Source organism: Colossoma macropomum, unplaced genomic scaffold, assembly GCF_904425465.1.
Source record: "Colossoma macropomum unplaced genomic scaffold, Colossoma_macropomum, whole genome shotgun sequence".
In the NCBI taxonomy this organism is placed as follows: domain Eukaryota; kingdom Metazoa; phylum Chordata; class Actinopteri; order Characiformes; family Serrasalmidae; genus Colossoma; species Colossoma macropomum.
The window spans coordinates 21240712-21312800 of record NW_023494792.1 but is presented as its reverse complement, the minus strand read 5'-3'; the positions used below and the strand labels follow the sequence as shown (position 1 = coordinate 21312800).

The following is a 72089-nucleotide window of genomic DNA, read 5'->3' as shown; positions in this document are numbered from 1 at the left end:
ATTATTTAAATAACTATATATATATATATATAAATATGTAGCATCTTCAACTGGCAACCCAATATTATTTAGCCACTTTAGCCAAAGATAACTACAGTTTCTCTTTAGCTTACAACAGGATTTTTACCAGCATTGTGTCCAGCTTGTCTAAATTTGCAACAGTTCCTATGAAAGAATACATTTGTGGGCAGAGCTTGAACGGCTTCATTTGTAATCAAACATTTTATTAAACTCTAGTTCCAAAAACCTAATTTATTAAACTATTGAGATGTTTTCGGTTCTTCGCACGTTAAGCGTTATTGACCAGTGATGGGCCATATCATTCATGTACGCTGGTGGCATAAATTAACATATGCCGATAACTACTGCATAAAGCTCTTTATGACAGAATCACAGCAGACAAGCCAAGCGTCAGAGCACCTGTAGTAGTGCACATACTGTAGTTCACTGGGGATCTACTCACATAACCAATCCCCTGTCTGCCTCAGAGTTTGAAGAGGACAGGTCTTCTTTAGGCAGATTAGAGCAGAAACAGACGAGCCGTGTTCAGCTGTGATTGCAAACAGGGACAGGTTGTAATCCTGTTATCTGCATACTCACCTGGTTTTACTGTCTCCAACCCCAGCAGTGTCAGGAACCATCGCTCCTCTGCGCCTGGCAACGCTTTCCTCCAGTAGTCAGTGGGGTGAGCAGAGCACCTAACAGCTCCTCTCGCACTGACCTACATACAGTTTGTTAAGCTTTTTTTTTTCCCAGCAAGCAACACGAAGTGTTATAAAATTGCACTGTCACTCAAAAAGGTGAGCATTCAGAACTTGGTACCCGCTAGACGCACATGTTCAACAGTTCTGTACTGTTCCTTACTAAGATGCTCTCTTTCTCTTGATGAGAGGTTTTGGAGCTGTTCAAAGGTGAAAATCATTGCTCCTGATTAGTGGCAAATCTGTTTGCTTTCAAATGTGTTTAAAGACTGTCATTTCGGCGAAAAACAAACTTATTATTCAGGATACATCTTGTATACAGTGCTCAGTGCAGACTGCAAATAATTGGACAGTGACATTTTTTGTTATATTAACTCTATATTCCAGATTTGCAATGAAATGTGTAATGATTATGAAATTAAAGTGCAGAATGTCAGCTTTAATTTCTGGACATTTACATTTCTATTGGATGAATTACCTCAGAATCACAGCACATATAGGAACCATAATCCCCTCTAACTCAGGAGACCATGACTAATTGGACAAATAGCATAATCTTAAATAAAACACTCTGTGCATGCTTATTGTACAGTTACTTATGGACCGCGCTGTATATGCCATGTTTTGTCAGAATTTTGTTGTTCAGTGGTGAGTCATTTCATGAACAGAGTGCCATTTGAGTGCACAAAATTTACCAGGCCATACCTACCATTTTCTCAGAAAACAATCCATCCTCTTTAACTAGTACAAAATAGAGCAGCGTGGATCCTAAAAGAAACAAAAAAGACATCTTACAAGTCCCATTTTGAAAGTACTGCACTGCCTGGCTATATCTTTTAATCTGTATCTTCTTTTCTGCAGATACTGGCCTTCTGCTAATGTCTTCTGTAAAATACATAAAACATGAAGAGACCGCTTTCTATTATTATACTTCTGCACTAAAACTCACTTCCGCCTTTTATTAGACAGTCAAGCTCAGTTCACACGTTTAAGAAACATTTGTCAGTGTGTCTCCTTAACTGAGCGTTTGATTAAAATTCTACATCTCTTTGGTATTTATCTTTTTAATTTGATCCGTGTCATTGTATTACATGATCTTAAATTAATACTCATAGTTCCTTCTGTTACAGTTAAACTTTATCACCTGTCTGTATGGCACTTTGAGCTGCCCTGGTATGAAGAGCATTTTATAAATAAAGATACTCTTATACATAAAGGAGAAAAATCTGCTAATACGTGTTTTTCAAGCTTAAATCTATTTAATCAAAGTTTATCATTAACATTTGTTGAATTTAATGTATTAGAAAATACAACCCCATTTCCAGAAAAGTTGGGACACTGTGTAAATAAAAATAGAATGCAATGATATGCAAATCATGTAAACCATATTTTTAAAGGAAAATACTACAAAGACAACATATCTAATGTTGAAACTGAGAAATTAGATTTTTTGGGGGGGAAAAATATTTGCCCATTTTGAATTTGATGCCAACATGTTCCAAAAAAGTTGGGACAGGGGCCTGTTTACCACTGTGTTTCATCACCTCTTCTTTTAACAACACTCTATAAGTGTTTGGGAACTGAGAAGACACTGCTGTAGTTTTGAAAGTGAAATGTTTTCCCATTCTTTTTGATATAGGATTTCAGCTGCTCAACAGTTCAGGGTCTCCTTTGTCATATTTTTCATTTCATAACCCTCCAAATGTTTTCAGTGGGTGACAGGTCTGGACTGCAGACAGGTCAGTTTAGCAACTGGACTTTTTTCAAACGGAGCAATGCTGCTGTAATACATGCAGAATGTGGTTTGGCATTGTCTTGCTGAAATAATCAAGGTCTTCCCTGAAAAAGACACAATCTAGATGGCAGCACCTATGTTGCCAAAACTTGTTTATATTGTTCAGCATTAATGGTGCCGTCACAGATGTGCCAGTCACCCATGCCATGTGCACTAATGCACCCCTATACCATCATGAATACTGGCTTTTGAACTGTGCCCTGATAACAAGCTGAGTGGTCTTTAGCCCAGAGGACGCAGTGTCCATGATTTCCAAATAGAAATTCAAATGTTGACCACAGGACACTTTTCCACTTTGCCCCAGTCCATTTTAAATGAGCTCAGGCCCAGAGAAGGTGGTGGCATTTCTGAGTCCTGTTTATGTACAATTTCATCTTTGCATTTTAGAGTTTTAACTTGCATTTGTAGACGCAGCGATGAGCTGTTTTCACAGACAGTGGTTTTCAGACGTGCTTCTGAGCCCATGCAGTGATTTCTACTACAGAATCATGTCTGTTTTTAATGCAGTGCTGCCAATCATGTTACTGACCTGATGCCAATCACCAGGTGTTATTTTTTAAGCATCACACAACTTTACCAGTCTTTTGTTGCCCCTGTCCCAACATTTTTGGAATGTGTTGTTGGCATCAAATTCAAAATGGGCAGATCATTGCATTTTTTTTTTATTTACATTTTGCACAGCTTCCCAACTTTTTTGGAAATGGGGTTGTAAATAAAATGTGGCTCGTGCAAAAACTATAGCACATTTTTTATATTGTAGTGTGTTCAGCAAATGTTGTGCATGTTTATTCTGAGTTATTGTTCTCCAGCATTTATTCTGTTTATTCTACAAGGACTCTTATTGTGAAGGCAGGGCTAGCCCAATAGCTGTGTGTTAATGTGTAGAACAGGAAGAGTCAGTTGGAGCTGAGAGCTGTGAAAAAAAAAATGAAAAAGAAAAAAGCACATTCTTTCACTGCTAGTTTTTGTTTTAAAAATAGTCGTAGTCAACTATAATAATCCTGGCGCTTGGGGCTTCATGCCGTCTCTTGCTGCTCGTGCTGGCACTTGGCACATGCTCTCATTAGCATATTTTAGTATACTGGACCATGAACTCTGCACTATAGTAACACATTTGATACAAACATAAGCTTCTACAATCAAAATAAACCAATAATCCATGAAGAGTTAATCATTTAAAAGTTGGTTAAGATATCCAGATACATAGATAAATCGGTATATAGATATATAGATAGATAGATATCTGCATTTTTGTCATTTTTCATTTTTTGACATAATTTGAAGTTTTCTGAGAAAGGATCCGTTTAAATGCTCCAAAGTACTCACTTATTCAAATTATTTTAAATACATCATTTCTCCATTGACTTCCATTTACACTTAAGAATGTTTTTTCTTTCTATATCTATATATTTAGTTGAAGAGCTGGTAAGTTTTGCTTTTAGTCAAAGTGATCATTTGTTTTCTTCATCAATAACATCAACCTTAACACATCCTCTATCACACAAAATAGATAGACAATAGAGCTAATTATTCCTTCCCATCACTACCCACTCCGTCAGTGTGATGGGATTGAACTTCTCAGTGTTATTTGACAAAAACACTGAAATATAGTTACCGAAGCGGAAAATCTAATTTTTGATACGAGCAACATGTAACTGAGGAGGACAAAAACTGTCACTTCTTGACATTCTAATTACAATGTCTGTATGGCATCGATCTCATGGAGTGACTCTGATACCATTTACTAATTAGAAAAACTTGTGGCTTGGAACCTGACTGGAAGGAAAGTAAAAGATTTTGAGAAAGGATGGGAGGAAAACAGTGACATACAAAATTACAATTAAGTGTACAGAGTATGAAGTATAATTCATTGATTAATACACTCATTATCACATTCTTCGGAATTTGACGTATGCATGCAATCTAAATTAAAGGTCTACTTTTCAGTACTTTTCTTATTGGTCATACTACAGTCGTATGCTACAGTTCTGTTGATTTTCTGTGTGAAAATACTTACTTAAACATTTTTACTTCCGCATTGTTTTAAGTGGGTTATATGATTGAGCTAGAACCCTTTTAAACAATGGTGACCAGCTGAAAGCCATGTCAAAGATGTGGCCTCATTTCTAGAAAAATGGAACGGCTGCTCATTCTGCTGATCTGAAGGATTCTAATATGTCAGTCACAGTCCTGACATCATAATTAGGATTGCTCAAAGCCCCAGTGTGCACTGTCACTGTGACGGACGACTGTAGCTCAGTGGGGAAAATGAAACTGACAACTCGACAGCTAAACAGACACAGGCATGCACTGCAGTAGAGGCCCTGAGATTCCAATATTCCTACAGAAAAACAGTGGCAATGTATACACATTGTTTACATACACATATGTGTAAATTTATACACACGTCTACAAATTTCTCTACTCTTTTGGGAAGGCTTTACACTAGATGTTGGAAAATTGCCGTGAGGGTTTGATTGCATTCAGCCACAAGAGCACTAGTGAGATCAGGTACTGATGTTGGGTGATTAGTCACTCAAACTCATCCCAACAGTATTGAATGGAGCTCCATCAATCCAGAGAACGCAGTTCCACTGATCCACAGTCTAATGCTTGGGGGAGCTTTCACAGCCAACTTTGGCACTGTGCATGGTGACCTAAGCCTCAAGTGTGGCTGCATATAAAAATACACTACAGTTAATCTGAAAAAAATAAAACATATTTTTTTTCAGCAACAATGTATTATTTCATAGCTTTGATGTCTTCACTATTAATCTAAAATGTTGACAGTAAAATAATGAAATCTATTCTATGAGTAGGTGTACCCAAACATTTGAATGGTAGTAAAATAGATACAGAAACCAGCAGGTGTATAAAAAAAAAAAGAAAAAAGAAAAAATCTATCTAGTGCTATCTAGTGACTGGAATGAACCACGCATTCTCCAGGGCATTTTTCTGAATATCTGTCTGACAGCTGCTAAGTTTTATTATTCAGTAACTACAATGAATTATTCAGTGATAGCTATGAAACTAATTTATAAGTTATGATATTATGAGATTGTGAAGTCAGTGGAGAGATGTACAAGAGTGAAAATGCAGTAAAGTAGATTATCCAGGAGCACTTTTACTTTTAGTGGACTAATGAGGTTACAGTCTATGCAGGGGTGCTCAAGCCTGTTCCTGCATATCTGACCTGCTGCAGAGCTTCAAAACCTGTTCTATTTTAGTTGCAAACCTAATAACCTAATCTACCAGACCTGACTCCAATATTCAGATACTGCTGAAGAACTTGCCGAAGTGGATCAGGTGTGTTAGATTAGGGTTGGAGCTTCACTCTGCATGGCAGGCCTCCAGGAGCAGGGTTGCACACCTCACCTGCTCTCATCATTTCTCATCATATCTGTGGTAGTCATTCTTTCTCCACAGTTTATTTCTTTCACTTCAACTTTGTGCACAGTGCACGAAATGTTATGAGCTTGCTAACTGGGTGAATCAAACTTTGCAGCCTGCTCCTGATATCTGCACATTAAAAACAAAGTATGAACTACATATTCTAGACCAGGCATGTCACACTGGGGACCTTCTATGCCATAGTGCAGCGGAGGTTAGCGTTTACCCTCAGCTAACACTCTAAATTCAGTTCATGAAGGCCTTGCTAATTAGCTGAAGAGCTGTGTTTAATGAGGCAGTGTGCTGTCTGCAGTGTTTTGGCCTGCAAGGACTGGAGCCTGGCACATGTTCTTAAGTGCATTATAGAAGCCACTCAGTGTTACCTTGTAAGACCTATATCCTACACTTCTGTCATATTTTATTGCATTGTATCCTTTTATAGCATCTGTGTGATTTTAGGTACCAAAATCAGCCATAATTTATTCATCATGACCATTTTTCAGCTTCTCTTTATCCCTTTGAATTAACCTTTTTTATTATTAAACCTTTACGAATGTTGTATGTAAATGAGCGCTGTTCTGATTGGCTGCCTTGTATTGTACTTCATTTAAAAAGCAGTCCAGGCTGAAATACTCCTTATCAGCATTAATGGACAAGGCTAAATCGCTCTTGCATGAATAGGTGGATATATGTAAATGTGTTCTCATTTAAATGTCTGTTTTTAACTGTGTTTATATGCTCAGCATGGTTTTGCAAAGGGTAAGACATTTGAAAATCTACTAAATTAGGGCTACATTCATGGCAAGTTCAAGCACAGCTATTCTAAAGATGTAAATGATCTGATGTTGCGGCTTGTTATTCATTATCACTTTGTACAGGTATGTGGCAGACTTTGTTGTCTTTAAGATGATTAGACAAGTCTTGACAGTCACCGACAGCCTATGACAGCCATGGTTAATCGAGGTGATGATTGTGCCACCTGGTCTCTCATTAGTTGAAATTATAATGTGCAAGGAATTTAACCTTAATCTATTTTAATCCTACATATTTTAATCATCCTTACATTTTCATATAAGAGTTTCTTCTCATATCTTCTTATCTTCTTATCTTCCTGTTCATAAGAGCAGCACAAGCAAGTGAAAATGTGTGATCATTTCCACTTTTTCTCCACCTGTTTAACTGCCCTTTTATCCTGAAGTAGTTTGCTTGAGACCAGATGGGAAAACTGTTTATTGACTATGGAGAGAAAGGTCTGTAATGGACTTAAGGGGCTAAAAGTTAGCAAATGTACTGTTAACTCTCCAGTCCATATAGTCCATGTACGCAAACTAAGCTGCAAAAACAGCCTGTTTGGAATTCATTGTTTTTGTGATGCCGTGAAAACCAAAACATTTCAACATATCCAGCTATTGAGCCTAGAACAGCTTTGCCCTGATTCACAATGAAGTTATAAAGAGTGTTTCAGCCCAGACTTATTTTTGAATAAGGCACAATACAGGGCAGCCAATCAGAACAGTAGTCATTTACATAGAAACCCAATTCCAAAAAAAGGTACAGTATGTGAAATGTTAAACATGTGCAAAAAACTGAAAGCAGTGATTAGTAAATTCTGATTGACATGTATTAAACTGAAAATGGTACAAACACATGATTTTTTTCAAACACATGTCTTATGAACTTAATTGTTTTTTGTGAATACACTCTCATTCCAAATTTGATGCCTGCAACACATTTCAAAAAAGTTGGAACAGGGACATATTTTCCTCCGGTATACAAGTCTTCCTCTGTGCAACCATATGAGTCCTTTAATGTTGTGCTTTGCACATGTTTTCAATAGGAAACAGGTCTGGATTGCAGGAAGGCCAGTCTAGCACCCGCACTCTCTGATTTTGCAGACATGCTGTTGTAATACATGCAGAATGTGTCTTGGTGTCATGTTGAAATAAACAGGGACGTCCCTGAAAAAACGGTGCCTAAACAGCAGCACAGTTTGCTCCAAAATGTGTTAAGTGATAATGGTGCTTTGACAGATGTGCAAGTTACCCACTAATACCCCCGCCATACCACGAAAGACCCTGACTTTTGAACTTTATGTTGGTAACAATCTGAATGGTCTTTTTCCCCTGTCGATTATTTCTATCTCTGAAAGTCTGACTCATCAGGCCACAGTATGTGTTTCCACTGTGCATCAGTCTATTTCAGATCAGCTTGAGCCCAGCAGCTTGAGAAGTCAGCAGCATTTCTGGACGTTGTTGACATATGGCTTCTGCTGTGTATAGTACAGTCTTAACTTGCATTTGTGGAGGCAGCGGCAGAAGGTGTTTATTGACAATGGTTTGTCAAAGTATTCCATGTGATGATCTCCATCACAGAAGCAAGCCAATGTTTAATGCAGTAGCTTCTGAGGGGTCAAAGATCAGGAGCATTCACTTGTGTTTTTTGGAAATTTGTCTAGATGCCCTAAATCTCTCCATGACATTATGCACCGCAGAGGGTGAAATACCTAAAATCGTTGGAATTGCTTGCTCCTTTAACTGTTGGATTTTTTTGTTTTTTTGCTGATACATTTTGGCAAAGTGGCGAGCCTCGACCCATCCTTGCTCATAAAGGACTACAGTTTTCCTGGAAGGTCCTATTATATCCAAGCATGATTGCGCCACGTGCTTAGGATGTTTACTGAACTGTCCCTTGCATTAAACCGCCCCGACCCAGCTTTTTTAGGAACATGTTGCAGGAATCAATTTCAGAATGAGCAGATGTTTACAGAAATAAACAGTGATGTTGATAAAATAAAACATTAAATGTCTTTAAACTGTTTTCACTTAAGTACAGGTGAAAGCAGATTCATAAATTGCTGCTTTCTGTTTTTATCTGCATTTCCCATAGTGTCACAACTGTTTTGGAATTAGGTTTGTATATCAGTCTTAAAATCACAGTAAGAAAAAAGCCTGCTCAATTCTAAAGGATAAAGAGAGGTTGTATGTAAAAATAAATTATAACTGTTTTTACTCTAAACCACACAGGTGTCATAAGTGAACCTCAGGGGAAACAATCAAATACAAGAAAAATGTAGGATATGGGCCTTTCAAAAGCTAAAAACACCTAAACTGCTCTTTGAGTTTGGTGGTTGATTCTATTCTATTCTATATATCTTATCTGACTGTGTACGCTCACACATCACAGCATGTTAAATATCCTTGCAACTTATTCTATCCCACTTCACTCCTTGCCCCTACCACTTAGCCATTACCCCTCCGTTTTGCGTGCCCACGCCTAAGGGTAGGATGTCATGATTTTTGTTGAAATAGTGGGAAGTTTTAGGGCTACACGGCCCTCCAAACTGAGGTTGTACAGAGGCACATTCCAAACAGAGTGTTCTGAGGAAAAAGAAAAACCGGCAAGATGAATGCCAAAGAAACCCACAAATGTAAGTATTTTCTTGATTAAAACATTACAATACCCATTGTATTATCTTATTTTAATGTTGTTTCAATTAATTATGGTCCTTTTCTTCATAACAAGCATTAAAAAATCGCTACCAGTATGCTGATGTTTCGGTAGCTCGCTGGCTAAAAGTCCCGTTCCGCCTTAAATGGTGGAACAGGAAAATTCGAACGAGAATCTGGCGAATAGCTGACTTCAGCTTCATATCACTGCAGAATTAGGGGTGGGACGATAATAAACAATTGTTTATCCCCACCCCACCCCTCCCCCCGAAGGCACATGACTCCCTAAATTCAACTCAAGACCAGCAGTGAGGTTGCTGAACTTCACCCTCCTCTGCTGTCACTGCAGACTGGCAGGGTCGCCTACAGAGCACCGCTAGTAGCCTGTTAATTGAGTAAGGTCCTTTTTTATTCGTTGTCCCATTTTATAGGGTGAGATTTCAGCCACTACCCCTTGTAACTCAGTTCCAAGGGGCAAGATGACATTCGAAAACAAAGGGTAGGGTTAAAAATAAGAAATGGGATTGGGCCTAAGTGTAAACCACTTCCTTTATTCCTCATAATCTAGTCTCATATCATCGTTAGACCTTTTATACTAATGAAATGTACACAAATGTTTTTTGTAGGTATTCCCTTCCACAGTTTTGGTAAAGAAATCCAAAAAGTTCTTGAATGGGACAGGATTACAACTTATTATGGAGCTGCAGCACTGTGTTATCTTTTTAACGGTTTTATAATTTACAAAAAACCTACAACGGGTTTTACATGTATTCGTCAAAAAAGCGAGAGAGTCGGGCTCTAACAGTTCTGGAAGTCGATATAAACCGATATAAACCGCAGCTGAGTGCGGGTGAGGAGACATGAGGAAGGAGACCTGATCTGTGTACTTTTACAGCCATCTAGCGGTGAAGCGCTGCCTGTGCTCTTCACACCGGAAGAAGAAAACTCAACTCAAGTCAAGTCAAGAGGCTTTTATTGTCATTCCGTCTATGTACAAGTACACAGTGGAGTGAAATTACGTTCCTCCAGGAACAACAAGGTGCAGCAAGGAACAAAAAGTACAAAGGGCGAACGTGCAGACATAAGAGTGCAAACAAAAAATTAAGCTAGAAACAATACAATAAATACGATAAATTAAACAGACATTAGACACAGTAAACAGACAGGACAGTGCAGCGCCGACACAGCACTCATTTCTGAGCATGAGGTAGTGGAATAAGGTGCAGAGGTATTTAAGATGCTGTGATCTGTGAGTTCACGCAGTCAGATAACATACGTGAGCACAGCGGTTACTGAGGTAGTACACAGTGTAAACACAGTAAACTCACTGGATCTGAGCCGCTCGCTGCAGTTTCAGCACTTTTCTGTAACGTGTTTTAGCGCAGATCAACATCTACGTGAAGCTGAATTCTGTACAAAACTTTAGATTTGTAGTAAAACCGTGAAACGACAGACTGTCAGACCGCATCGCGTGCTCTGTGCTCGTGATGATGTCAGTCTCCATGGAGACAGAGAGGAAACGGCAGCCTTAGTTTAGTTTACAGCTGGACTACAAATCACTGAGTTCAAGAGAAAGAAAACAGATTCCGGATTAAAAGAGATTTTGAGGTTAAATCCATCAGTGGCGAGTTGTACCGATCATATTTACAGAATATCTCCACAGCCTCTTCCTCATTGGCCTCTCTCTGCATGTCCCGCCCTGCGTGTCTCCCACAATGCAACAGTGAAGCTTTTCTGAAAGTGTTTTAAAAGATTTAAAGGGGAATGGCGGTGAGCGAAATGTTAGGATTAGTAAAATGTTTCTTCAGTACAGACTCAGTAAAACATGACGTGTACATTAGTTCTGCTGCTCTTTAAGTACTTCGTGAGCTTCACCGTCACTGGGATGTTTGAACGTTTTGGTCTGTAGCTCAGCGTCTCGGTTGTATCTCCAGCTTTGCGCAGTGGCAGTATCGTAGCCTATGAGGTTTATCCGAGGCGCGATTATTGCTAGTTGAAAACTTTACCCAATACCCCGCCTTGACGACTTGAAATATAGTCGGCTATGGCAATTTTTGACGGTCTCTACGGAGACTGATATACGCGGTGAAAAAAAAGAGCGTGAAAGACTTGCACTATTTAAACTATGTCATACTTTGAAACTCACAAGTCAATAAGGGTTTGATTGATAGTTTCATTTCGGACACGGTTCTTTGTGGTAGTTGAAAAACAAAGTTTAGGCTTAAAACATATTTTAGAAGACCTTTGTTATTGTACTGGTGGTGGAAAAACACATGGAGAGTGTTATAATACAAAATAGTCCCAAAATAAAGCTTATGTTTTCAAGTTTTCGAGTCATCAAAATCATATATATAACTCTGTAAACACATGTAGGTTCACTGGTGGTTCTGGATAAATAAAATGGTACATAAAATGGCTATTTGTTCATCATGGTTATTGGGACCCCTAGCTCCACCTTTGTAAAAATCTGAGTCAGCAAGTTTCCCTAAAAAAGGACTAATTTCACATCAAACCACTCTGAATGACTTTGTGTATATATCGATTACTGAATTAAACAGATTTTTAATCGTTGGAGTTCCCCTTTAAAAGTTCCACAGTAACGTTATGCAGTATTATTTTTAAGTATTTAATTCGTGGTGATACCGACCATGGCGCAAGACAAGTTTTAATAAAGGGTGTACCAAAAAACACCACAGCTACAATTGTTCCGATTTTGAATGAACTGTATGAATTAAGGCACATAAATGTTTTATGTTAAGATTGTCTGGTTGTTGTTTGTGTTTATTTTATATACAAGTAAAAGAAAAAAGAGAAAAACAACCCACAAATTGTAGAAAGTGCACAAAATCTGACTTTTAGGGTTTTATGGTAACACGTGGTCTCTCAAGGGCGGGAGTGAGATTGGCACTCAGCATGCCTTGGTGGTGGAAATTATCTGCCGAGTTTGATGTCTTGTTAATTTTGTTAACTGTTGCAGTATTTTAATGTTACCTTTTGTGTCCTGTTCTGCTGTAGTGTGTTTTATTTATAGATTTTTTCCCCCGTTTTCTCTCCCCTTCATCCTGCTGAGAAATGTTAAGAAGCCTAGTAAAAAAACAATGACGCTTATGGTGTGCATGTGTCATAGCAAGCACAAGATCACTGGTTGAGCTGTTTGGGATAGAACACCAACACATAATTAATGCAGGCTTGCTGGTTGATGTGCACAAATACAAGACTAATAAAACTGTTTTTAGTTCATTTCACTTATCGAAGTGTGACAATGAATACCTCTATATAAATCAGTATTCTTGTCAAGTTGATACAGTAGCATTTACCTGTTTTGTGATTGGCTGCATTACCAGCCATAGTTGACTGCTACAGTAAGAGGATATGACAATCAAGTGATCACTGTAGTGGAAGAAGACTGGAAAAACAAGAATGTGTGTTCGGGAACAATTAAAGGTGATTTATGTGCTCATGTGACTTTAGATTCACTTCAGATTGACAGTGCTTGTGTAACTGAGTGTGAGAGAATAGGGAAGTGAAGGTTTTTATTGGCTTTTATTCAACAGTTGCAATGTTTTGGGGCTGAGTCAGTTTCTCCTGCCTTCGCGAACACCCTCTCACAAGGGATGGGACAGATATTTTTGTGTTTTTATCAAGAGGATCTTCTGTTCTTGGCAAGTACATTTCTGCTAGATATCAGTCAAACTCAGCTGTAGCATCTGCTTTGCTTAACAGCACTGTCCAGAAGGAGCCCCCAAGTTTGCACATTAAAAAAAAAACAAAAACATGACACTAACTACATTTCACAGTAAAGGAAATCTCAGCCTGAAAACATGGGGTGTACACCAAAAGCATACACAATTTGAACTTGACTTGGCAGCTAGAGTACGAGGAAAATGAAAATCATTCTTGCTCAGCCACAGAATCTTGCCTGAGTAGCCAGGAGACAAACCTGGTCAAGTGATTCACTCTGAAAACCCAGTACCTATCCAACCTGCTGCACAGTTTGCATAACCGGAAAGTATTAACGAGCATACTGAACATGCAACCAAAAATCTTTTCTTACTGTTCTTTAAAACTAAATACGGAAAGGCTAAGCATGCACAAAGCATCATGGGTCACACGGTGGGCTGCGACACCACATTGCCCCCTTGTCCAAGAGCAGCAACCCCGCTGCTTACTAGTCTCATCAGACAAAGTCTTTGAAATATCTAGCAGTCTGCCACTCCCACTTCGAGGGCTTTCAGTTCAAGGGACTACCTGGCATCCTCACAGGCTTTGCCTCGAGGCTATTAGCATCTCCATGAGAAAGTTTAGTTCTGCCCTCTCTGCCTCTTCTTCCTTACACTCGCTGTCACTACAGTCCACCCACACCACTGTACTAACCTGGCTGCAGCCTGTCTACTCTCCCAAAATTGCCTCCAACTCTTGGGCCCACCGTAGAAGCAAGTCAGAAGCACCGTGCAAGCCATAACCGCTGGAGACTTAATGGTTTTACCACCCATAAAAATGCATCCAAAGCCATGGTATCACAGGCCACTGCTACAAACTCATGTGAGCCCCACCATATTCTCTATGTTGGCAGCAAGCAGACCCAGCTTCTCCCTGATGGTGTTCTCTCCAACTGAGTTTCTCTTTAATGTGCATGGGCCACACTTGCTCACCAAACTGCAATGGCTGTCATGGGCCAAGTTACCATATCGTCTCCAGGGAGCTCTAACAGTACCTGCAGGGATGGCCCTTCTAGTGCCAAGGCTAACTGTGCCACCTTTGCTTGGTTCTCCCATCCCTCCACAACCATCTTAAATTGCCGCAGCTGACCAACTCCCTGTACCACTATTACGCCTTATCTTAGGTTGATGCATTGGGCGTTGTAGAGGCGGCTCCAGCTGCTGTCTTTGGCAAGTCACATCGGGAGCTGGTAGTGGCACTGGGCAAGGACGTCGTGGAAGGCATAAGTTAAAGACCTGACAACCCTATCGACTGCTGCAGGTCAGCTATTTCCTCAGCTAGCCTGCATGTGGGAGAGGGGTGCTGCATCCTTCAGCCCAGGATGGCACGAGTCTTCCAGAGAGTGTACTCCTCCCCCAGGCCACCCAGCCCGGCTCTTCATAGGATCTTCTCATCCTCTGCCTGCCTTTCCTCCCTCTGCTGCTCCAGGCCTCTCCTGGCGCTTCCTACCTGGTGCCCTGCCAAATTCATGCGCCACCAGCGATCCCCTGAAGGCAAACTAGCTCCACCTTCACCTTGAGTCTTTGCCAGAATAAACCCATAGAACAACTGCAGGAGAACAATACCCAGAATAAACATGCAGAACATTTCTTTAATATGCTACAATATGAAAATGGTTGTTTGTTATTGATGAATGCATGAAAATAGAAGCAAATAATGGCATTGCTGACATTCGCTGCCCCAAAAAACATGCAGCTCAGACACCAATCTATAAATAATAATTAACTTCTTAAAATAAATAATTAACTTCATATTAACTTCATATTTATCAAAAAATAGCAAATCTGTACAAATCACCTTTAGGTCAGTTAATGTAAAAGATATTATTTCGATATTTACACAAATGCATACCCACTTGACTGTCAGACAACTAAAATGAAACACTAAGAGGAACTGCAATAGACTACACTGTGGATAAAACTTGAATCTAGCCCATTTAACAAATCTACAATTTGGATTATTTAAATAAAAAAAAAATGAAATGGACATAGCGATATGTCTAGCCTGACATGTATTTAATATACACAAGATCAAAAAAAAAAAATTCAAAACATAATTCTGTTCTACATCCAGGAGGAACCCAGCATCACAGAAAACCACTGTACTCAACAACCACCACAGCCCAAAAAGGTGCTACTCTAAAAGTGGTGTGGCAAAACTTTTTTCCAGAAAAAAAATGCTAATAACACGTCTCTATTAACCTATCCACAATAGTGGATATTGTATCTTTTCCATTTGGTTCAACTGATTTCCCTCCACAAGAGCTAAAATGGACCCAATTTACACACAAGCGTGTTTGTTGTTGGTCAGACATTACACTTCTCTACTTTGGACTTGTGGCCAACCCATTTGGAAGGTTTTCCAGCATGCAGTAATACCTTACTCCAGGGTGCACAACTCCAGTCCTGGTGGGTCGGTGTCCAGCACAGTTTGGTAGTTTACCTACTCAAACACACCCACTAAACCTGGCAATTAACAGATTGATAACAGAGTTGAATCAGGTGTGTTTTAGCAGGTAAATCACCAAATTGTGCTGGATGCCAGCCCTCCAGGACTTACTCCTTTGGTTAGTGTCAGCTCTGTGATAAGAGGATCTCAGTGCACAGCATAAAAGCCTCAAAATTAATGCATAATCAGTTTTAAAGATGATAGCAGAGTTCAAACTTTGTCCAAGTAGAAGGATCGAGGGCTCCAGCCCGTTTCATCATCGCAGAGATCGGTCAGAATCATCAAGGAGACACTGAGATTGCCTAGAAAATGATTCACATGGCTAAGGTATTGTAGAGGAATAAGGTTTATCAGGTTTGTAATGTTAGGAGCCTTTTTGTCTTGAAGGCTTACAAAAACGTTTGAAAAGTAATCAGGATGATTATGAGGAAAGTCATATTTAATCTTAGATCAGTACATTCACACAAATAAAGCAACTCAAAATACAAGTACCTGAAGACATTTTAAAAAGTGTTAATTATATATTCAGCAGTGAACTGTAACTGCAGTTATTAACTGCCATCACACAATAACTTTCTTTTGTAGATGTAGTTGTAGAAATAGATGTGTATAAACAAACAAACAAATAAATAAAAAGTATAAATAAATAGCACTGTACAAGAACAAACAGATAACAACTTGTAAGATGGCTTATATTCCAATCAGGGGTGGAGCCACACCTTCAGAAGACGTTGTCCGAAACTCGTTTTATCACGGCTTGCTGAGTGACAAAACGCAACTACGCAGACGTTACACCCTTCCCATTTGAAGGGTTTCCAGCATGCACTAATACCCTACTCCTTCATTTAAGCGGTGGCTCAGTAGTGAGAGGGTCTCAGCACACAGGATCAAAGTCTCAAAATTAATTCATCATCAATTTTGAAGATGACTGTCGAGTTTGAACTCTGTCCAGGAAGAAGAATCGGGGGCTCCAACCCCTGTTTCATCATCGCAGAGATCGGTCAGAATCATCAAGGAGACATTGAGATTGCCAAGAAAATGATTCGCATGGCTAAGGTATTGTAGAAGAATCTTATCAAGTTTTGCAATTTTACAAGCCTTTTTGTTTTGAAGGCTTACAAAAACTTTTGAAAAGTAATCAGGATGATTATAAGGAAAGTCATATTTAATCTTAGATCAGCACAATTACAGAAATAATGCAGCTCACAATACCAGTACCTGAAGACATTTTAAAAAGTGTTAATTATATAATCAGTAGTGAACTGTAACTGTAGTTTTGAACTGACACACATTAATGTCCTTTTGTATTAGAGTTGTAGGAATGGATGTGTAGAAATGAATGAATGAATGAATGAATGAATGAATGAATGAATGAATGAATACATAGCACTGTACAAGAAAAACTAATAAATCACTTCTAAGACATCTTATTTCAAATCTGGGGGGGGGGTTGTTAAACTTGTTAATCACGGTTGGCTGAGTGACAAAACGCAAGTACGCCACTGAGTAACTAAAACTACTTTTCATGTCATGCTAGTAACATGTTTCTATAAAACGATCAATGAGTTTTTGTAATGTTGTATCTTTCATTTGGTCCAGTTGGTTTCATACCACAATGGCTAGTGTGGACCTATTTAGACAGTGGGTTTATTTTATTGGTCAGACATTTTGCAAGGATGCAACAGCTCTGCTATTTTTACCACCATGAAAATATGAACATGTAAATAGAACATATAAAATAATCGCAAAACAATAATAATGTGGCATCAGAGCGCGCTGTAGTTCCCGTAATGCTTTGTGCTTGCTTAACTGGACTGTATTTAACGTAATTAAAGTTTTTTCGCTTGTACGTTCAGTATGCAAGTTAATGTTTACAGGTAATATCGTTCATATCAGTCTTTGTATAAGATAATAAGTGACGGTCAACGTTCCCAAGTTCAGTTCTGCATCCCTGACTTATATGGTAAATGCTGATATAAAGGCAAAACAGGTTTACAGGTTATGCGAACTGTTGAACAGGTTGGGTAGGTATTGGGTTTTGAGAGTGTGAGTTATCATCAACCACATTTTTTTTCTGATTAATAACCCCAGGCAGGTTTCTGTGGTTGTGCACAGCACATTTGCATATAGGGAATAAGACTGATTTTACTGTATTGTACTGTGGCTACCAACTCAAAATAAAACTACAGTATGGGCATCAACCTTTGAGTTGTCTATGCTTCTTCTCCCCCCACAGTATGCAACAATAATAAACCTTTTTAAATTATATACTTCTTTAAATATTAAACTTTTTTTTTAAAACTTTTTTCGATATCTGCTTCCTTATGGTTGGTTCACCAATGTGAACTGAACTAATTAGGTCACTGATGCTTAGTCAAAAATACATTCTGTGATCCATGTGCCAAAATTAAACACGTAACCTTTGCTGTTATTTTATTGCTCGTCTGTTGTAATTAACAGCAACTTATGCTGCAGGAACTATATGCCAGTCTGTAAATATGAAAATGTTAAAAATTTTGCAAGCAGTATGGCGTTGATGTGCTCTGAGAAAAGCAGCCTCTGGTGTTGAATTCTCTCGTTTGGTGTGGAACATCATAAAAATGCGTTCCTACCAGCAGCAAACTCAAGCAGGGGTCATCAGTCCACAGTTTGGTTGTTTGGTGTGAACCCGAATATGGATGAGGTGTTCACACGTCAAAACGGACCAAACTAAGGTCCACAACAAACAAGGTAGGTGTGACTGCGACCATAGTATAGCAAGGTAGCAATGAGAAATATTAAGACTAACATTTAGCAAATTCAAACTTTGACCCTGTGCTTTAGCGCATGTATCGCAGTAAAAACATTTTTTACCACATTCATGAGCTGCAGCTCCTCTCACTGAACATGAACTCACAGGATTTACTGTTTGGGAAATGTCCCGCCCCTCAGCTGCAGTGGTAATTTTGATTGCCTCTGCCAATGCTACGGTATATATACATCCAATAATCAAGATATCTGCAGTCCATAAACAAACATGTAACAATACACAACACATACACTGTACCCACTGTTTTCACTGTACTGACAATCACTCTCCATCCTGGATCAGATTATTTTTCATCGACCGGTTTCTGACAGTCACTGTCTACTTGTAACTCAGGTAATACACTCTCTCTCCCTCTTTCTCCTCCTGCTCTTTGTTCTCCTCCTCCTCCCCCACACCTAGGACTGTGGAGCAGACTGTGTTAAGTTCCAGAAAAGTGAGCTCGAGCACAGGTTTACTAAGCGTGCACTAGAGCGCACATACAACTCCCCTCATTCGTGGGGAAACACATATGGGGCCCACAAGCGCCATCTAGAGTTCAGTCACGAAGAGTACAGGGAACTGCAGCAGTTTTCCAGAGAAGTGGGAATTTTCTTCACTGCATCAGGAATGGACGAGGTAAGGAATTATTACGGAAATAATTATGACTCACAAAAGCAAAATGTTCTACAGCAAGACTGCAGTTTACATTTAATCAAAGCAAAATGAACATTACATTGTTTTAAAGCAGTCCAAAAAACTGTCACTGTCCAAAAAAAAGTCCAAAATGGCAACAGTAAAAGCAAAAAAACGTTCTTAACCCTTAATGTAAGTTAATGTAAAGACATTTTATTCCAAGTAATCTTGGAGGATTTCTATTGGTTTATCATCAAATTTTCACAAAATGTAAAAGACTGCTGCTGTGTTCAAATTATGTAGAAATGTAAACAATTTGATTAATTATAACATCACATATATTGCACACACATTGTACATATATATGTATATATATATATATTAATGTGAGCAATATATATACACATATCTTTCTTCCATATGGGAACATTTGGCCCACCAGAAAGTTCATTAAGTACACCTCCTTGTCTCTACACTTTTTGTCCATTTTATCAGCTCCACTTACCATTTAGGTGCACACTGAAGTTCTACAATTACAGACTGTAGTCCATCTGTTTCTCTGCATACTTTGTAAGCCCCCTTTTACTTTGTTCTTCAATGGTCAGGAGCCCCAAAGAGCAGGTACTATTTGGGAGGTGGATCATTCTCATCACTGCAGTAACACTGACATGGTGGTGGCGTCTTAACGTGTTGTTTTGGTATGAGTGGATCAGACACCACTCACTGTCCACTCTATTAGACACTCCTACCTTGTCAGTCCACCTTGAAGATGTAAAGTCAGAGACAGTAGAACATCTGTTGCTGCCCACTTTCTTTTGGTCATCCTGTGGTGGTCCTGTGTTCTGACCATTGAAGAACAGAGAAAAAGGGGGCTAACAAAGTTTGCAGAGCAACAAACGGATTACAGTCTGCAATTGTAGAACTACAAGATGATTTTATATGGTAAGTAGAACTGATAAAACAGACAATAAGTGTAGATACAAGGCGGGTATACTTAATGAAGCGGCCTGTCCGTGTATATAACTTAGCACATGTTCATCGCACGTGCACGCACACACACATATTATCTAAGCCACTTTTCCTCTTTTGGGTCGCGGTGAGTGCTGGAGCCTATTCCAGTGGTCATTGGGCAGATGGCAGGAAACACACTGGACGGGTCACCAGTCCATCACAAGGCACAGTGTCATCATAAAATACATTTAAAAATTTAAAAACTTTATTTGAAGCCTTTGTTATTTATATATTGTTTTGTCTATTTGGCTCTCAGCCCACCAAAGACATTTTATATTTTATATTTTTTAAACCATTTTTTTTTTTTAACAAAGATGGCTGTGGAATTCCTGCATGCAATCAATGTACCCTTCTTCAAAGTGGCCTCTGCAGACACCAATAACATCCCTTACCTGGAGAAGACCGCCAAGAAAGGTGCATTTACATTGTTTATTTTTATTTCTAGCAAGGTGGTTAGTAGCAAAGCACTTTTCCACTGTCCATCTGCAAACTGACTAAACCTGTATATTATGCAATCATGCAGAAAAGGTTTTTCAAGTATAAGCACAAGTATAATCAAATGTAATATAATGTTTAAGTACAACAAATGTCATTGTATTTATTTTCATGGCAGTTTGGTGCAAACTGTACTAGAGATGTATAAGTCCAGCTCAGCACATGTGGACTAATGTCCCCAGGTCGTCCTATGGTTATATCCAGTGGTATGCAGTCTATGGAGACTATGCACTGTGTTTATCGGACAGTGAAGAAGCATAACCCAAACTTCACCATCCTGCAGTGCACCAGCGCCTATCCACTGCCCACAGAGCACGTCAACCTGCGCGTCATCACCGTGAGAGTCCTTTACCTCTTCACTATTGACTTTGTAGTTTCAGGGACAGGGAGTTCTGCACTTTATATTAAAATTTAATCATACACTGACATGTCTATATATTTTGGACAGTTTTTATTTTTAAGAATAGAGATGGATGCAGCTCAAAATGTTTGAAGGTTTGCAACAGTGTGCAAATTTCATGATACAATGCATACTGCTGTTTTTTATGATACGATATGTTTTTGATACAAATTTAGTAAAAAATGCTAATGTTACTTTTATGTTTATTTATTAATTATTATTTCTATTATTGAAGCCTCGGGGACCAGAAACTCACCCATGCATAAAATTTGATGTTTCTATATATGTTTCTCAATTTTTGCAATAATACAGCACAGAAACACCATTTACACGTTTTCTGAATGAGTCTGACCTTTCTCTTCCATCTTATCTTGCGATCGTAAGTGACTCACATCTGGAGTTATGAAGCTATGAAGAGGGGTTGAGATACACGTCATCTTCCTCTGACCATGTGTAACTGGTGGATTTGTGTGTCTGTCTACATTTTGTGTGAAACTGACCAATAGACACTCTTGAAATCACTAAGGACTCGCCCATCACACCAAAAACTCCTCATTCTTCATTCAGTCGACATCTGAGACACGTGAAATGGCAGGCAAAGAGTTTACAGTCGCTGAAGTTGTTGCTGCGGCTTTGGAAAGCAGTGACGAAGATAAAAGCATTTTGATATGAAATGTATGAGTATCATGTTACACGATATTATATCATGTATATGTTCTATTAAGTGCCTTTAAAGGCCATTATAAGAAGGTTTTAAAAAATAGAGAAAATGCCTTTTGACAGGGTTAATATTATTTTTGGTAATTCAAACATGAGATCTAAATCTATTCAATACACAAGGTGCATCGTCTCATGACCTTCAAACAGAAAAAAATTAATATCAACATGCATATCACGACACCCCTGTATGTTTGCTGTTCTGAGTTCTGGGAAGGACCCAGGGATGTTGAAGAGGTACTAGATTGTTTTGGTTCTAATTTGGTTAAGAGATACTTACAAACCAGGTGCAGTCGTGCCATTGACCAAAAGTTGTTGTCCAGTTTTCATTTACCCCTTACTCCAGCACTGCATCCTTGAAAAAAAGCAAACAGGATAGAACAGAATAGAACAGAATAACCATAACTTTCTGATGCAATGTTATTTCTGTTCTCCAACACAGGAATTCCAGAAGGAATTTCCTGACATTCCGATCGGCTACTCTGGCCATGAAGGGGGCATCAGTGTGACTGTAGCTGCTGTAGCACTGGGGGCAAAGGTTGTGGAGCGGCACGTAACCCTAGACAAAAGCTGGAAGGGCAGTGACCACGCAGCGTCACTAGAGCCGGCCGAACTGGCAGCACTGGTGCGAGAGATCCGGACAGTGGAGCTTGCTCTGGGCTCTCCAGTGAAGCAGATGCTGCCCTGCGAAGCCTCCTGCCACAAAAAGGTCAGAAATTACAGTAACACCTGCAGGTCCTCTTAAGAACATGTCTGCTGTAGCAAAGCCTGCCCTTCCATTGTCCTTTTCAAGTAATCTAATAATTTTCACAAAATTAAACTTATGTACACTTCTGTGTAACAGTGCAGACGTGTCTGGAAATACTGACAAAGCTGCTTCTACATGATCAGCTATCACATTAGATGTAAATGGCTAAATAAGCCTGACCAGTTTCTTTCAATAAAAACACAAATTTTGCTGATTTTACAAAATTTCTGCATAATTCAGTCATTCAGAGTGATTTAATATAAAATGACAGTAGGGAAACTTGCTGACTTCTTTACTGTGGTGGTTAATTTACTATATTATATTATTTACTATATTATATTCTTTACTAAAACCACCAGTAAACCTACATGTCATCTGATTTTGTATGTGTAATACTGATGATGGTAAAACAGTGATAAATCTGCAGTAAAAAAGTTTACTTTGGGGGCGATTTTACTTTACGGCACCCTGCATGTACCTTCTGCCATGAATGTATTTTTAAAAAATGAGGTCAGAAGTGCTCTCAAAACAATTACAAAACAATGTCTCAGGCATCAGGAAACATATTTGAAACTACTGTAATTAATGATCTGTGAGGGGGCATTAAAGTGAGGCATTCAAACTGACTTTCAGTTTTTCTAGAACAGAGCATTTTACATTAAACCACTCAGAATGACCGTGATTACATCTTAACCATTTAATGTTGCAAAAATGTGAAACTTTATTTTGATTCAACTGTTCTGTTTCAGTTGGGTAAATCAGTCGTAGTGAGGAAGGCAGTGCAAAAGGGTACAGACTTAACCCTCAATATGCTGGGAGTTAAAGTGGCAGAACCACAAGGAATACCACCAGAGAAGATCTTCAAACTGGTGGGTAAGAAGATCACAGTGGACCTACAGGAGGATGACACCATCACTTATGATATGATGAAAGACTGATCTTCATTTGGATTTATTCATCATTAGTAAGTTAACAGTCCTGCTTGGACATGTTTTATGAAAACTAGGTATGAACAAGCTTTTATTTCAATGCTTTATTTACATATCATTTCATGGGATGCGGTATATCAACATTGAGTTTAGGTAATTTGAGACTATGGAGCTGATGTTGCTCAAATAGAATTACTGATTGGACTTTTATGACCCTTTGAGCAGGCTTTGTGTTGCAGAAGAAATGCTACTGCAATTATTATATTGGGGCTGGTCATTAGAGATTAACTGTAAACAGGGACACAACATAGAGAACCTCTGGTTTTGTGCTATGGAAGTTTTTTTTAGTATCTGTTTTTTACATTTAGCATGAAATATAATCATTAAATGTGTCTCTTGACAAACTGTGTTTGTTGAGTTTTTTAACTGCAGTTCAGTGGGATCAACATAATAGGTTGCACATAGACAGTGATTGTTGTGGATGATGTTAACATGGTGAATGATCTGAAATGAATCCGTTAATTTCCTTAAGTGCAATTTCCTTAAGCCTGTATAGTATCTTCAAGTACTTTCAAATGTACTTTAATAAATAGTCTATTAAAAATTGCATGGTGTACTGTGCTGTCTCTATCCTGTGTATGTAACAAACAGCCATACAACTTCACTGCATGGTAGACACTAAACCCACAGCCCAACAAATTAACTAACCCACACCCCAACACAATAAAACACAGTCAACACATAGACACATCTTAAACTAACAACAACAGCAGCAAGAACTGTCCTTTTAACAGAGCGGGCGAGGGGGGAGGTGCGCGCTGTGCAGGTTTGCATACCAGGCCCCTAAAGCCCCTTCTGAAACATGGCGGATGACACAAAATTATAAGAACTTGAACAAAAATGAAACAATCAGGAGAGAAATTTCCAGAGTGCTTAAAATTAGAGGTAATGAATACTGTTTTGTGTCACTGATTTAGAAGGATACTTTCTTAACTAGCACTAGGCTGCTCAGTTAGCAAAAAGGCTAAAAGTTATCTAACATGCTAAACAACTTCATCATTAATATCACAGGTATAAATGATTTCCTGTAAAACTACAATATAAAAGTCTCTAAAGAGTGTTACTTGAATGGCTTATGTTCCAAATGTCCGTGTTTCAGTCAGAAGTAGCATGAAACCCAGGCTGAACCTCAAATGGCTCTGTACTCCTTAAATATTGTGAAATGTAAGTTTAGAAATTTTAGATTCTACAGCCAAATAGTGCACTATTTGTCGACTATGGAGGTGGTCGAATCCCAAACAACTATTTATTAGCTATATTATGCACTGTTGGAATGCAAGAGCCAGTATTTAAATTCATACATAGTGCACTACGTAGGCAGCAGGGAGCCATTTGAGATTCAGCCCAGTGTGGGAAGACGGGCACCGGTTATGTGTGCTAAATAAGACTCGTAGTGGTAATTTGGTAACCAGAGTGCTTATGAGTAGTGCTATGCTATATGTTCATTATTATATAACAAAAATTAAGAAGTTCATGAAACGTCCGCAGTGACATACAGTGACGGGAGACTTAGCAGTCCATGGATACTTGGCAATGACACCATACTCTTAACAGAACTACATTTCTTTGGCGAAATACTTGTTTATGACAATTATTATTAATAATATCTTAGATTATTTAGTGAAAAAATGTGTACTATGATATTTTATTTTGGCCACTGTCTTATAAAAGCAATAAGCTACTCGAGGCTGTGCGTTCGTGTGATTTTATCATCGAGAAGGTGCAGCACGAAGCGGAGTAAAACCTCCTTCTCTGTGATAAAATTGCAGTAAAGCACAGCCTCGCGTGGTTTATTGCTTTATAATAAATTGTTCTTCATTTGTAAATTAATGAATGAAATAAACAACATGAACTATCAGTGTTTAACTCTTAAAGAACAGCTCCGTTAGCAGCACTGTCAGCATCTGACAGTATTGTTCAAAACTGCATCACATTTCTGAATGTGGTTTTCTTACATACCATTTAAAGAGACATTACCGGTGAATTATCAGTGTAGTTAAGAATGCATATTCTGTTTGTGTAGAAAAATCACAGGCTACACAATGTAGCTTTAAAAGGGGAACTCCACCTATTTAGTAAAATTCTACATAATTAAATGGTTGAGATGTAAACAAAGTTATTTAGAGGGGTTTGGTGTAAAATGCTCCATTCCAGAGAAACATATAGAGTCAGAAGGACTCGTTTCTGATGGCCTACAGGTTCTGCTCATACCTTAAATTTCATTTTAACGGTCATCATTTGCCCTTCTTGCTTTTCAGATATCTCCAAAGCGTAAGTGCACCTACTTAACTAGTAACGCATGACGGCCCCAAACCAACCCAATGAGTGTCTCCCCATGTACTTCATTCCTCACCGTCTGACTATCTACTGTCCTGCAGCCTGTTGAGTCCAAGGCCGTGCATGTGGAAGTGGAAGTGGCTCTGATGCAGATCATAAGCCAGCCGCCCGTCTGTAAGAACATACTACCACAACTAATCCGAGTGCTCAAACCTGGCGTCTGTCTGTCGACGCTCTAAATTGTGTAATCACTGGTAGTTAACTGAACTTACGATGTAACTGACTGATCACCCGGTGATTAGCTACAAAAACAGAACATCCAGTGACCCAATCTGAAGACCTCTCCTCTAAACACGATGAGCCTTTCTCTCGTTTCCAGGGTCAACATTTCCGGTTTGGGAAGTTCTGTGTAAAATCATTTCCGCTTTTCATTCATTTCCATCTGATGATGAGCTCAGAAAGAAATGGTTAATTGTGATAAAATTCAAAGTAATTCGAAACAGCACGCATGTGTGCAGCGCTGATTTCAACCCGTCGGACATCTACGTTACACCGAAGGGAAAAACATGGGTGAAAAGGGGCGCAGTACCATGTCGTTTCAGTTGGAGTCAACGAGCAAGGGACTCTGTGTATAGCAGAGTGAGGGCCCGCCTCGGAGACTCTACTAATGAGGAGGAGGGGGTGGTGGAGCAGGATATGTCGGGGATAGAGGAGGAAGAACAAGCCAAGAAAGACACTGCATATACAGTGTATATATGAGGCAACCATTACTTACATTGTGTGTGAAATGCTGTTATTAAAATATACCCCTAAAATTTCAAAAACAACCACTGTAGTCCGCTCCCATTTTAATTTTTACACTTTTATTTATTTTCGTTTAGCTTTGTACTACAGTCATATGTGTAGAGTTTTCATGTTCTCCCCATGTCTGCATGGGTTTTTGTTATGGACCAAAATCATGGCTAGTGTACAAGACCCTCAAGACTGGCATCAAAGAACTTCTGTGACCCAGGTGATAGCAGGTGGTTACTGGAAAGATGTGTGGCTATATGTGATACATTCAGTATAAACCTAATAGTGAATTAGCTTATAAAACAGTAAATCTAACTGCGTAAATTAAAATGGGTTTGTGAACTGCAATGTTGTAACAATGGACTGGTTCAACTCTTTCGAACTTCTTTGAAGTCTTTGGATCTCTAGTCTTTGTGGTTCCTTGCTTTTCTTTAAGGACTGGTAACACCGAGCCCTTACATCTACAACATTGGACGCTGAGAAGGAAATCATGTGACACAATAAATCATGTTAGACACCGTTTATTTACTTCTTAAACAGACACATAATTGAAGATCTCTAAATCTGAAGAATACTGAAACTACCTAACATTACTCATCCTGTCTGTGACATTAAGTAAGTTAGCTAGCTAGCTAACTACAACACTGGGAACCAGCTAACGATTTACCTTCATAATCAGAAATAAACTGCTCAAAAAAGAATTTATATCCCTTATTGAGTTTTGCATGTTTGGTCCTCCATAGCTCTTCCACGATTCTGACCACATCGTCCTGCCTAAAGCATGGGAGTTCAGCCAAAGATGGTGAAAAATAAAATGCAGCCATATTCGTAGCGGAGCGGTGCGGAAACCGGAAATAAGTTTACACATAACCTCCCCCGGAACTTGACCCCTCCTCCGTGCGTGAAAAACGCCTATTAGCTCCTATCTGCACTGCAGAAACCAGACAGCAGCGCTCCTGCCTCACGACAACCGCGGGCCTCAGCAGACTAACGCTAGCTAGCTTAGTTTTTTTTTTTACTTTTACTCTATTTTACTCTCAGACTGAACTGGAGATACAGCTGAATACGTTACCATAGATATACATACCGCTCGTTACTCTTCACCTTTTAAACGCAGGGTTTTAAGTTAGCTGACTTACCCGTGTAGAACTCCTCACTCCACTCGCAGTGACGTTATTCTCTTTCGACGAAAAATCTTCGGTTTTCAGAGCTGTAATCTCCGATGTCGGCAGGCACACAACGCCATAATCTGAGAAAATAATGTAAGACAGACATTGCGAAGAGATTAGAATAAACTTTTTTAACAGTTATCTAACGTTAACGCTGTGAGTACGGTGTATTAAAACGGTCAACTCGAACGCTTGGAGAAAGCGCGCGCTGCTGCACTGAGCCCACAGGGGGCGGGGTCAGATTGCTCAGCTCCTCCTCTGTCGTGTTTTAATTAGTCAAAAATTCCGTCAGTCTCTTGTATTTACTCTCTTGGTTTTTGGAGCTCAGTACAAAGCTACATTAACCTTAATGATCTAAAACCTGTTTCCCCGGCCGAGTAGCGCCGTGCGGCGGGTCTCGACTGTTGCATGTTCAATAAAAGAGCATTTGTTTTCTAGTGCTGTACGTGTTTTCTGCGTTTTCTATTTCTATGCAGAAGTGACAATAGCAAAATTCAGTTCTCTGCTGTGATCTCTGATCTCCGACTAAAGATGGTCTTTGCAATTACTAATGATTTTACCAATATCATTATTTTCATCCTGCTCTGTATTTTGAAAATACATCTGTGTGTAAATGGTCATTATATGTTATGTTATGTTATGTTTGTTTGTTTGTTTGTTTTCTTTTGGATTTTTTTCTTGTTTTTTTCATGCCTAGATGATAAAAGTGGCAAATGTCTCATTGTATGAAGTGCATTTTTTTTTCTTTTAGATTACTGCCATTTTCAATAAGAAAAATCATGGAATCTTTTTTCATGTACTTTATCATGTATGTGGTAAAGGGTTAAGGACCAGTTAATCACATCATTGAGTTCAAACATTAATAGTCATGCAGACTTCTCTTATACATTCATGTCTTATACATATTTTAAACCTTTTTCTATTTGGTGATATATTTATAGTTATGCTTATGCATTTTTCCCCAATAATTTGTCTCAGTCTGCTCTGTTATATGTCTGTATTTACGGTGAAGGAAAAACGTTTTAAAGGCTTTTCTGTGCCTCTGTACCGCGGGCGTTTGCCGACTATGAGGCCAGCACGACTCTGACGTCACTGACATTAGACGGCATGAAGCAGAACGTTTTAACAGCCAACGCCGCTCACTGACCGAGACTGTGAGCCGAGTGAGAACGAGCTGCCAACTTCGGGCCGGAGTCGTTGGCTGTCTGGGATCTTTATTTCTTATAACTAAGTCTCATACCATGAACTTTTTTATACTAATAAAATGTACACGAATGTCTTTGTAGGCATTCACTTCTACAGTTTTGGTAAAGAAATTGCAAAAAAAAATCTTGCCTAGGGATAAGATAACCACTTATTATTGAAAAACGAACCGCACAGAGAGGTCTAGTGTTGTTATCTTTTTAACGGTTTATAATTTACAAAGAAAACTACAACGGGTTTTACATGTATTCGTCAAAAAAGCGAGAGAGTCGGGCTCTAACAGTTTTGGAAGTCGATATAAACCGATATAAACCACAGCTGAGTGCGGGTGAGGAGACATGAAGAAGGAGACCTGATCTGTGTACTTTTACAGCCATCTAGCGGTGAAGCGCTGCCTGTGCTCTTCACACCGGAAGAAGAAAACTCAACTCAAGTCAAGTCAAGAGGCTTTTATTGTCATTCCGTCTATGTACAAGTACACAGTGGAGTGAAATTACGTTCCTCCAGGAACAACAAGGTGCAGCAAGGAACAAAAAGTACAAAGGGCGAACGTGCAGACATAAGAGTGCAAACAAAAAATTAAGCTAGAAACAATACAATAAATACGATAAATTAAACAGACATTAGACACAGTAAACAGACAGGACAGTGCAGCGCCGACACAGCACTCATTTCTGAGCATGAGGTAGTGGAATAAGGTGCAGAGGTATTTAAGATGCTGTGATCTGTGAGTTCACGCAGTCAGATAACATACGTGAGCACAGCGGTTACTGAGGTAGTACACAGTGTAAACACAGTAAACTCACTGGATCTGAGCCGCTCGCTGCAGTTTCAGCACTTTTCTGTAACGTGTTTTAGCGCAGATCAACATCTACGTGAAGCTGAATTCTGTACAAAACTTTAGATTTGTAGTAAAACCGTGATGATGTCAGTCTCCATGGAGACAGAGAGGAAACGGCAGCCTTAGTTTAGTTTACAGCTGGACTACAAATCACTGAGTTCAAGAGAAAGAAAACAGATTCCGGATTAAAAGAGATTTTGAGGTTAAATCCATCAGTGGCGAGTTGTACCGATCATATTTACAGAATATCTCCACAGCCTCTTCCTCACTGGCCTCTCTCTGCATGTCCCGCCCTGCGTGTCTCCCACAATGCAACAGTGAAGCTTTTCTGAAAGTGTTTTAAGAGATTTAAAGGGGAATGGCGGTGAGCGAAATGTTAGGATTAGTAAAATGTTTCTTCAGTACAGACTCATTAAAACATGACGTGTACATTAGTTCTCCTGCTGTTTAAGTACTTCGTGAGCTTCACCGTCACTGGGATGTTTGAACGTTTCGGTCTGTAGCTCAGCGTCTCGGTTGTTTCTCCAGCTTTGCGCAGTGGCAGTATCGTAGCCTATGAGGTTTATCCGAGGCGCGATTATTGCTAGTTGAAAACTTTACCCAATACCCCGCCTTGACGACTTGAAATATAGTCGGCTATGGCAATTTTTGACGGTCTCTACGGAGACTGATTGATGTGTTAAAATGATAGAAAAACGCATACTATAGATAGAGTCAGTATGTAAGGATATAATATGGGATGATAACTAAGTAAACAGTTGCATATGTTACGGTAGTTTGGATGTTATCAGTGTTAGTTTGTCATTAAATAAGCTTGCAGAAGCTAATTTACCTGTTTTCTTAATAAATTAATTGATTGTATTGACATGTGGCACTGAATTTAAGGTGGAATTGCATGTAAGCACTGAATTGAAGGTATCAGTAAATTTAAGGTGGTAGTGAATTTAAGGTGGCGCTGAATATAAGGTGGAACTGCATTGAAAGTGGCACTAAATTTTAGGTGGAATTGCACGTAAGGTAGCACTAAATTTAGGGTGGCAGAAAATTTAACGTGGCTGTGAATTTAAGGTGGAACTGCATTTAAGGTAGCACTGAATTTAAGTTCTGATTACTTTTAAGGTGGCACTGAATTTAACTTGGCGGTGGATTTTTGGTAGCAGTTTAAGGTAGCACCTAGCAACACATTACTATCAACCTTGGATAATGTAGCAACCGCCTAGCAACATTTTAGCAACACTTTAACAACCATCAACAGTCTTCCACCATTTTAACGTTTTCAAGTGATTGGCTGGCTTTTTCAAGCCGACTTGAAGTTCGTTCATAAACTTTCCATTTCTAGTTCGTAACTTACTGTTCTTTGTAATCTTATTAATCTACGTTTAAAAAATAAAATGTTTCTCGTCCCGCAGTTTTTGAGCTAGAATCACAAAACTTTGTAGAATCATAGAACCTATACCCGATTAGGTTGCTTGTGCTTTTCTAAGCTATAAAACGATCGTTCAAAGACAATAATTTTTTCCATAGGAAATGAATGGCGGAATGTTTGGGACATTCAAGTCTGACTGCCACAAGTGATGTCACAATGCACATCTCTCACACAGACACTCATACACAGTACACAGTCTCACATACTTACAGCCTAATGCACAACAATATCAAATAATTCATTTAGGGTGCCAGTACATTTAAGGTAGCAGGAGATTTAAGGTGGCAGTAAATTTATGGTGGCAGTGGATTTAAGGTATCATTAAATTTAAGGTGGCAGTGAATTTAAGTTGACAATAAATTTACGGTGGGAGAGAATTGAAAGTGGCAGTGGATTAAAGGTATCTATAAATTTAGGGTAACAGTGTGATTAATAACATAGCAACCACCTAGCAACCCTTTAGCAACAACTTGGGACACCATAGCAACCACCTAGCAACACTTCAACAACAACTTTGAATACCATAGCAACTGCTTAGCAGCATCTAAGCAACACTCTAGCAATCATCAACCGTTTTCTATCATTTTAATGTTTTAACAAAATTAGCTGGCTTTTTCAAGCCAATTTAAAGTTCGCTCACAAAATTTCCTTTTCTAGTTATTTTTATTTTTCGTTTGCTGGAGTCAAGTAAATAAGAGAAAAACAACCCACAAACCATAGACAGTGCACAAAATCTGACTTGTAGGGTTTTATGGTAACGCATGTCCTCTCAAGAGCAGGGGCGAGATGACACTCCCAGCCTGCCTTGCTGGGGGAAATAATCTGATAAGTCTGATGTTTACATAATTAGCTGAGTTATTTATAGACCACTGTAGTCGATTTTGTAGTCGGCGCCATGCTCTAATGCCCATATTAGGAACTCCGGGTCCATTTCTCTACGGCCAGAATGAATAGGGTTTTCGAATAATCGCCTCTGTCGCCCCCTGTGTTAAATAAAAATGTTCAGAATCTGATACGTTTTGTTTCATGAACATTCTTCTCTCCAACACCACTGGATCCTCCGAATTACGAGGTCGTTAAAGTGTTGAAATATGAATATTGCCACATTTGAGCTAAAGCTACTGCGCATTGAATTCACGTCATTAGACCGGCAGCCTCCTTAAGCAGGTTTTGTCAGTGTACATTTCCATGTACAGACTGAGGGCAGATGAAAGAAGTCAGAACAAAATCAGCAGGTTTCCCTGCAGTTCTCTGTTCTTCATCCGATGCTCTCTGAAACACAATAGATCTTTCCTTTTAACTTGATTTGAAAAGATCTACAAATTTACCTCCCTGATAAACTGATTTAGGCTCTCAGAATATCCTAACTAATTATTTTAATGCTGGCAACATTTTTCTAAGGACATTTTCTCAGGACATTCGCCAACTTTTTGTTCGACTTTTCCCGTTCCACCTTAAATGGTCCAGCAGGCACATTCTGAACTATCGAACAAGCAGCCGGCGAAAAAGAAGCTGACTTCAGCTTCACGGAGGGTTGAAAGGCACGATATGAGGAGGTTTCTCTATTTCATTAACTTATTTTTGCTGTTTCACAAAACTAACAGGTCAGTGTTTTGTCTCGTTTGCTAGTGTTTGTGATAGCTAGTCACAGCTGCTGCACCATATAAGGTGGAACGGGAATATTCAAACAAAAAGCTGGCGAAAAAGCAGCTAAATTCAGCCCCTTTTCAAAAATACAACACGGGTAGTATTTTTGAAAAGGGGTTTTAGCCTATCAAAATACCTAGAGGTTTTATTTACTGGTATACGTGTAAATATGCGCTACTAGAAAAAAGTACACAGGAAAAAACGTATCGGGTTCTGAACATTTTTTAACACAGGGTGAGATAGAGGAGATTTTTCGAAAACACTGTTCATTCTGGCCATAGAGAAATGGGGCTTAGACCCGGAGTTCCTAATATGGGCATAACGAGGACTACAGAACGCACGACTACAGTGGTCTATTGCGTTTTTACAACAACGGTCTTGTTAATTGTTTAATTGTTGCGGTGTTTTAATGTTACTTATTATGTCCTTGTTCACATAGTTCTATTTTAGTGCGTTTCCTTTACGGATTTTTTCTTCATTTTTTAATAAAACAAAATACCCTTTTCTAAAATTTAAAATCTCTCTCCCCCTGATAGTGCTGAGAAATGCTTCGTAGCCTCGGAGTATTAAACACATTGACGGCTTGTGTCTGTTTTTAGTTCATTTCACTAATCACAGTGTTACAATGAATACCTCTATATAAATCAGTATTCTTGTCAAGTTGATACAGTAGCATTTACCTGTTTTGTGATTGGCTGCATTACCAGCCACAGTTGACTGCTGCAGTAAGAGGATATGACAATCAAGTGATCACTGTAGAGGAAGACGACTGAAAGAACAAGAATGTGTGTTCGGGAACAATTAAAGGTGATTTATGTGCTCATGTGACTTTAGATTCACTTCAGATTGACAGTGCTTGTGTAACTGAGCGTGAGAAAATAGGGAAGTGAAGGTTTTTATTGGCTTTTATTCCGTCGTTTCACTGGTTTGGGGCTGAGTTCATTCCGCCGCTTTCAAACAATTTCTTCGCCTTCGCGAACACCCTCTCTTAAATCAGCAGTGTTTGGTGCAGATAAGTTTCAGTAATGACACACAAACTTTGAATTTTACTTGAGGATATAATGTAGCTAAAATGCTGCTTAGATTCAAAATTCAGCGTTCACTGCAATTAATGCAGCTGAAATGCTTTTGAAGGTTAAAATACAAATATTAATATAAAGTAATTATTGCAGTACATTCAAAACTCAAAAGTTGTGTATGATTGCTGAAACTTACCTGCACCATGCACAATTGTTTGTAGTGCTGGGTGTAATACAGCTGAATGCTCAATACTATTAGGACAATTATTGGCAAGTACATTTTAGTTACAGGTTAATTCAAAGTCCTTTTTCTAAATTAAAGTGGTGTGTATTTCTAACCATAATTTAGAGCAAATAACACAGTTAATCAGATGTGCGTGGACACAGTGTTTATGGAGCTGTTGACGTTTTATTGTCTGGCGGTGTCTATTGTTAGCATGAACAATTAAAATATGTACTTAAATGCACTGAAACGCTTTGGAGGAAAACAGAGGCGTGTGTATGGATGTAGGTGTGGTCTAGAAGTGCATGATTTTTCTACCACTGAAAAACGTGTCTCAGTTCTATGGTATTAACACAAAATAGCAGTACGTTAAATGTCACCCAAACTGCAAAATAGCGGTACGTTAAATGTCACCCAAACTGCAAAATAGCGGTACGTTAAATGTCACCCAAACTGCAAAAGAACAGGTGTGCATCACTCTCTGTGGTCGGACTGTCATGAATGTGTAAGTCTTTACTGACTACCGTAGTCCGATCAAATGTTATTAGCGCCGAAAAGACGAACATCGAAAATAAAACTAACTTTACCGTGGTCGAGGCTGGTATGCGTCAAAGTTGTAGCACCAGCTGATCCAGATATTGTTTTATTCAGAGGATCTTCTGTTCTTAGCAAGTATATTTCAGCCAGATATCAAACTCCGCTGTAGCATTAGTTTTTCCTGCTTTGCTCAACAACGGTATCCAGAAGGAGCCCCACGTTTCCATATAAAACATATTAAAAGATCCTAAGCGATACCAACTTTATTTCGTAATAAGATTTAAATCCGAACACATACAGCGTACGCATACGGTGCATTCATAACTTAGATTTATTGATCTCTACCCAACCTTTTCTTGCCCAAGTCTAATGCTTGTAATATCTCTTTTCACACCCTCGCCTGGGGTTATTAATCAGGAAATAAACCTGGGTGACGGTGACTGTTACTCTCATAACCCAATACCTACCCAACCTGCTGCACAGTTTGCATGACTAAGACATACTAACATGCATACTAACAATGCACGCGAAATTCTTGTCTTACTGTAACTAAATATGGACCGGTTAAGCATACACAAAGCATCATGGGTACCACAGCGGGCTCAGAGTTAAACTCGTGAACCACCTTCTTCAGCCATTCTGCTGTCAGCTATGGAGAACAATATGAAGCCAGCAGCTAGTGCAAGTAAAGATACTTCTAAAGTGGCAAATCCCCACAAAGCAGCGCTTATTCTGGCTAGAGGGGGAAGCAAAGGCATCCCCCTGAAGAATATCAAAGTCCTAGCTGGAGTTCCCCTGCTTGGATGGGTTGTGAGAGCAGCGCTGGATTCAGAGCTCCTGGACAGGTAGGAATATGCACATTTCAAAGTTGTACACTCTTAGTAAACCATCTAACGATGGTTCTTTAGTTAACAAAATGGTTCTGTTTAGAACCATGAACACTCAAAGAACTCTTTGTATGATTTAAGGGCTCTTTGCATCATGAAATGGTTCTTCAGACTGACGAAGAATGTGCTGTAGATGGTTCTATATAGAATCTTATTGGAAAGTGTTCTTTATAGCACCAAAAAGGGTTCCAATGTTGTTACAAGCCAAATAAGATGATACTATATAGAACTTTGTTTGCTAAGAGTGTGGATTTAATTAGCATGACAGCTTTACATCATACATAGCCAAACCAATTACGTGGTGACAGGCAATGCAGTGACAATATAAAATAATAAAACCTGTGTATCCATCTCATTTATTGCCAAATTGACAGCAATTCAGTTTTAAAGATGGTCATGTCAAATAGATTCAGTGAGTTGTCACGAGTCAGTATTGTGCCTACAAAATGGTGCCTGGCAATCATGAGAGAAGGGCAGTTAGATGTTCATTTGCATTAGGATTTATTATTATGTGGAATAAGGGCAATACATCAGCTCTCCACTGTTTTAATACAGCCCACACCTTCTCACAAATCATACAAATGAGAGCAGTGAACAGGCAGAAGGAGCAAAAACAAACTTACAGCATTAAAATGGAAGTATTTTGACAAAAGTAACAAACATAATGCATGAAAATGCCTCCATTGCAAAGACAAAAAATCCCCTCAAAGAAGTACTGAAATTCATAAAACATATTTTTAAATTGTCATTTTTAATGATGTATCATTTGATGACTTTAAAAACTTTTTTTTTCACAAAGAAGGTGACAAAGTTTCAGAACAAAGGTTCACTTTTTAATGTTAAACAGTTTATAGAATTTAATTGAATAAACTTTATTTATTCACAACTGGGCATACATATGACGCAATCATCTAACATAGAGACATCTACAGACAACTAAAGACAGAAATCTTCATAAGTAAGATAAATAAATAAAACACATAGTGAGCCCATAGCTCACCATAGTTTATTTTGAGTTTATCAGAAGGTTAGATTCAGTGTATACTGAAATTATGATTTCTATACAGGTTTTATTATTTATTATAGAAAGTACCTTCAGTCTATTTTTTTTTTTTTTGGTTGTTTTTTGTTTTTTTTCAGATTTTATAGATTTTTAGAGCTGTTTACAAGCTGCATTTGAAAAAGTGAGACCAGGGTGTGATATGTGTTCTCTCGTCATCAGTGTGTGGGTGTCCACAGACCATGATGAGATTGAAAGGGTGGCCAAACAGTGGGGGGCTCAGGTGATTCGCCGCAGTCCTGAGGTCTCCAGAGACTCCTCCAGCTCACTTGACACTATACAGGAGTTCCTCAAACTGAGGCCAGGTACATTCATTTAGCATAATACTTTCTTTGGCATCTTGTAACCAAAAATACTACACAACAGGTTAGTAGAAATAACCACATGCTTAATTTCTAACAATTAAAGGGAGATTTTACCAATTTTTCAACAATTCGAATAACTATATGGTTAAAATGCAAACAAAGTCAATCAGAAGGGTTTGATGTGAAATCCTCTGTTCTAGAGAAACTTACACAGTAAGAATTGTTCACAGTGGTGGTGATAGGAGCCAGACGTCTAAATAGTTTAATGTCTCTCAAAGTTTCCTCACAGAAAATTATTACATGAAATGGTTATGAATGTGCTTCCTGATGCCTAAAATTGTTTTATGACAGCTTTGAAATATAATTCATTAAAAAAATATATTTGTACACATATCTGATAACATATAGGGTGTTGTACAGCAAAATAGTTGCCAAAGAAAACTGGTGTTTTTTTTTTATTTTTTTTATTTTTATTTTTATAGATTTATCACTACTTCACCATCATTAACCTTAACAATAAAACTCAGAAGATGTTTAAATTCACTTGTCATTTTGGATGGTTAATAAAATGGCTATAATTGGGTTGTAGACATCATGTCCCCTGGTTCCTATCAACACCGCTGTAAAGGAATTGGTCAGTAAGTTTCTCTACAATGAACCATTTCACCATCACCACTCTGAATGTCTTTGTTTACATCTAAACTACTGATTTATAAAGAAATTTTGAAAAATTGGTGGAATTTCCCTTTACGTGCAAGTCACTATTGAAATATGCCTGTGATTATATCTGTTCATGTGTATTTACTTAGTCATTCAATAGATGACTGCTAACAGTGTCAAACACTAGCTGCCATTCATTTAGCTGCCATTCAACAAGCATAACTGGAGTTAAAAGACTAATATTATCGCAGAATAGAGAGCGATCTGTAACAGCTGACGGGCTACTAGTCTGTGGTGATGTAGGTGTTAATTCAGCTATTTAAAAATAAAATAAATAATTAAATTGAAAAACAAACTTTTTTCCCCCTTCACATCAATATTCTCGTTCATAACACTCGTGTACAGCTGTATGCAAAATTTTGGGCACCCCTGGCCAAATGTTTTTTAACATGTTTTGTTGATTTTCTAAGTGAAAATAATTAACATAACAAATCACATAAGTAACATAATAAAGCGAATACCACATCCTCTATAGAAACACACTTTTGCACATTTTAATATACAATTACTGTTTATTCACTGAATTAAGATATTGCGGGACAAAAAATCATCAAACGTAAAATGTGGTCTCTGTAAAAGTTATAGTACATTTTATAATTTGTTTTATTTAGTCTTAAATAAGTTAAACACAGCAAATACATAAAAATTGTGAACAAAAAGTTGCAGAAAAATGTCATATTGATGTGTGTTCTCTGTAGAGGATGTGTTCACTTATTCTCACTTAGAAAATCAACAAAACATTATTTCACCGGGGGCATTTTTGCATACTTCTGCAGTTATCTGACAAATAGTTATTATGCATCAGTCAGAACTAATCCAGCACTCAGACCTTTCCACACTGTCTTCCAGAGGTGGACATTGTGTGTCATATCCAGGCCACGTCTCCATGTCTGCACCCTTACCACATCAAAGAAGCATTACAGATGATCACTGATGAGGGCTATGACTCTGTGTTTGCTGTGGTGCGCAGGCACCAGTTCCGCTGGTCGGAGGTGAAGAAAGAAGGTATGACAGAAACCTCTCCAAATGAAATGAGTGACAGATGTCCTGTTTGTACTGCAAACATCATTGCAATACATTTATCACGCATGCTGCAACAAGGTTGTGTTATTTTATTGCAGTGATTCAAAGCAAATGACAATAAAAGAAAACAAGCAAGGAGTGTCAGTTGTGGCTCTATAGATTAGATAGAGTGGCCTGGTGCAACTTCACTGTCTAACAAGTAGCTTGATAAAAAGGAGTAAAACCAACAATCCTTGATGACTGGACAATTCCACTCTTTATAAGTAACCAGGACCTTTCCGCACAAAGGCCTTCATCAGGGTTGAAGAGAATAACGATTGCATTGTTGTTTAAATACACAAAGAACAGGAAGTACAATTTAAAAACACTATAGATTCCATTAGTGTCTTGGTTGAAAACATGATCTATTTACTGTATTCATTCAATTTGATTAGTAAAAATATCTTGTAAATATCAGCAAAATTGAGCTCACTTAGACTGAGCATGTTCAGAGGACTGGTTCCCTCTGTTTTTAATCTTGTTGCAGAGGGTAAGAACCCCACACCTCTGAACCTAAACACTGCTAAGAGGCCCCGGCGGCAGGACTGGCCTGGAGAGATCTGTGAGAATGGATCCTTCTACTTCACCAAGCGAGAAATTCTAGAGAAGGGCCTTCAGCAGGTATTGAGACATCCGCTATGTTTCATACACTGTTAGAAATAAAGGTTCTGTGCAGGTACATTTTTGTTCATCAAGAACAAACAGTGTAAATGTACCTCAAAGGTACAACAGTGGTTTAAGGTCCAATTGTATACCTTAAATAAATTTTCCCAGGTGAAAAGTACGTATTTGTACCTTTTCATAACCTGATGTTTTAAAACAGAACAATAATAAAATATAAAATAAAAAGCGAGATGGGGTGTGGAGTCAGTACAACTTAGGAAATATAATTTAAATGGATTATGGTACAATTATGTTCCCTGACTAAGGGTACTGAGATGTCCCTTTGAGGGTGCCAACTCAGTGACAAAAGGGGTACTGCCCCAGTGACATATTTTTTTTTCTGCTAAAGTCTTAGGCCATCTGAAAAAATTATATGTAACGATGCTTATCTGGGCAGCAAGTATTTGTTTGAAAAAGTGCTAACATTAGAATAAACACAAATGTGTGTTATCTTAACCATTTCTGAAGCTCTCCTCAGTATTTACAAAAACCATCCAACACCTAGTTCAGCTAATCAGTCCTTCGTTAAATTAAATCAGGTGTGCTGCTGATGGAAATTTACAAATTCATGCAATGACTGGATTGCAGCAAGAAGTCAAGACACAGTGCTGATACACAATTCTGATATTACATACCGGAATAAACTATGAAAACAATTCAAACTAACAGAATGTGAAATAGCATATATATTGATTAAGATTAAAGTCTTGTCTGCATAAATAATGTGGCTATACATATCCTTCCTTCTGCAAGGGTGGGAGAATTGCCTACTATGAGATGCTTCCTGAGCACAGTGTGGATATTGATGTGGACATAGACTGGCCTATAGCGGAAGAGAGGGTCCTCAGGTAGGGGGAAAAAAAAAGCACTAGGGGGTCTTTAAAGTAGGCTATTAAACATTTACATACCAAAACTGAAATAAGCTTGACATAAATAAGGAAATGTATGAATAATCAAAAAAATACAATTTTGACGTGTTTACAGTGCACTTCATTGTAAACTAGGGTGCACAGCATACAGCACAATGTCTGTGGTTGGATTAAAATTTAACTTGGATAGTTAATAGAAGTCCTGCTGTCATCATGCTCATATCAGGAACTCTGGGTCTAAGGTGAACGTCGCCAGATCATCTGAATTATAAGCCGAAATATGAATATTCCTACATGCAATAGATATGAGCACTGAACTGACTTTATAAGACTGGCAACCTCAGCAAAATGTCAGATGTGGTAGTTAAGTTAACTTTTTAGGACCAAGTGACACGCTGAAAAATGTATGCAGGACAAAACATATCGGCCTTTGGAAAATTTTTGTTTAACACTGGACATGAGATTTTCAGATTTTCAAAACGTCAGTTATCTTTCTTATAGAGAAAACCTGCTTAGACCCAGAATTCTAAATATGTGCATGACGCCGACTACAGAATGATACACCATTTTAAAGAGCTATTTAGATAAATTTGCATGTAGAATAGTTTACAGGAAATGCAATTCTAGGGCCTGGAATTCAGTTTTATAAACGTCTAAATGAGTAACAAATCTGTGTTGTTATACATACCTAACACATGAAATTATAGCGTGTTACAGCATATATGTTCACTTTGAGACACTTATCAGCCGCACAAAGACAATCTATTACTGGTATTCGCAGATTTGGTTACTTTGGACGGGAAAAGCCAGGAGAGTTCAGGCTGCTGCTGTGCTCCTTGTCTGGCTGTTTGACTGATGGACAGATATACTATTCAGTCTCTGGAGAGCAGCTGGTGTCCATTAACTCTCGTGATCTCACTGCCATACGCATGCTGCAAAATGAGAACACAGAGGTGTGTATGTGCGTGCGTAGGTAAGCTGGGGTTCTGGGATAGAAGCAGGTGTGTCCTTGTATAGCACTGTAACAGCTTTTTATCTTATTTTATGATCTGTTGTAATTTTCCATCATAATATAATGTAACATTTTACAGCTACTTCTGTCATTGTAAGAACTTGCACACAATTTGAACAAATAAAATTACAAAAAATCTTTTACGACCCCAAATCAAAAGGTTGGCAGAGTACCTTAAATTACTTTTGACCTGTATTACATTGAAACAATACAACACATTAGACAGAACACAATATAGCAGCACATTATTTGATGTTTTGCCTCATGAATTGTATTTTCTTATTTTTCAAAATAAACACTTCATTTTAATTTTGATTTTTGCAACTTCCATTTGTGGATGTAACTACATAATATAGTGCTTGACATAATCCTGAGCCCATGTGATTATAGTGCTTAAAAAACAAATGACGTTTCTTGTTGCAGTGCTGTCCAAGGGGTTAGAGAGCACAGTTATTAGCTTGCATCCTTGCCCCTTATACACTGAAGTTCCTCAAGATTCCTTAAATCTTTTAAATATGTTATCCACCTAGGGGACAAAATATCCATTAACATTATTTTTTCTACATTTCAATAATTTTCTCACACATTTGCTGGCAAAATGGTGATCCTCTGCCCATCTTTACTCAACAAGGCCTTTCTTGGCTGCTGCTTTTGTACCAAATCATGATTACAAACACATATTGGCATCATCTATTTTAAATCACTTTTTTTTATTTTACCTCATTATTAGCTCTAAATTGCCCCTACCACAGCGTTTTTTTGGAATGTGTTGCAGGCCTGAATGGCAGGAATGGCTGTACATTCACAAATGAAATGAAGTTGACCAGACAACACATGAAATACCTTGTGTCCATCCTGTCTGCAGTAAAGCACAAATCAAACTAAACTGTAGAAATCAGTGCTTTCTTGTTTTATTTGCATTTTCCATTCTGTGCCCAGTTCTGATTTGGGATTGTAGGCATACTGGCCCTTATTCATCAAAGTTACGTACTTTGTTGCTAAATTACAAAACTGCAGTAAGATGATAAAACAAGCGGTGAGTGCAACTGATGAATCAGCTTTAGTGTGTGCAAACAAGTGCGTGCAAACAGCGCCTGCAAACAAGAATCTTATTCACACATCGTTTGCAGCGGACACGGCCCAAATGGCCTCATAAACATAGCAGTTTCATGAAGCATGGCCTAATTTATGCAGATGTTTCAGATGGCACAGTGATTGTGTATGTAAGTTTCTGTGTATTTTTAGATGGGTGTACATATTTACTATTAGCAGTTTTAAATGGATGAAAAAGTCTGTAAATGGAATGTATAGTCGCACAATTTGTTTATTATGCACGTAAAACAGTTGCAGCCACTTCAGTACAAGGATTGCTGTGTGCAAAGATATTAGTATTAATATTTGTTATTTTCTATTTTTACTGTTATTGCTGATATTATCAATGTTAGTGACAATAATTTTTAATTGTTCAACTGCAGACCAGGCATTACTCACACTGTTAAATTTTACGTTCAAATTTACAAACAGTTCTACCAGATGTGAGTTTGATCGTACAGATATGCTAAAGATGAAACTGGGGAATAACTGGTGGTGAAATTGGCATGCACTTATTTTACGATCAGAATCGGATGTACGAAACTTTGATGAATAGGGCCATTGTTACTATCGAAAGCTCATATCTCTGAAATGTATACATCTAACTTTATAGAGAAAAGAAAGAATGTCTTAACTTTAGATTAAGAAGATTTCATTCCAAGTTTTTTTGGAACATTTCTATTGGCCCATTTATCATGAAATGCATACATTGTGTAGAAGGCAGCTGACATTTTCAAATGGTGTAAAAAAACAAACAAACAAACAAAACAGACAATAGAGGTTTTGATATGACAGCAACAATATTTACTTCATGTATATTTACTTCATCATGCTTATTATATGTCTGCTTATGTTCCTAATGCATGCTAGGTGATCCTGATTTCTTCCAGTGGTGACCCAGTGCCAAAGGCCCTGGCAGAGAAACTTGCCCAGGATGCAGGCTGCACCCTCATGTACGGAGTGGAACGTAAGCAGCCTGAGGTGGAGCATCTGATGAATGAACGAGGGCTGCAGTGGAAAGATGTAGCCTATCTAGGTGTGGCTCATAGGTTTCTATATGGTGACAACTAACCACCAAATGCCAAGCAGTGGTAGCTGTAAGACACTGTTTGTTAGCATAGTTGGCTTGAGTTAATTTCTGAACACTTATGCCAACTCCTGTTCTACAGTCAGCTGCACACCGTGTAAATGTGCAGTTAAATACAATAATACTGCTTCTGCAATGTATAACCATCTTAAAATTAAGCATCCAGTGCTAACCAATAACACTGGTAGTAGCCAGACGGAACACACTGGGAACAGGCATGCTAGCATCGTGGAGTTTGTCCACTCATGGACAGAAGAAGACGACATAAAACAAATTTGTACGTCAGCTTTATTGTAAAATATATTTGATCACTATCTGCTATTTCTGGAGAGAGGTTCAGAAACATATTTCACTTTTGAGCCAAGCTACATAATATCTATGGAGTTAATTTTGTGCCAAAATGTTTGAGAGAAGATCATGATGTTAGCAAGAGGAATGTTACAGTTTGAGAGGACAGCGATTTTCTGAGCGCGCAGCTACTGAACTTGAATGCACTTGTCAGCACAAAGTGTGCAAGTATACACCTTCAAATTGCTCAACAAAACACTCTGGTTTCATTCAAAACGTGAAAATCTGCATAATGTCTTTCCCTTTCAGAGCTCTTACGTGCAAAACACTCCGGTTTTCACTCAAAACTGGAAAACTTGCTCAGTCGTGCTCTTCATCTTCAAAACTCATACATGTGTGCAAATCAGTTTCTGCTCTCAGCTCCACATCTGCTCACTGTAACATGTCTGAACGTTTGTGTCAAAACTCCAGCCAATCAGAGCTGTCGAAGGGCCGTTCCTGCCAGTGCACCAATCATGGCATCTTTTCTTAAGCAGCTTTATGCCAATAGGTCATGGTACGTTCGTGCCTGTGGTATTGAGTGGGCTAGTGTGCTTGTAGCCTCGACATTAGATAGATGGTTTATAGCTTTCTAGTATCAAATTAATACAGATGATTTATTAGTAATACTCTGTCATAAATAATAACGTATTAATCTAACATTGGTAACTTCAAATAAATAGCTTAACATTAATCAACTAAGCTGACGTTAGCAAGGTCCCTTTGAATGTAGCTAACAATGTCTAACAGCAGTCTACTGAAAAGTCTTAACTCTCTTATAGCGCTTGTCTTCATAGGCTCACCTTTATCTTGTATAATGGCATCATCAAAAACAATGCTGATGCTGTGCAGTTTTATGTGGAGAAAAAGAACTCTTTTCAGTGAGTATAGGTTGTTATGTAGTTCATCCTGTTTTGTTTAGACATAATACTATACTTCTTTTCTAAGGCCCATACATAATGTTTTTTCCTGTTGTTATTTAGCACCCATCAACAGTAGGTTGGTTTGAAGCCAAATGTCAGTGTGTTTTGATATCCTAAACTTAGTGTACAGGATATTAACTGCATTACCACATTGAAATGCTGACAACAGATGATAAGTCAGCCAATTAAGCTTTTTAACAGTTTCAGAATCATCCGGTTTTTATGTTAGGATTTTAGAGTATACTGCTTATTCAAAGGGATTGGTGGAAATCCAGAGATGGTAGCAAAGAGCTGAGAATGAGAAGAAATATCCCTGATAGTTTGTGTGCTTGATATTTTTAATCAATGATTTACAGTAACCAATGTGTGAACATCATACAGAGGAAAATACATTATGTGTGGGCCTTAGAAAACAGTATTATGTCTAGCAAACAAAACAGGATGAACTATATTACTCCCTGTACTCACTGACAAGAGGTTTATGTCCATATAAAACTGCACAGCAACAGTATTGTTTTTGATGATGCCATTATACAAGATAAATATACAGGATTAACAAGATGAGCCTATGCACACAAGCACTATAGGAGAGTTAGGACTTTTCAATGGAATACTGTCAGAAATTGTTAGCTACATTCAAAGAAACCTTGCTAAGGTCAGCTTAGTTGATTAATGTTAAGCTATTTATTTGAAGTTAGCTAACGTTAAGCCTCTGGTAGGAAACAAATGGCCGAGCTACCAATGTTAGTTAGATTAATACGTTATTATTTATGAGAGAGTATTACTGATAAATCATCTGTATTAATTTGATACTAGAAAGCTAGAAACCATCTATCTAATGTCGAGGCTACAAGCACACTAGCCGGCTCAATGCCACAGCCACAAACGTACCATGACCTATTGGCATAAAGCTGCTTAAGAAAAGATGCCATGATTGGTGCACTGGCAGGAACGGCCCTTCGACAGCTCTGATTGGCTGGAGTTTTGACACAAACGTTCAGACATGTTACAGTGAGCAGATGTGAAACTCGAGAGCGCGCTGTGGAGCTGAGAGCAGAAATGATTTGCACACATGTACGAGTTTTGAAGGTGAAGAGCACGACTGAGCAAGTTTTCCAGTTTTGAGTGAAAACCGGAGTGTTTTGCACGTAAGAGCTCTGAAAGGGAAAGACATTGTGCAGATTTTCAAGTTTTGAATGAAACCAGAGTGTTTTGTTGAGCAATTTGAAGGCGTATACTTGCACACTTTGTGCTGACAAGTGCATTCAAATTCATTAGTTGTGCGCTCAGAAAACCACTGTCCTCTCAAACTGTAACATTCCTCTCTCAAACATCATGATCTTCTCTCAAACATTTTGGCACAAAATAACTCCATAGATCTCATCCAACGCTAGCCTTTGGAATACAATCCCCTACAGTATAATGCTCTAAAGCAAGCACTTCTGCAGAGATGAAAGGTCATGGTATCTCACTCACTACTGATCTAAGGACATTTTGCACTATGGAGCCGTACATCACAGTCACTGCTCGCTACATTACAGACACCTGGGAGTTAAAATTAAGAGTGACAGAAAGACACACTGCAGTCGAATTCACACACAAGTTAAGTGAATTTTTTTAATGAGTTGGGGCTTGACTGTCATTCATGACAACACAAGCAGCAAGAATCTAGCAATAGAACTCTATGACCAGATTCCCCATCTTCTTGGTTGCTCAGGACATACATTGCAGCTTGCAGTAAAAGCGGGATCGAATTTACATGTGATAGTGAAGACTGCCGATGCTGTGAGGCGTGTTGTTAGCCATTTTTTGTCGCTCAGCTATACAACTTGTGCATTGATGCTCCAAAACAACTGTGCTACGGGATGGAATTCCATATCTGTCATGCTCAAAAGACTGTAGGAACAGCAAATTCCAGTGCAAGCAGTGCTTGCTGACAAAACCATTACGACGGCATAGTACCAAAAATCTCTGTCCCTTGAATCCTTTCCAGTGGGAGTTGATCAAACAACTTCTTCCAGTGTTGAAGCCTCTGGCAAAGGTGACCAAGATAATGTATGGAGAATTACATGTTGGCCTTTCCTTCATCTATCATAGAGATTTAAAGAGTGTAATCTTGTAGCCATTTGCACTTTGAGAGATACAGTCCAGACGCAGCTGATAACACACTTTAAAATGGAGTCTGTTGAATTGGCAGAAATGATTCCTATTATGGCACACATGTTGAACCCTTGGTTCAAGCATCTACAGTTCTTCAAAACATACAGAAGGCCAGGGCCCATCTGTCTCAGCTGGCTCAAGATAAGGATGAAGCTACAGATTAGTTTGGAAAAATATATTAATCTACCTTTATTAACAAGGTTTTTGCTACTTAGCAGCTAGTTCATAGGCTACCAAAAGTATTTTCTTTCTTCACAGCTGTCCTCACGGGCAGCACTGATCATAAGAGATGGAGAGAGGTGTACAAATAAAGCTAGAGATGGACTTTAAAGAACTGTTGGGACCTCACTATGAAAGCAAGAAAAGAAGGAGGACCAGCACCTGTGGCTCTGAGGTTCAGGAGTACTTCCACACAGCACACGTTCCCATAATGGAAAATCCTTTGCAATGTTGGGCACACCACGAGGACCATTTTCCTCATCTTGCCAAGCTTTCTAAAATGTATCTGGCTATTCAAGCTACCAGTGCTCCAAGTGAGAGGATTTTTTTCCTTAGCTGGGAGCACTGTAACCTGACAGCTATCAAGCTTACACCCTTCTCATGTTGATGCTCTGATTTTTTATTACGGAAACTGCATAAGGAAGGTACTATTTTATTTTGTTTTAAAAGAACATGGTGACGTTCATATCACTTTTGTTCTGTGTTTAAATATCCACTGTGCGAGACCCAAAGTCTGAAGTGTAAGGTCCTGCGCAGATATTTTATTATTTTATCACATTCATTTATTTTCATCTTTAAAAGTGTAGCATTTAGAGTCTGTGTTTGTCTGTTATGTGAAGCACAATTTGACGCAGTATTGTCAATCAATACTTAACTGCACTAATAAAAACCTAGTTTTGCTTTAGTTATGGAAATTATGACTAGTCGACTACTGTTGAACAACCAGTCGACTAGAAAAATGACTAGTCGTGCAACCTCTTCCTCCTATCATGTGTTTTCATGTCAATGGACCACCCCATCTGCTTTCCTTATCCTCAGGTACCGACATGCAGGATATTGACTGTCTGGCGAGGGCTGGCCTGAGTGGGGTTCCTCCACATGCCGTGGCAGCGGCAGTCTTTGCGGCCAAGTATACCTGCTGCAATCCTGCAGGCCGTGGAGCACTCTGGGAGTTTGCAGATCACATTTTACTACTGAAGAAGATGGCCAATTCTAAAACAGATGAAGACTACATAGACAGGATGAATTTTTAGAGGAAATAAAGGTTTTCCTCATGTCACTTTTTAATTTTTTTAATTTTTCCTTCATACTTTAGCAAATGACCTGATCGAGATGCACTTTCCACATATTTCTGCTACTTTTTGATATTGGATGTATAATTTGGTGGCTGGTTGGTGTTGGTGTTAATTTAATTTCTTTGGGCTTTTTAATTTGGTATAATATTATTCTGACAAGACATAATAAGGAGAGTATATTTCAAAACAGCTAAAATTGCAGTTGTACAGACTGGCAAAACAGATTTGTATCAGACAAAGTTGAGACATATTAACCTAAAAAACATCTCTCTACCATCCTGACAAAAATTTCTCTACCATAATGTTCTCTTAGAGATGAAAATGAAATACTGAAGAATCATACTGAATGCTCATCAACATGTCATTGGTTTTGCTTTTATTTTCAGGGTATTTCAGAATATATATTTTCACAATTTTGTTTGTAAAACTGAAGCAATAAATAAAAATAATTAAACTAAAAGAACTGGCTTTATTGTTTTACAGGTAAATGCAGCCACACTTCTTTAAATGAAATGTTTGTTTTTATAATATATATTTGTTACTTTTGAAACGTGTGAAAATTGATTGTTTTCATAGTGAAATTTTAAGGAAGGGAGATTTGCCAGTTTAAAAGGTTGCCTTTACTAAGAGGGAATGTAATGTTTATAAATAGAACATGAAAAACAAAAAAAGCCACTTAACTGCTTAAATGGAAATAGTTTTTCCACCATGATTTAGCACCTGCTGTATGTGGTTCTTTAAACAACATATTGAAAAATAACTATACAGCACGAAATAGGCTTTCCACTAGTGTTACATATTAACCTTCTTTGGTTTATTTGAGCATATTTTTATTTTTCAATAAAAAAAAATAGTGTGACATTGGCACTGGTAATTAATCTCCAGGTTTTTTTATTCAGTTATTATTCCTCAGTAACTACTATAAATTATACTTATAATATACTTATTATAATTATTATGAAGCTAAGTCTGGACCCATCAAAGGGTCCTTAGAGTTTAAGAGATTAAATCAGCCTTTTTTCTGTGAACTCAAGAAGTGGTTTGTTGTTCTTTGGTGTGTCTATAGTTCTTGGGCTTAGTATGTCTGTTTTCAGAAATACAGGGTTAATGTTTCACATAATAACATCTGGAGAATAAGAACAGTTATGTCGTCATTGACTTCAGTTCCGCCTTCCATAAAGTCAGCCCCATGCACCTGGTAAGGAAACTTGGCACATTAGGCATCAACACCCCACTGTGCAACTGGTTACTGGACTTCCTCACAGACAGACCCCAGACAGTATGAGTTGAAATAAACACCTCTAAAACCATCATCATGAACACTGGAGTTCCCCACGGCTGTGTGCAGGGTCCACTGTTGTTCACTCTAAACACTGTTGTGTTTACTGTTACTGTTGTTGTCACTGTCATGACTGTTGTGCCAAGTACAACTGGAACCACATTATTAAGTTCGCAGGCGATACAACCGTGGTGGTTCTCATCAGCAATGACGATGACTATGCCTACAAAGAGCAAGTGAACCAACTCGTCGTCTGGTGTGACAATAACAACCTGTCACTGAATGTCAACAAGAAAAAATTACTGTTGACTTTGGGAGGAAGCACATGGTACATACTCCACTTACAATCTAGGGTAACGCTGTGGAGTCAGTGAGAAGCAACAAGTTTTTGGGAGTGCACATCACGGACGACCTGACATGGGCTACACACACCACCTCCCTTGTCAAGAGGGCACAGCAGCATCTTCACGTCCTACAACTGATAAGAAGAGCAAACCTCCCCATCCTATCATCACAACTTTCCACACAGGCACTATGGAGAACATCCTGACCAGCAGTCTCCCAGTCTGGTATAGCAGCTGCACCGCCACAAACCAGAAGTCCCTCCTGAGAGCAGTGAGAACAGCAGAGAAAATCATCAGAATCCCACTTCTGCCCATACAAGATCTATACCTGTCACACTGTCTCACCAGAGCCACCAAGATAGGCACACCCTGCCTATGGACTGTTTAAAAAAAGCCTTCTGCCTTCTGGTAAACACTACCACAGCATGTGACGCAAGACTGCCTGACTCAATAAAGTTCACTTTGACTTTGATCTGCAACTGTCCATTTTTACAACACCGATCCAACAATTGCTAACAATGATTCACAGAGTTAATGCTTTGTACATATTGAAAAAACAGAGGTTGATGGCACATTGGCATGTAGATACCTTTGGCTTAGATCAGCTAGATATGATATCTAGCTAATCTAAGATATTAGATATGAGTCTGGTATTTAGATTACTGTCTGTCAGAAGTATTTCTCTCATTTAGACATCATCTACCTTGGCACACTGCTGTCAGTCAAGGACAAGGACATGATGATGACCGCAGACCCAAAGGGTTCTCAAAGTCAGTCCTGGGGATGTCACAACAAGACTATTTTTGTGCTTTCTCTCATCTAGCATATCTGACTTAACTCACCTTTGAAATTCACTGCTCTAACCAGTAAAATCTGTTCACTGGCTACTACACACTTGCTGGATCAAATACATTTGAATGAGCCACTAAATAAGGATTTAAGGAACATTCTCTTCACAAATAGTTAGCCTGTAGAGAGTGATTTAAGCCAAGGCAGAACTCTGCGTCTTTCAAATGCTGGCACTGCATAATGGGTGAGTGCTGTAAGGGTACTGGCAGCAAACAAACAATAAAACCAAATTATAATTATGATAGCATATGTGGAAGTACGTGTACACTTGCTAAACTTGCCTGCTCACAAGCCAGTTAGCAGTCTCTTTACCTGTTTACAGTACTATGAACAAGTATCTGGCCCTTCCTGACAAAGACAACCTCAGTAAACATATTTTTTTAAACCATCATTTTATTTATGGAAGGAAAAAGTTATCCAAAACTGACCGGCCCTGTATGAAAAAGTAATTGCCCCCTCAGTTAATCAACCAGTAAACCAAATTTAGTTGATAATTGGGATCAATTAAGCAGCACAGTATGCCACAATCAAAAGAAATTCTGGGAAGGGATGAAAAAAAAGTTATTGTAATATATCAGTCTGGAAAGGGTTACAAAGCCATTTCTAAGGCTAGGGGACTCCAGCGAGCCACAGCGAGAGCCATTATCTCCAAAAGAGCCAAAGGTCCTCCACAGCAAGACTCTCCAGTTACAGGAAGCACTAGGCTGCAGTTGAGTACTTTTGCACAGAGACGATATAGGTGTTTCACAACTTTTTTCTTTCAATAAATAAAATGATCATTGACAAAAAACATTTGTGGTGCTGTATCTAAGCATTTTGGTTTTCATAAGACAAGAAAACTATCAAAAAAAGACAGACCAGCAGAAAGGATATCTTTCAAATTTAGTGATAATGAGAAACAGACTGAACAATAACTTCTGGGTGTTAATGAGAAAAAGTGAGAGGACAGTTTTCAGTGACAACACAGGATGCATATATCTGAGGCTTATATCTAATGTATCTGATTCTACCAAGAATAGTATGTGCGTTTGAATAGCGATATCAGATCATCTGTGCTGTGCATCTACTGTAATTGTATATGGTGTTTTTAGAAGGTCAAACAATTATTGCCAAGATAAATGGTTTTAAACAATAAGCTTAGGTTCTGACCTTAACTGACCTTTGCCCAGTGCTGTGTATTCTGTGTTCCTCTTATATTCACCTATGTATGCTTGTACATTATTTAAAAATGTACTGACGTTCTCTGATGTACATTCAGGTTTCATGAATATGTACATTTTGAGGTAAGTAAGGAAGGAAATAAATAATTTTTTTTTTTTTTTTAAAAAAGACTCCCTTTCCCATTTCATGTGTCCTTTGAAGCAAATCTCCATGATGGCAGTGTGGGAAGTGTAGGGGGCGGAACTTTTGAGACCTATAAATTGGCACTTGACCTTAGTGAAAGCCCCTTCAGTTAGCATCAGCTCGGTAGTGAGAGGGTCTCAGCACACAGGATCAAAGTCTCAAAATTAATTCATCATCAATTTTGAAGATGCCAGTCGAGTTCGAACTTTGTCCAGGAAGAAGGATCGGGGGCTCCAACCCCTGTTTCATCATCGCAGAGATCGGTCAGAATCATCAAGGAGACATTGAGATTGCCAAGAAAATGATTCGCATGGCTAAGGTATTGTAGAGGAATAAGGTTTATCAGGTTTGCAATTTTACAAGCCTATTTGTTTTGAAGGCTTATAAAAACTTTTTAAATGTAATTAGGATGAGGAAAGTCATATTTAATCTCAGATCAGTACATTCACAGAAATAAAGCAACTCACAATAATGTGAATGCATTTTGAAATATGTTAATTACATAATCAGCAGTGAACTGTAACTGTAGTTATAACTTGCTGTAATATTAGAGCTATAGAAATGAATGTGTACAAATGAGTCAATAAGTCAATAAATCAATAAATAGATTAATCCATATTAGCAACCATCACTGTTTACATCAAAAAAAAAATACATTTTGACATCAAAAGTACCTGGTACATAATATAGATATCCCTTAATCAGTTGTGAGTGGTATTGAAACATGGAAGCGTTGAGGAACAGCAACTCGAAGTGTCAGACCACATAAAGTTACACAGCGGGGTCACCGAGTGCTGAGGCGCAGAGTTTGGAACTGCAGAGTTCCAAACCTTCTCATTAATATCTTTAATATCAGCACAAAAATCATGCGCCACGACCTTCATGACATAGGTTTCCATGGCTGTGCAAGCCTTACATCACCAAGCACAATGCCAAGCATCAGCTGGAGTGGTGTAAAGCACACTGCCACTGAACTGATGGATGAGTCTGACTTTGGCGAATGTGAACGCGAATGGCTGTATTGTGCCAGCTGTAAAGTTTGGTTTAGGAGGGATAATGCTATGGAGTTGTTTTTTCAGGGGTGGGCCTACACCCCAGTAAATGGAAATCCTAATGCTTAATGCTTCAGCTTACCAAGACATTTTGGACAATTGTATACTTCCAACTTTGTGGGAACCGTTTGGGAAGGCCCAGTGCACAAAGCAAGGTCCATAAATGCATGGCTGGGTGAGTTTGGTGTGAAAGACCGTGACTGGCCCTCACAGAGCCCTGACCTGAACCCCACTGAAAACACTTAGAATGAACTTGTCCAACATCAGTGTCTGACCTGACAAATACTCTTCTGGATGAACGGGCAACAATTCCCACAAACACACTCCAAAATCCTGTAGAGAGCTTCCCAGAAGAGTGGAAGCTGTTATGGCTGCAAAGGGGGGACCAACTCCATATTAATGCCTATGGATTTAGAATGGGATGTCATAAAAGCTCCTTTAGGTGTAATGTGCAAGTGACCCAATACATTTGTCCATAGAGTATATCAAAAATCTAGATATCTGCAGTCCATTAACAAGTATATAACAAAACACAACACATACACTGTACTTACCCACTGTTTTCACTGTACTGACAATCACTCTCCATCCTGGATCAGATCATTTTTCATCGACCAGTTTCTGACAGTCACTGTCTACTTGTAACTCAGGTAATATACTCTCTCTCCCTTTCTCTCCTCCTGCTCTTTGTTCTCCTCCTCCTCCCTCCTCCCCCACACCTAGGACTGTGGAGCAGACTGTGTTAAGTTCCAGAAAAGTGAGCTCGAGCACAGGTTTACTAAGCGTGCACTAGAGCGCACATACAACTCCCCTCATTCATGGGGAAACACATACGGGGCCCACAAGCGCCATCTAGAGTTCAGTCACGAACAGTACAGGGAACTGCAGCAGTTTTCCAGAGAAGTGGGAATTTTCTTCACTGCATCAGGAATGGACGAGGTAAGGAATTATTACGGAAGTAATTATGACTCACAAAAGCAAAATGTTCTACAGCAAGACTGCAGTTTACATTTAATCAAAGCAAAATGAACATTACATTGTTTTAAAGCAGGGCTGCCCAAAGTGTGGCCAATTACACAAATATATGTAGTGAGTGTAGATTTCATATCGTCACTGTCCAAAAAAAAAAACAAAAAAATACGAGCAAATATATGTACAGTTTTGAAAGAACGTTGTATTTTAAAAATATTTTACAAACAAAATACAGTGTGAATATTATAGAATAAACTGCCTTGAAAATATAGAATTATATGCATATAATTCTAAACCACAAACTAACGCTATAGTGATATCTGGTGGCATGCAGTCTTCAAAAACTTCATGAACATCCCACTTTGGTCTGGGTCTTAAGAGAGAAAGTGTGGGCACTCCTGTTTTGTGCATTATGCTTTTAAAATAAAATTTTTAACCATTTTTTTTGAACAAAGATGGCTGTGGAATTCCTGCATGAAATCAATGTGCCCTTCTTCAAAGTGGCCTCTGCAGACACCAATAACATCCCTTACCTGGAGAAGACCGCCAAGAAAGGTGCATTTACATTGTTTATTTTTATTTCTAGCAAGGTGGTTAGTAGCAAAGCACTTTTCCACTGTCCACCTGCAAACTGACTAAACCTGTGTAGAAACTGTTTTCAGGTATAAGCACAAGTATAATCAAATGTAATATAATGTTTAAGTACAACAAATGTATTTATTTTCATGGCAGTTTGGTGCAAACTGTACTAGAGATGTATAAGTCCAGCTCAGCACATGTGGACTAATGTCCCCAGGTCGTCCTATGGTGATATCCAGTGGTATGCAGTCTATGGAGACTATGCACTGTGTTTATCGGACAGTGAAGAAGCATAACCCAAACTTCACCATCCTGCAGTGCACCAGCGCCTATCCACTGCCCACAGAGCACGTCAACCTGCGCATCATCACCGTGAGAGTCCTTTACTCCTTCACTATTGACTTTGTAGTTTCAGGGACAGGGAGTTCTGCACTTTATATTAAAATTTAATCATACACTGACATGTCTATATTTTGGACAGTTTTTATTTTTAAGAATAGAGATGGATGCAGCTCAAAATGTTTGCAGGGGTGCAACAATGTGCAACAAGCACATCCTGCTGTTTTTACAATTCGATACATTTTCAATACAGAATTAAAAAGAATGCTTTATAATATTATTATAATGCATTATTTTTAAATAATAATAATGATTATTACTATTACTCATTATTATTATCTGTGTAATTTAAGACATGAAATCTAACTGTACACAACCCCATATTAAAAAAAATGAGAATTAAAATGCATATGGTGACACCCCTGTATGCTTGCTGTATGATGATCTTGTAACAGTTCCTGTTCTGAGTTCTGGGAAGGACCCAGGGATGTTGAAGAAGCGCTAGATTGTTTTGGTTCTAATTGAGTTAAGAGATATTTACAAACTTGGTTCAAATGCTTTGTCTCAACTATTCCCCAACTACTGCTGTCATGTAATTGACCAAAAGTTGTCCTGTTTTCATTTACTTCTTACTCCAGCACTGAAATGTAGCAAGCAGAGTAGAACAGAATAGAACAGAATAACCATAACTTTCTGATGCAATGTTATTTCTGTTCTCCAACACAGGAATTCCAGAAGGAATTTCCTGACATTCCGATCGGCTACTCTGGCCATGAAGGGGGCATCAGTGTGACTGTAGCTGCTGTAGCCCTGGGGGCAAAGGTTGTGGAGCGGCATGTAACCCTAGACAAAAGCTGGAAGGGCAGTGACCACGCAGCGTCACTAGAGCCTGCCGAACTGGCAGCACTGGTGCGAGAGATCCGGACAGTGGAGCTTGCTCTGGGCTCTCCAGTGAAGCAGATGCTGCCCTGCGAAGCCTCCTGCCACAAAAAGGTCAGAAATTACAGTAACACCTGCAGGTCCTCTTAAGAACATGCCTGCTGTAGCAAAGCCTGCCCTTCCATTGTCCTTTTCAAGTAATCTAACCATTATAATATAATTAAACTAACGTACACTTCTGTGTAGCAGTGCAGACGGATTTGTAAATACTGACAAAGCTGCTTCTACATGATCAGCTATCACATTAGATGTAAATGGCTAAATAAGTCTGTCCAGTTTCTTTCACTTAAAGACAAATTTTGTCTTTTTTTAATTTCTACATAATTAAGTCATTCAGAGTGATTTGATGTAAAATGATTAACTGTAGAGAAACTTGCTCGCTCAGATCTCTTTACAGTGATGGTGATAGGAACCAGGGGTCTACAGCACAAATGTAGCCATTTCATTTATCCAAAACCACCAGTAAACCTACACGTCATCTGAGTTTTGATGTATAATACTGATGATGGTAAAATAGTGGTAAATCTGCTAAAAACAGTCTACTTTGGGGATTATTTTACCTTATAGCACTCTGCATGTACCTTCTGCCCTTAATGTATTGGAAAAGAAACTGCCTCAGTCATTAGGAAACATATTTAAAACTATTGTAATTAATGATGTTCTGTGAGGGAGCACTGAAGTGAGGACTTAAACTCTCTAGACATAAACCAATATAAACAATGTAAAACAATGTAAACAATGCTGACTTTTTTTGAAGTTTTTCCTAGCACAGAGCATTTCACATTAAACCACTCAGAATGGCTGTGTTTTTCATCTTAACTATTTAATTTTGCAGAAAATGTAAAAAAAATCAATGAAACCCCCCCTCATTACCACAGCAGCAACTCCAAAACATCTGGTAGTTAACTGTGAAATTTTAATTCAACTGTTCTGTTTCAGTTGGGTAAGTCGGTCGTAGCGAAGAAGGCAGTGCAAAAGGATACAGAGCTAACCCTCGAAATGTTGGGAGTTAAAGTAGCAGAACCACAAGGAATACCACCAGAGAAGATCTTCAAACTGGTGGGTAAGAAGATCACAGTGGACCTACAGGAGGATGACACCATCACTAATGACATGATCAAAGACTGACCTTCTTTTAGATTTATTCATCATCACTGAGTTAACAGTCCTGCTTAAGACACAACATAGACAACCTCTGTTTTTTTGCAATGAAAGTTTAGCTGTTTTGTACATTTAGCATGAAATATAATCATGGTGAATTCTTCAACTGCAGTTCAGTGGGATCAACATAATTGTTTGTGCAGAGAAAGTGATTGTTGTGGATGATGTTAACATGGTGAATGATCTGAAATTAATCAGTTAATTTAAGCCTAATAAGCCGACATTCAACCAGGTATATTCAAGCACTTCCTAATGTACTACATGGTCTACTAAAAAGTTTGTGATATAAAGGTCATACTGCACACTGTTCCAGTATCCTGTTTCTTTTTCTTGAGGTTCATTAATAGGATTTATGTGGTTTTATGTACCAAGGCGGTCTTTCGTTACTTTTCATCTCTCTCTATTCCTTGTATATAATACCCTGTTTTTGCTGCTATGCCTTCATATTAACAGCAATATTACTACTGGCTGAAATGGGTCACACTATTTCTCCTTAATATCTCTGTAGTGTCTCCCAGACAACAGCAAGATCAGATGGAAAGACAAAGGAGATTTTGCTCAAGATATGACATTTTTGCCATATCACCCACCCTCATACTGAAGTGATAACTTTTTTTTTCCACAAAACGTGCACTGCACTGTGCTGGCACTCAATACTGAAATTAGTTAAAGCAAAATTCCTCATTACAATGTAAAGAAAGTAGTTTGGAGTGGTTTGATGTAAAATGCTTAATTCTAGAGGAATTTACAGATTCAGAATTGTTCATGTGTTGGTGATGGTAACCAGACGTCCACCTCTAAAAGCTCTCATAAAGACACTGTTTTACAATAGATCTGAGATATGCTTTTGGCCTAAAACTAAACTTTTAAATTCATTAATTGCAGAGAGGTACAGGCATAAGATCCCCACCACTGTAAAGACTCAGAGGGGGGCTACTCTACAATGAACCGTTTTACATTGAACAATTCTGAATGACTTTATTCACATCTCAACAATTAAATTATGCAGAAACTTTAAAAATTGGTGGAATTCCCCTTGAACTAACCAGCCAACTGGCTGATGTCTTTCACAGACAGAGCAATGCCAAGAAAATCCAACACGAAAATACTCACGAAAAAATCTTATTGATACACAGGCCTAATGTATGATTTCTTTAGAGGCTATTGATGAATGCAGCCAAGGCATTTTAGGCATTTTGCCAGGAGACATGTGTAACTCAATGTTTCTTCAAAATTATTTTCTATAACTGAATGTAAAAAAGAAACTTACAGCAGAGACTCATTTGATATTGTCTTTTCAATAGTGTAGCCCTAATATATACACTATATTCTATGCTGTACCAGAAGCCTGTGCTATATCAGTCAAAAACAAATGTAAATACTTTTACATTTAATAGAAGAGCCATTCTTTTACTCTAATTGGTTAACTACTGGATAGGAGGGAGTGGAACGCTGGAGCTGAAAAGAAAATACAGCTTATTTTCTGAAAGTACCAAAACAACAATATTTCCCTTCTAATCCCTGCAATAAAGCATATTATCCTTTTTTTGTGAAACTCAAAACACAATATGTGGTGGAACAGACAGTATTACACAAGTACAGTAAATAACAAAGAACAAAGAATAAAGCACTGACTAGACAAAGTCTTGGCAAGTACAAACAGAACAAAAGAAACGTATCAATAAACTTGGAGCAGGTGCTGGTGTTCTGATGATGCAGGTCTAGGCAAAGAAGCCAGCAGCATGATTGTGATACTTCTTTCTGCACTTGTTTCTGATGTGGATGGAGCTGTGAATAGCTTTTGGAACTACTGAAGATTTCACTAAGGAGAAACAAAGCCATATACCTCCATCTGCTAGCCTTCGAAAGCAGCCCCCCTGCAGGCCAGAAAGTGATGAGCATACGGTTATCTTTCTTTAAACACTGAGACAGGGGGCCTTGTAAACAGTTGGAGTCACTCTGTATAGGAAAGAACTATTTCTGTAATACATGCTAGCTGGAAGCATTACAGGCCGACACTATTATAATGAAACATAATTGCCGCTCCCTTAGCCGAGTCACACATTCCATATTCAGGGTCTGTGCTTGAGCTGTGTTAAAATGTGCAAAATAAAATTCACGCTCTATAGTGCTTTACTGATCTTTTGCTCATGCCTGTCTCAGAAGAAGGGTGTTTTCTTTAGGAACTACACCCAAGACTTACATGTCACTATCAAGATTTTCATAAACCAGTTTCAACTATAAAACAGAATCATTTACCAGCTTATGCTGTAGTATATTCTCTCATTGCCAGCTGGTCCATCTGTCATATTAAGAGACAGTAAATGAGACTGTGTTTGTCACAATCGCCACACGCACACTGAAGGAAAAAATGAGATCATGCAGGCTGAGACATTTACACGCAAGACGTTTATCTTGTATTATAAATAACAGCACTACAGTAATTTGTCCTTTTGTTTTATCCATTAGCAGAGAAAAGGCAACTCTAAAATAGTGCTAGGTGACCAACTGAGCCCTTGCAAAGGACAACAGTATATGTGACATTTTTTGTAAAAATCATACACGTATACTGTGATATTGTTTGAAACTCTGTATTTAAAATAAAGGGGTCACTAAAATGTAAACAAAGCATGGTTTGTCTGTTTTTATGTAAAAAGCTGCACAACATTAAACAGAAAACAAAAAAGGTGAAATTGTTAATGTATGATTTTTTGTTGGAGGGGCTCCCAACAGGTTCAGAGAAGTGGGTGAAAGTGGGGGTGCTCCAAATACATCCAAGACAACTTGTACAAATCTTCTCACATATAGATGGAATTAAACGTATACGTACAACAGACTAAGTGATATCACATAACATTAACCCCATGGGGATGGAAAGGAGGATGATTTTTGCCTCTTTTTTGAAATGGGTGATGGCTGCCTCTTGCACTTCCACCTGCACCAACCCCACCAATCCCCAAATCAAGCCCTAATGATGACAATCTATTCTATAAAATAGCAGCATCTCCATTGCTATGCTGTTAGAAGTACACTGTGTAAGATTCCCTTTGGTGAAATTTTAAGAAAAAACAGAAGAAAGCAGTCAAATGAAAACAGGCTATGTCACGTTTGTGGGACAGTTCTTCAATATAAAGTACCAACACTCAGGAGACCTGAGTCCATTAACCGTATTAATCTGCCTATTATTAATAATTACTAAAAATATTATTAAAAATGATTTAAAATTATAAATTCAAATTAATATGAAATATTTAAATATATCAAATCCAAATTTTCAAACAATATGTTCCAAAGCAAGTACTGTGATATGGATTTTATCTGTACCACACAGTGCTGTCCAAACACTGAAAAATGCACAAGATTTCTTCACTCAAAGCTGCAGTTACTCACTAACACCACCTGCTGGACAAAGCCTCTTTAAGCTGCTGCTCCTAGAAAAAAGTGTGATTTCACACATTAATGCTCAAGTCACAAGTCCACAGCGATTTTCTGAAATGTGCTGAACAGCCAAAGCAGTGCAGCAGAAGGAAAACAAGCCAGTTCAGTTCAAATGTTCTTGGATTTTAGCACACTTGGCTCTCTGCCTGCTACAATTCACGTGTATTGTATTCATTTTGTCTACATGTATTGTGAACAAACATTCACAGTTTATTATGGCTTGTTTATTAGTCTATTGTCTCTATCAGAGGAGGGTAATAACTAGTTGAATTACTCAGTTACATGTGCTCAAGTAATGTTTTGATGGACTTTTATTTTCCTGAGTATTTTCAAATGATAATACTTCCATTTATATTAAAGTATATTTGTGAAGAAAGTAATCTACTTTTCATTCAGTTATTAACAGTTAATAATAATTTAATTTTACTGTTATGTTGGTTATTGCTATGTGGTGCACTTCTTTATGTTAGGTCATATCTTTGCTTTGAAAATGTGATTTTGTTATTTAAACCAAGACAGCATCAAAAATACACAAGTAGCATTTAACGATCCTCAGTTTCTATGCTGAATGTACCAAGAAGTTTCACTGCAGTTCTACAAGTTGCTCAATAATTAAGTAGTTGGGTCATTCTAAGGAAACGTCCACTTTTCTATCTATCCATAGGTGTCAGTGTTGTTACCAATCCTCATTGGTGTTACACATAAGAAAGGTAACACCAGAGACAGTAAAGGTAATGGTTCTATTGTGACATTTTTAATGAAAAATGCATTTTACAAAATGGCTGCTAAAGAGCAATTAAACACGTTGTCAATAATGGAATATCCACTAAAATATGTAATTTAATCCATTTGTTTCAACTTTTTTCACAATTACCTAAGAATAAAGTAAGTCATATCAGTGACTTCAACTAAAAGCTTCATATGAAATCATGAGCTGAATGAGGAAATTTCTGATAACTGAAAAGACACAGTGGACTTACCATGTGTTTTTTCATAGATCCTCAGAAAATAGGTAAAAGGAAGTCAAGTGATGTTATCAGTGTGACTTTTATTTCAAAATAAAAGTTTTTTTTTATGCGGTAACACCAGTGACATGACTCCTGCAAACAACAACTTTCATTATATATTTTATAATATTTATTTGGCATTTGTTTTCTTTATGTCATTTAATTCATATATTTCATAGCCATGTATAGATTATTGCAGTTGAAATTGCAGAAAAATAAACACAAAATTGATGGCTCAAGAAGGTGTAATTGTTCAAATAACATTGTTTTATTTTAAAATATAAATAAATTGTAACCCTAACATGTTTTTCAAGTGTAATATATCTGTAAACGCAAGAGACACAAAAACGGACGTTTCTGTAGTATGATCCAGTTTTACCTGGTATTTTTGTACTTCTGCTTAAGTTTTCTTTTACTTCTTTTATGTCATGTTTTTATTGCAGTAATATTACACAATAAAAAGTCTGGCAGCAGGGATGCCAGACAAAACTTGTCAGTTAACAATAAAAGTGTATTTTCTCAATGATGGTAAAAATCAGTATTTCTTAGAAATACAGATTTTTACTGTAATTCATATTGTACCATAATAATAATAATAATAATAATAATAATAATAATAATAATAAAAACCATTAAAAAACACACTTCACAATATCTGTTGAATAAAGGTGATAATTTGCTTATGTGAATTTACTTCTGAAAATTCACAGCAATCTTAAAATACGGTGTAAATATATTGTCTATTTAAGTGCATTTAACGTTTTTTCTATAAAACAAAAACAGATTTTGAGCATTACATTTTACAGTACTGTGACAGTGAAAATACTTTTTTTTTTTTAAGTGTACTTTTACTTGAGTGTGGATTCAGGCTACTCTTCCCACTCGTGGTCTCTATTATGCTCTCTGTCGGGGCTACTAAGCTAAACTGCTAACTTGGATGTTCTGTGGGTCACGGTGTGCAGTGAACTTCCCAAAATTTCTCAGAAGTCATTTATTTTATAACATTTGTAGTGGAACACTCTGTTCCATATGGGTCACCCCCATGACTGATTGAGTGAACAAGACTGACACAACTGGGTGGGCAGAGCCGCTTGTTGCACATGAACTCAGTCTATAAGACACCATTCCTTTACTTTGCTTCCATTACACGGCCTGTTCTAAACTCAACCACCGCAGTGCTTTCTGTGCTCTCCCTCTCACCTCCTTAAATTGCTTTCAGTTTGTTTAACTCCTCAGACACTGGCGTCTGTCACGAAACTCATCAGCACCTCACAACTCCTCAGCATCAGAGGGTGGCAAGTGTTTTATGTGCCGCAAAATCTCCAGTTAGGAATTTCGGCAATGTCCTTCTAATCTCGGGAAAAGCAATTTATTAGACGTCAAGAGGAAAGCTCTTTTTTGACTCTGAGAAGGATCTAGAAACTCTCTTGGCTTTGGGAGAAAGCGAATCTCCGAACGGCTACAGCTTTAATATCTATCCTGGAAGAGACTGGGTTTTAGTGGTTAAGGAGAAGCTGAGAAGAGCACACAGTAAATTCTGCACGGAGAAAATCAGTGCTAGGGTATATATAGAAGAAGCTCACTATAATCAGACCAAAATCTACTGCTTTATCGTGCTAATGTCTTGTTCAGGCTTGTTCTAGCATAATGGCTCTCACCGTTTGTTTGGTTTAAATATGAATGATTCACTAGGAAAACAAGCCTAGACAAGCATAAATAGTAAATATTACAATGTTGAACTGCATCACTGAAAGGAGTCAGATGAAAAACCTTTCTTGAAAGAAAATTGTTTGCTGTATGTAAATATATGAGTAAGTCCATTTAATAAAACTAAGCTGCAAAAGCAGCCTGTTTTGAATTCATCGTTTTTTTCATGTCATAAAGAGCAACGCAAAAGTCAGAGACCACCCTTTCATTCATTTAACTTCAAGTCAAAAGGGTCCTACGTACAAGTTCTTCATTTCTCAGTGTCAGAAAAGAAACTAGAAAGCATACATTTAACAGAACATTACACAAAAGCCAATGTATGATATCACATTTTCCACTTTATCCCTTAAAACAACTTACAAAAGTTGCTCCCAAAGAAGTCACTGACATTATGTTGCCCTATAAAGAGACACCAACATTTACACAAGCAACTTCCCAAACACACCTTTGCTGCTTTCAAATTTCTTCCTCATCTGAATCTGAAATGACTAAAGGTGATATTTCTGAAGAGATTAGATATAAAAACCCACTTGCAAAAGGAAGAGGAAAGTCAAAGAAAATAAAAGAAAAAACAGGAGTTTCCAAAACTGGAGTGAAAAAATGATTAAAAGCTAGAGAGAAAATAGAGTTCCTAACAACTGTCACTATCAGATAAACAGTACTTAAAGCAGTACTGTTGCTTCAGATCTGAAAAAATCCACAGCTGTTTCTGTCCATCCTTCCACTGTGAGAAGACAACTCAACACTGATAAGTACAAAGAAATGTTGGTTACACTTTACTTGAACCCTACTACCTAACACTGATGTCACCATGCCATTAGCATGTCATAGCAGATGTAATATGTTGTCATGAGTTGTCATAACATATGATGTCAAACATGACAAAAATCATGACAACAGCAATAGTAAAATGACACTGCAATATAACTGGACATAATATGTCATGACAACTTATCACAGCATACAACACCTGCCATGACATGTTTATGGCATGATTATGTCAATGTTACATAGCAGGGTTTAATTGACTAATTGGGAAGAAATTCATGCTACAGCAAGATAAGGACACCAAAAACACTGCTACGGATATCAAGTTATACATATCAAACAAGAAAGTGCTTGTGATCTCATATATATATATATTATATATTATATATATATATATATATATATATATATATATATATATATGCAGTTTAGCCCTATTCATGCAGAAGTTAGACTGTTTTCAGGACAGTTTGCTTTTGAATGAGGCACTATGTAGGATGTAGCCAATCAGAACAGTGCTCATTCACATGTATCCGTCTTAAAGGCACAGCAATAAAAATACAATGATTAAAATTCGAAGGATAAAGAGAAACTGCAAAATGAATTATGACTGCTTTTGGTACACAAACTCACACACTCATGACAAGTGAACCTTAGAGAAAAATATATAATACAAAAAAAATTCAAGATCCAGATTCAGGGTCCAGATTTGAAGACCTCATGGTCTAGATTTGGTGAGCTTATCATTTTTTTTTTAAACAGAGTCTGTGTCATTTCCATTTAGTCAGGTGCCACTGTCCTGTTCTTCAGTCACCACTTGTTTTTTGGGCTTTTGCATTAAAGTGCCCTTCACATAATGCTAATGGAGCTGTACAGTCACTAGAGTTGTGAGAGCTCACCACTCTGTGCTACTGATCATAGCGTTGGGATGAAGAGTGGGCGATGGATAGTGTGAAATCCTTATTATGAAGCACTAGTTGCTAAGACACCCAGAGGAGCTGGCGATATCCATCTGTGTAGATGAATAATTATACCACAGTGGCAAAATCACTCATGAACGATTTGCTGAGAGGGAGAGGGGGAGGGGGAGCAGTGTGCGTTGGACTGGTGCACTGGACTGTCACACCAGCATATGCATGTCATTAAACAAATAAATAATATTGCTCTGCCAAACTTTCAAAGTGATCTTAGCAGTCAATTATGCAATCAAAACAAAAATGCACAGGGTGATAAGTAAGTATGTTCAAGGCTAAAGCCAAACTGAACTTCATGTTCCAGTCTGGGAGAAGAAGAAAAGTGAAGTAATTGGCCTGCATCGCTTGAATTGGCTCGTCAGCAGTAATGTCATGGATCCATCAGTCCTGAGGTTCCCCATCTTGTGTGTGGGGCAGTTGAACAGAGGCTGAATAAGAGAAGGTGACCCAGCTGTGACCTGACCACAACACGGTTAGAGGAGAGTGAGATCATCAGCGTTCAGACACGTCTGAATCACCAGCGTGAGCCGGCAGTAGCCCTGAGGAATGGCGTCTTAAAGCGCCTGAGCACTTGGCTATCAGCTGCCGCTTAGTTCTCTCTGCTTGCTGTCTACGGGCGTTCTCCCAGCACAGCTTAAACGCTTCATCTTGAGCTGTTTCATCAAAATAGGCCTGTTTAATTGTGTTTTCTCTCGTTTGCTGTGTGTTAAACTAAGTGAATGTGAAAAAATAGTTTTGCAGTTTTCCAGTAAACAGCTGAGCAATAAAACATTTGGCAGGAAAGCCATTTCTTTAGAAATGCTCTGTGGACAGCGCAGAAGGGGTTTTTTTTCTAAAGGTAAATGCCATTGTGATGGTGCTTGAAGAATAGAGAGTGTGACTAAAGCTCTGTAGCCTCAAGGCCTCAAGCAGAGAGTGTAAGGGCAAGGTGAACTTTCAGGCAGAGTTCACAGATTTAAAATAAAAAACTACTCCAGTTGCTGTGTAGACTCAGTGCAAGTTCCAGAAATGTGTGTCATCTTTTTTAAAAAAAAAATATTTTATAAAGAATTTGCGGTTCTTGTGTCTTCACAGACTGTAAAAATGATCTGATGTTTCAACTTTGTCCTGGTTGCTTTAAAATCTTGAGCTCATTTAACTTCTAGTAGTAAGTTAACAGAATAATAATCTGTGTTTTACATTTTGTTAACTCACTATTACAAGTTCAGTGAGCTCAAAACTTTAAATCAACCAGGTTATTTACTAATTTTTAAGTTAAAACATTGAATCATTTGTGTGTACAGTGATCAAATGAAATCAAATATGTGTAAAGACATTTCAAGAATACTTCAGGGCAGTGTAGGTACATAACACCTACATAAGCCCTTCATAACAAGTGGCATATTCCAATAGGCATCATTTATTATTAAGGTTGCATTTGCCAAATTTCATGTCAATTGACATTATTTTTATTCTGACACTTGGTTGTGTTGTGACACGTTCTGGAGTGAAATGTCAGACTCTGTAGCTGAGTGTATGTCGCAGTGACATAATGCTGATTATATGACATAGCTTGCTAAGTCAGGCTGGTTATACGAAAGTGAGCACTGTTTATAGCCCTTGGGTAAAGCGAGCTTCATTTCACCGTTAAGACGAAAAACTTTTTGGTTTAAGACCATTAAGACTAACATTTTTTTAGTATCATGTCACTGTGATATACACTAAGATACAAAGTCAGTTGTGTCATTTCATCCCAGAAAATGTCACGACAGCCCAATGTCAGAAAAAGTGTATCTGACATCGGTGTCATATCAACCTGACATCAAAATTGACAGGAGCAGCCTTTAAGACAGAGCATGGCTATTGGATTAAGCCTTTCTAAATGTGTGTAGGTCTATTTCAGTTGTCATAATGAGCTTATGTAGATGTCATGTAGCCTTATGAACACTACTGTAGTGTTTCTGAAGTTTCATAGAGGCACTACATCCTGTTAATTTCTCATAGATGGCTGCATGTATTCTTGGTCTCTGGTCTGAAGGAACCAGAGTTATGACTGATGCTTTTTGACAGATGAGCAGCATGACATGATCCCAAAAGAAGGTTTGTTCCACTACACACAGAGGAAATATCCAGGGGTCATGATCCACACTGTCAGCATGTATGATGTCACTCATACTGACCACTAGCAGGAATGCCCAGTTCTCCTTAAGGCATCTGCTAAGCAGAGACTGTGGATAAAGTCCATCAGTCTTATCAGTTCTATCAGCTCTGTCAGTTCCAGTTCATCAGCTCCATAATGACAACAACTGAGGGGTTTAGGCCTACTTTTCTTCAAATGATGTAATGTGAATTAATATATACACTGCACTAATTTCAATTAGCTCTGTATACCTGTATACACGGATTACAGTGTAGATTCAAATGGCCTAACTTACAAATAAAACATATACTTAGAAGTAAATAATTTAATTATGCCACACATACCCTTTCATCCAGCATAGAATCAGCATATACAGACTTTGTTACCACAAGATAAAGTTCATTTGCTGATGGAACAAAATTGAAACATTTGTTTGTATTTTACTAAGCTTTCTTTGGATCGGAATTTTCTTTGGATCAAAATTAATAGATTTCATTCACTGAGATGTGCCTTTATACTTAAAAATAACACAATTCATCTATTTAATGTTGACAGATTTTCTGTATGTAAGTCAAACAACCCCACTGGTTCACTGAGTCAGTACCTATTAATTACGGATGCACAATGATATTGGAATCTTAACGCCAGCAGATATTCACTTTAAAATAAGCTCAAAGGACAAAAAATTAGTCATCTGTGGCTGAAATGAACCTAATAGCAGGTAATACCTCCACGAGCACGAATAACAGCTGGTTGTGAAGGACCTGTGTTGACTTCTATAAGCAATTCTAGATTAATGCTAATACAGGTGGATTTAGTCCTAATTTACACTTTTTATAAATGTATAAGATGTATCTGAATTGGAATCAATAAATATGCACATGAAAAATATATATTTGCATTAGGCCACAATTCCCATACCAGTGCATCCTTATTTATAATCCCTTAAACAGCAGGCTTATTATTCTATTGCATTAATGCAACACTGGAAAAAAAACTGAAGCAATGAAACCCTGAACATTGTTTCAAAATCATGCTTTCAATGCTGGCAGTTGTTGTTAAATAGCAGCAAAAGAAGTGGCGTTCAGTGGAATGGTAGAAAGAAATATTTTCAACCATCAGGTTGTATCATCAGAACTTACAGTTATGTATTATTCACTAACAACTATAAGTTATTGCATTATTCAGTAACTATGAATTATTTGGTGACGACTAATGTAAGGTATGTCACTGTGAGAGTGAGGAACTAAAGTGCGGGCCTGTATACGGACCCCTAGGGCTCCATGGGTTAAGTGTGCCATATCACTATTTTAATGATTTAATGAGTCTTTTGGCTTAATGAACATCAAACAAAAAAGCTGCTATTTGAATAGCCCGCTGCCATTTGTCAGCTGTGCTACCTGGCTTTTATTGTTTATACCCCAATTAACGCATCTGGGCCGACGGGACCATGACAGAGATCTCACCCAGCCTGATCACAGCAGCCTCTCTAATCCCATTACAGAGAGAGAGGGAGAGAGAGAGACTGCACTTCCTCTCCACAAGTTTAGCTCTCTGAGAGTTCTTTAATTGGAGTTGCTGGTTTGGGGCAGTGGTTTGTTGTGCAGGGTGATTTTATCCACAGTGTCTCTTTCATGGCTGGTAATTGCCAGGGCAGATGCGGTCCTACCTCTACAGACTCTCTGATGCTCTATAACGGGGCTGCCTCTCAGACACAGATAAAGAGAGAATCTTACACAGAGCCCCCTCACGAGTGCAAACAGGATGCTACACTTGAGGCTTACTTGGAATATGTTTCAACCATCATCATAAAGGGCTTCACATTTGTCACTTAGTAATTGACACTTACTATCATAAGAAAAGCTGAAAATACAACTCATCCAGAGCGATAAAGCCATAACAAAGGCAAATTGTTTTCAAGAGTGACCGTTAAGTCCTTCAGTGATAGGGCTCTGGCCAAGTGTGGGGCCCTGGTTCATGCTCTTATGAAAACAAGTGGAGAGTGGACTGATGATCAAAGACTACTCACGGCTTTGCTGCTAGCACACTCACTGATACAGAGGCAGCAATCAATCTGATGAAGCTGAACTCACTGAGATCACTGACAACAACCCCTAGGACAAACAGTCTTTGGCATATGTTGTCATAACATATGGTAACGTAATTACAAAAACACTCTTAACAATAAAGGTCCTTAATGGTTCTTGGCTTGGACAGATGGTTCTGTGAATCTTTAACTGATAAAGAAACTTTACAGTAAGTAGAGGTTCATTAAGCTTTAAAAACATTCTTCACACTCACAAAGCTTATTTACAAAAACAGATCATCCACTGCAAGCAACGGGAACAAGTAGTGCTTCTTCGCTGATATCACTCCAAAGAACCCTTTGTGCTTTCTTTATGGCACCTTTACTTTTAAGAGGGTATATGTCCACATATACATGCTTACACATACAAACCCACAAAAAGTGTACATCTGTATATGTGTAATTTTGTATGTGTTCTGTTTATAATTTGCTTTGTTCCATTCCTTACACATGCAGCTGGTGCACTGAATCCACATAGGTTCAGTGTTTTTTGAAAAGCATGAATGTTGAAGAGCATACTTTTTACCCAAGAGAGAATGTGGCAGAGGCAGAAAGCAAAAAGATTAAAAAAAGAAAGTTTTAAACTTTATACCCTCTGGATGATGTAACAGCCAAGTTCCTTCCTCTGTGTGGAGCGGTATTTTTGAGATTGAGAAATCTTTTACATACAAAAAAAACAAAAACATTTGTTTTCTTTTTAACAAAAGAAAACAGACAACGTGCTTATGATAATACATGGTGATGAATGAAAAATAAACAAAAACAAAGTCATTCAGAATAATTAGATGTTATACGGTTCACTGCAGAAAAACTTTCCAAGTGATTTACTTTATAATAGCACATAGAAGAACTGGGGTTGTGATGTCTACAACCATCTATAGCCATTTTATCTTCCGTCCAAAAAACTGGCAAACCCACACATGTCTTCATGTTGATGGCAAAATGGCTGTAAATCCCAGAAACTGGACTGCCTTGCATATACATTTCCACCATGAATGTACTGGCCAAAGCCTCATCTCAAAAACACTGTGAAACAGTGTCTCAGAGATCACACACTGTACGTAAAATGTAAGGGAATGATGTAAAGGCTGTGAGGCAGTTTTCAAAAGCATTAAACTCTTCAGATGTCTGCAGCCAGTTGCACCAGCTGAACGTACGTTCAATCGTAGCCTAGTTTGAACGTAAACTGCCACTACGTTCAAGTTTATGAGCTACTAGAATTTAACCATTTGTACCAAGTAACATAGTTTCAATGTAGCTTTATTTTTTAACTTAAAATGTACACATACCCTGTAGTAGGTGTAAGTTCTGACGTAAAAAATCAGTTAAAATGGCTGGTCGATATGATTGACGGGAGAACATGCAAGACAACAAAATACATTTCAGTTTTTGACGGCAACCACTTCTGTAGGATAGATTGCACCCGTTTTCGTTGATCGGAGATTCTAAAAGCTGGTGGGTGACTCTGTTCAAGTACACAAGCCAACTGCGTGCAGCGCAATAAGAGCAGCTCTGTTAGTGCTCAGACTGTGTGTGACACTGCCCTTATTATCATAGAATACATAACACAGATTATTAGCTATGATAGGGGTCATGATGTTAGCTATGATACATAACTATCAACTACCTTTTCGTCATTCAGCAGATTCAAATAGCGATTACATTAGCTGCAGCTTGCTAACATTACCGATTTTTCATTGATAAAGTGCCGTTAAAATATTGTGCATGAGAACCCAGTTTAAATATCGGAAAAATTCCAGCAGCAGAAGAGAATAAACATCCACACAAAAGATGGACACCATTTTTGAAAATACTGCTTTATTGTAAAACACAGTCTCTTTTTAGATCATAGCTAATACGACCAACACACCTTAAGCAAAGTAACTGTAGCTTGAAAAGAGAGAAATGTGAGCCATTTCACTGCATGTAATGTTTTATAAAGTGTTTTGATGTAAGATCACTTTATGCACCACTAGTTAAGATGTACCGTAAGTGTCTGTGGTGCAACCGAAATTCTGTAGTCACTTACGTTCAGCTGGTGCAGCTGGCCGCAGCTTGCTATCACCACCACTGTGATTCTCATCAAACCACTCTGAACGGCTCTATTCACATCTTAACGCCTTAATTATGCATAACTTGTGATGAATCAGTAGAGTTCCCTTTATATGCTGGATTTTACATTTCTTCATCCAGCTCTAAGATCGAACACTGTCCTGTTGACCACCCCATTTCAGACATCGAGTCAGACCTCGAGCGTCTTTTGGCCAGAGGAGTGGACACACTGTGACACTGGTTTAGCTATGGAAGTAAAGACTGAGATGCTGCCCTGAATAACTAGATGAATGCATGAGCTGAAAAAAACACAAGCCTGACAGCGGGGACCAGCTCATTGCTCACCGTCACCATAAACGTCTGTGATTTGTTTGAAGACTGCCTCTGTGCCTGTTTTAATGGTGTAGCCTATGTTTAGTGGCTTTAATGACTGTGAAGGTCTGGACAGAACAGTGCTGTGAAATGTACCTCCCAGATGCTCCATGTGGATGTAGCTTTTCTTATGTCCACTCAGAGGAGCACATCCAGCCTGAAAATGTCAAGACAACCTGGAAAACTACATGCACTTTTAAGATTTCCAGGTATTCTTTTAATCTATGAGCTACATGAGATTTATAATGCAGTTCTGACTGCCTGAACAATTTCCAGCTGTAAATTAGGCCTTTTATTGGTTTCGTTACTGAGCACTCTGATGTAGCAAGTACCTGTGTGAATATTAAACTGTAATGTTCTTGATTAGGGAGGTTCTAATGCATTTGAACACATTTATTCAAAGTACTCATTTATTAAGCTTGTTAACACTTATAACTGCTCTGTTTGAGCGTTAATTAAGCTTGTTAATTACCCTTTTAATTAATGTGTCGGAACAAATAGGTCTCATGTTTAAAAGCTGCTACGTTGAGCCCAGTAAAGACCGTGGTGGTCTAGGTTTTGCTGGCTCAGGTACAGGCATACAGACATTATAAACTCTTACAAGCAATTCCAGGAAACAAAGTTCGATCCACAGACTTTTATTATTTGTCTTTTTTCTAAACACCAGTGCTGGCTCTGCCTAATAAGCAACATAGGCAGCTGTCCCCCATGCCCACCAGGGGGCCCCCTAGCAGCTTCTGGGCTATTACTGTACCATTATCTTGTCTAAGGTGCTTGAGTGCGGGGAAAAAAGCCAACTGCTTAATCATGTGTCAAAGAAAAAGAACGTAC

At 38.3% G+C, this 72089-nt stretch overlaps 3 protein-coding genes, 1 long non-coding RNA gene and 2 other non-coding genes across 6 annotated transcripts; 5 read left to right on the top strand and 1 right to left on the bottom strand.

The window, feature by feature from the left end:
• Nucleotides 1-11264: 11264 nt before the first annotated feature.
• Nucleotides 11265-11405, top strand: LOC118812827. The gene has a single exon (XR_005007570.1). It is a non-coding gene; the product is annotated as a U4 spliceosomal RNA (small nuclear RNA).
• A 4893-nt stretch (nucleotides 11406-16298) lies between these two features.
• Nucleotides 16299-23828, top strand: LOC118811936 (sialic acid synthase-like). The gene is made up of 6 exons (XM_036576541.1): nucleotides 16299-16556; nucleotides 18709-18924; nucleotides 20247-20346; nucleotides 20610-20764; nucleotides 21987-22253; nucleotides 23042-23828. Exons 1-6 carry the CDS (start codon nucleotides 16425-16427, stop codon nucleotides 23228-23230), a joined length of 1059 nt encoding a protein of 352 aa, XP_036432434.1. The 5' UTR covers nucleotides 16299-16424; the 3' UTR covers nucleotides 23231-23828.
• Nucleotides 20804-29838, bottom strand: LOC118811937. The gene is made up of 3 exons (XR_005007514.1): nucleotides 29529-29838; nucleotides 27490-27599; nucleotides 20804-21899 (listed from the first exon to the last, which is right to left on the bottom strand). It is a non-coding gene; the product is annotated as an uncharacterized LOC118811937 (long non-coding RNA).
• A 251-nt stretch (nucleotides 29839-30089) lies between these two features.
• Nucleotides 30090-30230, top strand: LOC118812844. Its single transcript, XR_005007586.1, has one exon. It is a non-coding gene; the product is annotated as a U4 spliceosomal RNA (small nuclear RNA).
• A 4884-nt stretch (nucleotides 30231-35114) lies between these two features.
• cmasb (cytidine monophosphate N-acetylneuraminic acid synthetase b) lies at nucleotides 35115-49199 on the top strand (the record flags this gene model as incomplete). The annotated part of the gene is made up of 8 exons (XM_036575332.1): nucleotides 35115-35260; nucleotides 36525-36667; nucleotides 38237-38392; nucleotides 38937-39070; nucleotides 39866-39960; nucleotides 40763-40934; nucleotides 42956-43121; nucleotides 47621-49199. Coding segments are annotated over 8 exons (1227 nt in total), but the record flags the coding sequence as incomplete, so codon positions are not given.
• Nucleotides 49200-51618: 2419 nt separating this feature from the next.
• LOC118811935 (sialic acid synthase-like) lies at nucleotides 51619-56916 on the top strand. Its single transcript, XM_036576540.1, has 6 exons — nucleotides 51619-52012; nucleotides 53469-53684; nucleotides 54173-54272; nucleotides 54514-54668; nucleotides 55362-55628; nucleotides 56514-56916. Exons 1-6 carry the CDS (start codon nucleotides 51881-51883, stop codon nucleotides 56700-56702), a joined length of 1059 nt encoding a protein of 352 aa, XP_036432433.1. The 5' UTR covers nucleotides 51619-51880; the 3' UTR covers nucleotides 56703-56916.
• Nucleotides 56917-72089: the final 15173 nt, after the last annotated feature.

Excerpts from the sequence above, each read along its gene's own strand:
- LOC118811936 (XM_036576541.1), top strand. The coding sequence starts at position 16,425 with ATGACTGTCGAGTTTGAACTCTGTCCAGGAAGAAGAATCGGGGGCTCC. Across the intron at positions 16,557-18,708 it reads AAATGATTCGCATGGCTAAG|GACTGTGGAGCAGACTGTGT; the intron begins GTATTGTAGAAG and ends CCCCACACCTAG. Across the intron at positions 20,347-20,609 it reads GGAGAAGACCGCCAAGAAAG|GTCGTCCTATGGTTATATCC; the intron begins GTGCATTTACAT and ends TAATGTCCCCAG.
- LOC118811935 (XM_036576540.1), top strand. The coding sequence starts at position 51,881 with ATGCCAGTCGAGTTCGAACTTTGTCCAGGAAGAAGGATCGGGGGCTCC. Across the intron at positions 54,273-54,513 it reads GGAGAAGACCGCCAAGAAAG|GTCGTCCTATGGTGATATCC; the intron begins GTGCATTTACAT and ends TAATGTCCCCAG. Across the intron at positions 55,629-56,513 it reads AAGCCTCCTGCCACAAAAAG|TTGGGTAAGTCGGTCGTAGC; the intron begins GTCAGAAATTAC and ends GTTCTGTTTCAG.